At 41.1% G+C, this 72,089-nt stretch overlaps 1 long non-coding RNA gene across 1 annotated transcript; it reads left to right on the top strand.

Moving 5' to 3' along the window:
• Positions 1 to 45,490: 45,490 nt before the first annotated feature.
• Positions 45,491 to 63,148, top strand: LOC135330179 (uncharacterized). The gene is made up of 3 exons (XR_010391990.1): positions 45,491 to 45,569; positions 56,670 to 56,741; positions 62,681 to 63,148. It is a non-coding gene; the product is annotated as an uncharacterized LOC135330179 (long non-coding RNA).
• The last annotated feature ends 8,941 nt before the right edge of the window (positions 63,149 to 72,089 follow it).

The raw sequence follows: 72,089 nt of genomic DNA, 5'->3' as shown, positions 1-72,089 counted from the left end.
GGCCCATAGCTGCTGGCTGTACTTCTGAGGTCATAGCAGCCTCAGTGCCTGATAGGCCAGTGGAAGGCCCGTAGCTGCTGGCTGTGCTTGTGAGGTCACAGCAGTCCTATTTCCTGATAGGCCTGTGGAAGGCCCCTGTCTGCTGGCTGCCTTTTGAGGTCACATTTGTCTCTGTACCTTATAGGGCAATGGCAGGCCTCTGGCTACTTGCTGTGCTTGTGAGGTCACAGCAGCCTCCCTGCCCTATAGGGCAGTGGCAGGCCCATAGCTGCTGCCTGGGCTCGTGAGGTCATAGCATCCTCAGTGCTTCACAGGCCAGTGGCAGGCCCCTGGCTGCGCTTGTCAGGTCACAAGACTCCTACAGCCTGATAGGCCAGTGGCAGACCCACAGCTGCTGGCTTTGCTTGTGATGTCACAGCAGCCTCAGTGTCTTATTGGGCAGTGGCAGGCCCCTGGCTGCTGGCTGTGCTTGTGAGGTCACAGCAGCCTCCGTGCCCTTTATGGCAGTGGCAGGCCTGTGACAGTGTGCTGTGCTTGTGAGGTCAGAGCAGTGTCAGCGCCTCATCGGGCAGTGGAAGGCGAATGGCTGCTGGCTGTGTTTGTGAGGTCACAGCAGCCTCCGTTCCCTATAGGCCAGTGGCAGGCCCCTATCTGCTGGCTGTGCTTGTGAGGTCACAGCAGTCCTATTGTCTGACAGGTCAGCGGCAGGCCAAAGGCTGCTGGCTGTGCTTGTGAGGTGATAGCAGTCCTATTGCCTGACAGGTCCGTGGAAGGCCCCTGTCTGCTGGCTGCCTTTTGAGGTCACATTTGTCTCCGTACCTTATAGGGCAATGGCAGGCCTCTGGCTCCTCGCTGTGCTTGTGAGGTCACAGCAGCCTCCCTGCCCTATAGGGCAGTGGCAGGCCCATAGCTGCTGGCTGTGCTTGTGAGGTCACAGCAGTCCTATTTCCTGATAGGCCTGTGGAAGGCACCTGTCTGCTGGCTGCCTTTTGAGGTCACATTTGTCTCTGCACCTTATAGGGCAATGGCAGGCCTCTGGCTCCTCGCTGTGCTTGTGAGGTCACAGCAGCCTCCCTGCCCTATAGGGCAGTGGCAGGCCCATAGCTGCTGCCTGGGCTCGTGAGGTCACAGCAGCCTCAGTGTCTCATAGGGCAGTGGCAGGCCCCTGGCAGCTGGCCACGTTTTGAGGTCACATTTGTCTCTGTACCTCATAGGCAAGTGGCAGGCCCCTCGCTGCTGACTGTGCTTGTGAGGTCACAGTAGCCTCCGTGCCTCATAGGCCAGTGGAGGCCCGTAGCGGCTGGCTGTGCTTGTGAGGTCACAGCAGCCTCAGTACCTCATAGGCTAGTGGCAGGCTCATGGCTGCTGGCTGTGCTTCTGAAGTAACAGCAGCCACCGTGCCTCCTAGGCCAGTGGCAGACTCATGGCCGCTGGCTGTGCTTGTCAGGTCATAGCACCCTCCGTGCCTCCTATGCCAGTTGCAGACTAATGGCCGCTGGCTGTGCTTGTGAGGTCGCAGCAGCCTCAGTGCCTCCTAGGCTAGTGGCAGGCTCATGGCTGCTGGCTGTGCTTGTGAGGTCACAGCAGCCTCAGTGCCTCATAAGTTAGTGGCAAGCGCCTCCTGCTGCCTGTGCTTGTGATGTCACAGCAGCCTCCGTGCCTCATAAGCCAATGGCAGGCTCATGGCTGCTGGCTGTGCTTGTGAGGTCACAGCAGCCTCCGTGCTTCCTAGGCCAGTTGCATGCTGATGGCTGCTTTCTGTGCTTCTGGAGTCAGAGCACCCCCTGCTGCCTCTGCTTGTGAGGTCACAGCAGCCTCAGTGCCTCATAGGCCAGTGGCAGGCCCCTGGCTGCTGGCTGTGCTTGTGAGGACACAGCAGCCTCCGTTCCCTGTAGGCCAGTGGGAGGCCCATAGCTGCTAGCTGTGCTTGTAAGGTCACAGCAGTCCTATTTCCTGATAGGCCCGTGGAAGGCCTCTCTCTGCTGGCTGCCTTTTGAGGTCACATTTGTCTCTGTACCTTATAGGGCAATGGCAGGCCTCTGGCTCCTCGCTGTGCTTGTGAGGTCACAGCAGCCTCCCTGCCCTATAGGGCAGTGTCAGGCCCCTGGCTGCTGGCTGTGCTGGTGAGGTCAGAGCAGTGTTAGCACCTCATCGTGCAGTGGAAGGCTCATGGCTGCTGGCTGTGTTTGTGAGGTCACAGCAGCCTCCGTTCCCTGTAGGCCAGTGGCAGGCCCTTCGCTGCTGGCTGTGCTTGGGAGGTCACAGCAGCCTCCGTGCCTCATAGGCCAGTGGCAGACCCACAGCTACTGGCTTATCTTGTGAGGTCACAGCAGCCTCAGTGTCTTATAGGGCAGTGGCAGGCCCCTGGCTCCTGGCCGCGTTTTGAGGTCACATTGGTCTCTGTACCTCATAGGACAGTGGCAGGCCCTTGGCTGCTGGCTGTGCTTCTGAGGTCACAGCAGTCCTATTGCCTGATAGGTCAGTGGCAGGCTCATGGCTGCTGGCTGTGCTTGTGAGGTCACAGCAGTCTGAGTGACTGATAGGCCAGTGGCAGGCCTCTGGGTGCTGGCAGTTTTTGTGAGGTGACAGCAGCCTCAGTGCGTCATAGGCCAGTGGGATGCCCTGGCTGCTGGCTGCTGGCTTTGCTTGTGAGGTCACAGCAGTCCTGTTGCCTGATAGGCCAGTGGGATGCCCATAGCTGCTGGCTGTGCTTGTCAGGTCATAACACTCCTACATCCTGATAGGCCAGCCCCATGCCCCTGGCTGCTGACTGTGCTTCTGAGGTCACAGCAGCCTCAGTGCCTCATAGGCCAGTGGGAGGCCCATAGCTGCTGGCTGTGCTTGTGAGGTCACAGAAGCCTCAGTGCCTCATAGGCCCGTGGAAGGCCCCTGTCTGCTGGCTGTGCTTTTGAGGTCACATTTGTCTCTGTACCTTATAGGGCAATGGCAGGCCTCTGGCTCCTCGCTGTGCTTGTGAGGTCACAGCAGCCTCAGTGTCTTATAGGGCCGTGGCAGGCCCCTGGCTGCTGGCTGTGCTTGTGAGGTCACGGAAGTACCAGTGCCTAGTAGGCCCGTGACAGTGTCAATGCCTGCTGGCTGCGTTATGAGGTCACGTTTGTCTCGGGGCCTCATAGGGCATTTGGATGCACATGCCTGCTGGCCATGCTTGTGAGGTCACAGCAGTCCTGTTGCCTGATATGCCAGTTCGAGGCCAATGACTGCTGGGTGGGCTTGTGAGGTCAGAGAAGCCTCAGTGTCTTTCTTATAAGGCAGTGGCAGGCCCATAGCTGCTGGCTGGGCTTGTGAGATCACAGCAGCCTCAGTGCCTCCTAGGCCAGTGGCAGGCTCATGGCTGTTGGCTGTGCTTCTGAGGTCACAGCAGCCTCAGTACCTCCTAGGGCAGTGAAGGGCTCCTGGCTGCTGGCTGTGCTTTTGAGGTCAAAGCAGCCTGAGTGTCTCCTAGGCCAGTGGCAGGCTCATGGCTGCTGGCTGTGCTTGTGAGGTCACAGCAGCCTCAGTGCCTCCTAGGCCAGTGGCAGGTTCCTGGCTGCTGGCTGTGCTTGTGAGGTCACAGCAGGCTCCGTGCCTGCTAGGCCTGTGGCAGGCTCCTGGCTGCTGGCTGTGCTTGTGAGGTCACAGCTGCATGAGTGTCTCCTAGGCCAGTGGCAGGCTGGCTGCTGGCTGTGCTTGTGAGGTCACAACAGCCTCAGTGCCTCCTAGACAAGTGGCAGGCTCATGGCTGCTGGCTGTGCTTGTGAGGACACAGCGGCCTCAGTGTCTGCTAGGCCAGCTGCAGGCTCCTGGCTGCTGGCTGTGCTTGGGAGGTCAGAGCAGCCTCAGTGCCGCCTTGGCCAACGGCAGGCTCCTGGCTGCTGGCTGTGTTTGGGAGGTCACAGCAGGCTCCTTGCCTGCTAGGCCAGTGGCAGGCTCCTGGCTGCTGGCTGTGCTTGTGAGGTCACAGCAGCCTCAGTGCCTCATAGGTTAGTGTGCAGCGCCCCCTGCTGGACGTGCTTGTGATGTCACAGCTGCCTGAGTGCCTCCTAGGTGAGCAGCAGGCTCATGGCTGCTGGCTGTGCTTGTGAGGTCACAGCAGCCTCAGTGCCTCCTAGGCCAGTGGCAGGCTCATGGCTGCTGGCTGTGCTTGTGAGGTCACAGCAGCCTCAGTGCCTCCTAGGCCAGTGGCAGGCTCCTGGCTGCTGGCTGTGCTTGTGAGGTCACAGCAGCCTCACTGCCTCCTAGGCCACTGGCAGGCTCCTGGCTGCTGACTGTGCTTGTGAGGTCACAGCAGCCTGAGTCCCTCCTAGGCCAGTGGCAGGCCCCTGGCTGCTGGCTGTGCTTGTGAGGCCCAAGCAGCCTGAGTGTCCCCCAGGCCAGTGGCAGGCTCCTGGCTGCTGGCTGCGCTTGTGAGTTCACAGCTCCATGACTGTCTCCTAGGCCAGTGTCAGGCTCCTGTCTGTTGGCTGTGCTTGTGAGGTCACAGTAGCCTCAGTGCCTCAGAGGCCAATGGCACACTCATGGCCGCTGGCTGGGCTTGTGAGGCCACAGCTGCCTGAATGCCTCCTAGGCCAGTGGCAGGCTCATGGCTGCTGGCTGTGCTTGTGAGGTCACAGCAGCCTCAGTGCCTCCTAGGCAAGTGGCAGGCCCATGGCTGCTTGCTGTGCTTGTGAGGTCACAGCAGCCTCAGTGCCTCCTAGGCCAGTGGCAGGCTCATGGCTGCTGGCTGTGCTTGTGAGGTCACAGCAGCCTCAGTGCCTCCTAGGTTAGTGTGCAGCGCCCCTTGCTGGAAGTGCTTGTGATGTCACAGCTGCCTGTGTGCCTGCTAGGTGAGTAGCAGGCTCATGGCTGCTGGCTGTGCTTGTGAGGTCACAGCAGCCTGAGTTCCTCCTAGGCTAGTGGCAGGCTCCTGGCTGCTGGCTGTGCTTGTGAGGTCACAGCAGCCTCAGTGCCTCCTAGGCCAACGACAGGCTCCTGGCTGCTGGCTGTGCTTGTGAGGTAACAGCAGCCGCAGTGCTTCCTAGACCAGTGGCAAGCTAATGGCTGCTGCCTGTGCTTGTGAGGTCAAAGCAGCCTGGGTGCCTCCTAGGCCAATGGCAGGCTCCTGGCTGCTGGCTGTGCTTGTGAGGTCACAGCAGCCTGAGTGCCTCCTAGGCCAGTGTCAGTCTCCTGGCTGTTGGCGGTGCTTGTGAGGTCACAGTAGCCTCAGTGCCTCACAGGCCATTGGCACACTCATGGCTGCTGGCTGTGCTTGTGAGGCCACAGATGCCTGAATGCCTCCTAGGCCAGTGGCAGGCTGGCTGCTGCCTGTGCTTGTGAGGTCAAAGCAGCCTGGGTGCCTCCTAGGCCAGTGGCAGCCTCTTGGCTGTTGCCTGAGCTTGTGATGTCACAGCAGCCTGAGTGCCTCCTAGGTCAGCGGCAGGCTCCTGGCTGCTGGCTCTGCTTGTGAGGTCACAGCAGCCTCAGTGCCTCCTAGGCCAACGGCAGGCTCCTGGCTGCTGGCTGTGCCTGTGATGTCACAGCAGCCGCAGTGCTTTCTAGGCCAGTGGCAGGCTCATAGCTGCTGCTTGTGCTTGTGAGGTCACAGCAGGCTGAGTGCCTCCTAGGTCAGCGGTAGGCCCCTGGCTGCTGGCTGTGCTTGTGAGGTCACAGCAGCCTGAGTGCCTCCTAGGTTAGTGTGCAGCGCCCCCTGCTGGACGTCCTTGTGATGTCACACCTGCCTCAGTGCCTGCTAGGTGAGCAGCAGGCTCCTGGCTGCTGACTGTGCTTGTGAGGTCACAGCAGCCTCAGTGCCTGATAGGCCAGTGGGAGACCAATGGCTGCTGGCTTTGCTTGTGAGGTCACAGCAGCCTCAGTGCCTCATAGGCCAGTGGCAGACCCACAGCTACTGGCTTTACTTGTGAGGTCACAGCAGCCTCAGTGTCTTATAGGGCAGTGGTGGACCCTGGCTGCTGGCCGCGTTTTCAGGTCACATTTGTCTCTGTACCTCATAGCGCAGTGGCAGGCCCCTGGCTGCTGGCTGTGCTTGTGAGGTCACAGCAGTCCTATTGCCTGATAGGCCAGTGACAGCTCCATGCCTGCTGGCTGCGTTATGAGGTCACGTTTGTCTCGGGGCTTCATAGGGCAGTTGGATGCCCATGCCTACTGGCCATGCTTGTGAGGTCACAGCAGCCTCAGCGCCTCATAGGCCAGTTTGAGGCCCGTAGCTGCTGGCTGTGCTTGTCAGGTCGCAGCAGTCCTATTTCCTGATAGGCCCGTGGCAGCCCTCTGTCTGCTGGCTGCCTTTTGAGGTCACTTTTGTCTCTGTACCTTATAGGGCAATGGCAGGCCTCTGGCTCCTCGCTGTGCTTGTGAGGTCACAGCAGCCTCCCTGCCCTATAGGGCAGTGGCAGGCCCATAGCTGCTGCCTGGGCTCTTGAGGTCACAGCAGCCTCAGTGCTTCACAGGCCAGTGGCAGGCCCCTGGCTGCTGGTTGTGCTTGCTAGGTTACAGAAGCCTCCCTGCCCTTGAGGGCAGCAGCAGGCCCCTGGCTGCTGGCTGTGCTTGGGAGGTCACAGCAGTCCTATTGCTATTGGCTGATAGGTCAGTGGCAGGCCAATGGCTGCTGGCTGTCCTTTTGAGGTCACAGCAGTCTGAGTGACTGATAGGCCAGTGGCAGGCCTCTGGGTGCTGGCTGTTTTTGTGAGGTGACAGCAGCCTCAGTGCGTCATAGGCCAGTGGGATGCCCTGGCTGCTGGCTGCTGGCTGTGCTTGTGAGGTCACAGCAGCCTCAGTGCCTCCTAGACCAGTGGCAGGCCCCTGGCTGCTGGCTGTGTTTTGAGGTCACCTTTGTCTTAGTGCCTCATTGGCTAGTGGGATGTCCACTGCTGCTGGCTGTACTTGTGATGTCACGGAAGTACCAGTGCCTGATAGGCCAGTGACAGCTCCACGCCTGCTGGCTGCGTTATGAGGTCACGTTTGTCTCGGGGCCTCATATGGCAGTTGGATGCCCATGCCTGCTGGCCGTGCTTGTGAGGTCACAGCAGTCCTGTTGCCTGATATGCCAGTTCGAGGCCAATGACTGCTGGGTGGGCTTGTGAGGTCAGAAAAGCCTCAGTGCCCTTTAGGGCAGTGGCAGGCCCATAGCTGCTGGCTGGGCTTGTGAGATCACAGCAGCCTCCATGCCCTTTAGGGCAGTGGCAGGCCCCTGATTGTTTGCTGTGCTTCTGAGTTGACAGCAGCGTCAGCGCCTCATCGGGCAGTGGTAGGCCAATGGCTGCTGCCTGTGCTTGTGAGGTTACAGCAGCCTCCGTTCCCTATAGGCCAGTGGCAGGCCCATAGCTGCTGACTGTGCTTGTGATGTCACAGCAGTCCTACTGCCTGAAAGGCTAGTGGCAGGCCCCTGGCTGCTGGCTGTGCTTCTGAGGTCACAGCAGCCTCAGTGCCGCATAGGCCAGTGGCAGGCCCATAGCTGCTGGCTGTACTTGTGAGGTCATAGCAGCCTCAGTGCCTGATAGGCCAGTGGAAGGCCCACAGCTGCTGGCTGTACTTGTGAGGTCATAGCAGCCTCAGTGCCTGATAGGCCAGTGGGAGGCCCGTAGCTGCTGGCTGTGCTTGTGAGGTCACAGCAGTCCTATTTCCTGATAGGCCTGTGGAAGGCCCCTGTCTGCTGGCTGCCTTTTGAGGTCACATTTGTCTCTGTACCTTATAGGGCAATGGCAGGCCTCTGGCTCCTCGCTGTGCTTGTGAGGTCACAGCAGCCTCCCTGCCCTATAGGGCAGTGGCAGGCCCATAGCTGCTGCCTGGGCTTGTGAGGTCATAGCAGCCTCAGTGCTTCACAGGCCAGCGGCAGGCCCCTGGCTGCTGGCTGTGCTTGTCAGGTCACAAGACTCCTACAGCCTGATAGGCCAGTGGCAGACCCACAGCTGCTGGCTTTGCTTGTGATGTCACAGCAGCCTCAGTGTCTTATTGGGCAGTGGCAGGCCCCTGGCTGCTGGCTGTGCTTGTGAGGTCACAGCAGCCTCCGTGCCCTTTATGGCAGTGGCAGGCCTGTGACAGTGTGCTGTGCTTGTGAGGTCAGAGCAGTGTCAGCGCCTCATCGGGCAGTGGAAGGCGAATGGCTGCTGGCTGTGTTTGTGAGGTCACAGCAGCCTCAGTGTCTCATAGGGCAGTGGCAGGCCCCTGGCAGCTGGCCACGTTTTGAGGTCACATTTGTCTCTGTACCTCATAGGCAAGTGGCAGGCCCCTCGCTGCTGACTGTGCTTGTGAGGTCACAGTAGCCTCCGTGCCTCATAGGCCAGTGGAGGCCCGTAGCGGCTGGCTGTGCTTGTGAGGTCACAGCAGCCTCAGTACCTCATAGGCTAGTGGCAGGCTCATGGCTGCTGGCTGTGCTTCTGAAGTAACAGCAGCCACCGTGCCTCCTAGGCCAGTGGCAGACTCATGGCCGCTGGCTGTGCTTGTCAGGTCATAGCACCCTCCGTGCCTCCTATGCCAGTTGCAGACTAATGGCCGCTGGCTGTGCTTGTGCGGTCACAGCAGCCTCAGTGCCTCCTAGGCTAGTGGCAGGCTCATGGCTGCTGGCTGTGCTTCTGAAGTAACAGCAGCCACCGTGCCTCCTAGGCCAGTGGCAGACTCATGGCCGCTGGCTGTGCTTGTCAGGTCATAGCACCCTCCGTGCCTCCTATGCCAGTTGCAGACTAATGGCCGCTGGCTGTGCTTGTGCGGTCACAGCAGCCTCAGTGCCTCCTAGGCCAAGGGCAGGCCACTGGCTGCTTTCTGTGCTTGTGAGGTCACAGCAGCCTCAGTGCCTCATAAGTTAGTGGCAAGCGCCTCCTGCTGCCTGTGCTTGTGATGTCACAGCAGCCTCCGTGCCTCATAAGCCAATGGCAGGCTCATGGCTGCTGGCTGTGCTTGTGAGGTCACAGCAGCCTCCGTGCTTCCTAGGCCAGTTGCATGCTGATGGCTGCTTTCTGTGCTTCTGGAGTCAGAGCGCCCCCTGCTGCCTGTGCTGGTGAGGTCACAGTAGCCTCAGTGCATCATAAGTGAGTGGCAAGCGTCCCCTGCTGCCTCTGCTTGTGAGGTCACAGCAGCCTGAGTGCCTCATAGGCCAGTGGCAGGCCCATAGCTGCTGGCTGTGCTTGTGAGGTCACAGCAGCCTCCGTGCCTCATAGGCCAGTGGCAGGCCAATGGCTGCTGGCTTTGCTTGTGAGTTCACAGCAGCCTCCGTGCCTCATAGGCCAGTGGCAGACCCACAGCTACTGGCTTATCTTGTGAGGTCACAGCAGCCTCAGTGTCTTATAGGGCAGTGGCAGGCCCCTGGCTCCTGGCCGCGTTTTGAGGTCACATTTGTCTCTGTACCTCATAGGGCAGTGGCAGGCCCTTGGCTGCTGGCTGTGCTTCTGAGGTCACAGCAGTCCGATTGTCTGATAGGTCAGTGGCAGGCTCATGGCTGCTGGCTGTGCTTGTGAGGTCACAGCAGTCTGAGTGACTGATAGGCCAGTGGCAGGCCTCTGGGTGCTGGCAGTTTTTGTGAGGTGACAGCAGCCTCAGTGCGTCATAGGCCAGTGGGATGCCCTGGCTGCTGGCTGCTGGCTTTGCTTGTGAGGTCACAGCAGTCCTGTTGCCTGATAGGCCAGTGGGATGCCCATAGCTGCTGGCTGTGCTTGTCAGGTCATAACACTCCTACATCCTGATAGGCCAGCCCCAGGCCCCTGGCTGCTGACTGTGCTTCTGAGGTCACAGCAGCCTCAGTGCCTCATAGGCCAGTGGAAGGCCCATAGCTGCTGGCTGTGCTTGTGAGGTCACAGAAGCCTCAGTGCCTCATAGGCCCGTGGAAGGCCCCTGTCTGCTGGCTGTGCTTTTGAGGTCACATTTGTCTCTGTACCTTATAGGGCAATGGCAGGCCTCTGGCTCCTCGCTGTGCTTGTGAGGTCACAGCAGCCTCAGTGTCTTATAGGGCCGTGGCAGGCCCCTGGCTGCTGGCTGTGCTTGTGAGGTCACGGAAGTACCAGTGCCTAGTAGGCCCGTGACAGTGTCAATGCCTGCTGGCTGCGTTATGAGGTCACGTTTGTCTCGGGGCCTCATAGGGCATTTGGATGCACATGCCTGCTGGCCATGCTTGTGAGGTCACAGCAGTCCTGTTGCCTGATATGCCAGTTCGAGGCCAATGACTGCTGGGTGGGCTTGTGAGGTCAGAAAAGCCTCAGTGCCCTTTAGGGCAGTGGCAGGCCCATAGCTGCTGCCTGTGCTTGTCAGGTCACAGCAGCCTGAATGTCTCCTAGGCGAACGGCAGGCTCCAGACTGCTGGCTGTGCTTGTGAGGTCACAGCAGCCTCAGTGCCTCATAGGTTAGTGTGCAGCGCCGCCTGCTGGCTGTGCTTGTGATGTCACAGCTGCCTGAATCCCTTGTAGGCCAGTAGCAGGCTCCTGGCTGCTGGCTGTGCTTTTGAGGTCAAAGCAGCCTGAGTGTCTCCTAGGCCAGTGGCAGGCTCATGGCAGCTGGCTGTGCTTCTGAGGTCACAGCAGCCTCAGTGCCTGATAGGCCAGTGACTTTCCCTTGGCTGCTGGCTGTGCTTGTGAGGACACAGCGGCCTCAGTGTCTGCTAGGCCAGGGGCAGGCTCCTGTCTGTTGGCTGTGCTTGTGAGGTCACAGCAGGCTCCATGCCTGCTAGGCCCGTGGCAGGCTCATGGCTGCTGGCTGTGCTTGTGAGGTCACAGCTGCATGAGTGTCTCCTAGGCCAGCGGCAGGCTCCCCCTGCTGGCTGTGCTTGTGAGGTCACAGCAGCCTCAGTGCCTCCGAGTGCAGTGGCAGGCTCATGGCAGCTGGCTGTGCTTGTGAGGTCACAGCAGCCTCAGTGCCTGATAGGCCAGTGACTTTCCCTTGGCTGCTGGCTGTGCTTGTGAGGACACAGCGGCCTCAGTGTCTGCTAGGCCAGCGGCAGGCTCCTGTCTGTTGGCTGTGCTTGTGAGGTCACAGCAGGCTCCATGCCTGCTAGGCCCGTGGCAGGCTCATGGCTGCTGGCTGTGCTTCTGAGGTCACAGCAGCCTCAGTGCCTCCTAGGCCAGTGGCAGGCTCCTGGCTGCTGGCTGTGCTTGTGAGGTCACAGCTGCATGAGTGTCTCCTAGGCCAGCGGCAGGCTTCCCCTGCTGGCTGTGCTTGTGAGGTCACAGCAGCCTCAGTGCCTCCTAGACAAGTGGCAGGCTCATGGCAGCTGGCTGTGCTTGTGATGTCACAGCGGCCTCAGTGTCTGCTAGGCCAGCTGCAGGCTTCTGGCTGCTGGCTCTGCTTGGGAGGTCAGAGCAGCCTCAGTGCCGCCCAAGCCAACGGCAGGCTCATGGCTGCTGGCTGTGCTTGTGAGTTCACAACAGCCTCAGTGCCTCATAGCTAGTGAGCAGCGCCCTGTGCTGGCTGTGCTTGTGAGATCACAGCAGCCTCAGTGCCTCCAAGGCCAGTGGCAGGCTCCTGGCTGCTGGCTGTGCTTGTGAGGTCACAGCAGCCTCAGTGCCTCTTAGGCCAGTGGCAGGCTCCTGGCTGCTGGCTGTGCTTGTGAGGTCACAGCAGCCTCAGTGCCTCCGAGGCCAGTGGCAGGCTCCTGGCAGCTGGCTGTGCTTGTGAGGTCACAGCAGCCTCAGTGCCTCATTGTTTAGTGTCCAGTGTTCTGTGCTGGCTGTGCTTGTGAGGTCACAGCAGCCTCAGTGCCTCCTAGGCCAGGGGCAGGCTCCTGGCTTATGGCTGTGCTTGTGTATTTTTGGTAATCCTGCAGGAATATCCATGTGAGCATTAATGGAATACCACCTTCGGAGTAATTGCTGATGAGGCCAGTCCCATGTTCTTACCAATGTTGTATTCTTATGTGAGGGGTACCAGACTGCTCTTACCTATTCTCTCCTCCTCTGAAATACATGCTTATATTCTTACTATTGTCCCACATATTACTTTCTTTTACATTTCTCCATGTTTGTGTAAGCATAAATTCCAGCATTTGTCTTCAGTACTTTCTTTATATAATCAAATGTCTGCCTTGCATGAAATGAAACCTATAAACAACTATAAGTATAAATGGTAACATCAGTCTGGATAAAATCCCTTCTTTCAACCATATCTGCATATCTTGACTCCCTTTCACATTTCAGCCATCAATCTAAATTCATTTGAATGAGTCCTTGCCAATTTCCTTGAATGTATCATGGGTCTAGCTGACCAATTTGCTTTTTTTGCCATTCTCTGATTATTTATTTAGAGTCTGTCTGCATACATTAGGTAAGCAGCATGCCTACTTTTTCAGTATTAAATGAGTTTATGAATCTATATGTCATCCTTGCTACTTTCTGAATCTCTCCTGTTCTCTGTCATGGCTTTGTTTTGCTGTAATGCTTCTTTATATATTTCTTTTTATATACTACTTTATATATTATCCTTGGGATAATATATAGGATTATCTCAGTTGATCTTAAAAAGGTGCACTGGCACTGGAACAGCCACTCTTGTTTTTAAGTCCATATCACTGAACTATTGGAACTGTTTTCCGTAGTATCACATACGCAGCTGTGTGCTTTCTCTTCTACTGGGTGACCTGTGTGAAGGGCCTTTTTCCCTGCTCTTTACATCAATTAAACTTAGAAAGAGTGATCTGTATCATTCTCTGTATCAGAATGGTCTATGTACTGCTTGCTTTAGGAATTTACTTGCAACTGTGCAAAATGTTATGGTTTGGGAAAGGTTATTAAAGCCTGTATGAGTATCTTGCTGTCTGTCCACTCAGCCATGTAACACACACTGCATTCTTCAGTCCTTCTTTCCCAAATGGAAAACCGTCTTTTTCACCTCTGAGATTCTTGCAGATAGCCACAGCAGACTTAGCATTCTTTTGTTATTAAAATCAATTGCTTAATTGCTGTGGCCTGTTTTAATACGTGGTTTTGTACAGTGTAAGCCCAACTATTCTTGTTGTTCTGATGTGGAAAGCTGCTGCCAGCCAGTTTGGATGACCTCATTCACTTTTCTTTCCTTGGCCATCATAATTTTCAGCTTTCCTTTTCCAGTGCTGTAAATAATCTCCAGCCTTCAGACAACCTTATGAACAAAAAAGAGATTGCTTGTCATAAGGTCAAACAGAGTCTGATATGTTACTGAAGGGTATCTTTTTGTTGCCTTTAAAAAATATTGAGTATGTCAGCGTATAGCATGTAAGCATCTTGCTGAATGTCTTTGACCCTTTTTTGGATTAGAAACATTTTATAAGCTAGAGTTGTCTGTTAGACTATAATATAACTTTAGTGTGATATTAGATCAGTTCTAATCTAAGCTAATCAGATTAGGTTATATCATTTCCTTTGTGGTTAAACTACACACTTTAAATAGCTTGGTACTTCCTCTGAGCTTTCCAGTAACTTTGGCACGAAAATGCATACTTTTAGCTCTTATGTCATCAGATGGCCAGGAAAACCTGTGTGTTTGATTGTTATTCTATTCTTCACTATAAGGAAAAGGACTTACCTTTGACTTTTCATTTCACTTGATTTTTCATTTGATTTTTCTCATGAAGTCTTAAGTCTTTTTACTTAGTGCCAAAGAGTACCTTTTTTCACATATATTAGATTTTGTTAGCACCATAGGTATTAACGGAAACCAGAGAGAATAGGAAGGACTTTTTTCCTTTTTTATACTCAAAGAGGAATAATCAGAAATACTGCAAAGGGCAAGTCCATGAAGTGTGTTTGCCCCATTACAAAACAAAAACAGAAGAAAAACAGTCCCAGGATACCTAAAGAAAAGGTAAGAAATGTAGTAGATCTCTTCTCTTCTCGGTGCAGGATTTTTCCAGCTATGTCTTCAGAGAGTGTGAGTATGGGCAAGAAATAGTAACTACCCAAGTCACCCCTAATTAGTATATTTTGGATTGTTGATATGATTGAAGTTTATCTGAATGCATGTAGATTGGTGTACTCCTTTTGGTAACTTACTAAATCAATAACTTTTTTATTTGCTTGTTTTTATAATAAGGCACCACTGCTTTCATCATCCTAAAGTTCTCATCAACCCTTAAGTGTCTTAAATGTCCTGTTTTCTGTGTAAATTTTACAGTAATATATACTGTGAAAATTCTGTTCTTGCGAATACTGTTAATTGCTACTTGTTGATGGAAACATTAGGGATAGAGTTGGTCACTCATTGTAATAGAAGTCTGGCAGTGAAATACTGAGATCAATGTCTTTCTTACCCAAAGTATGCAGTTCACAAATTTGTAATTATATAAAAGAGGGAGAAAATAGTTCTATTAATCTATAGCCTTTCAGTTTTCTGAAAAGGTCTAAAACCTTATTTAGAAAAATGTGTAGATAAGTATTTTTAGTATTTTTAGCAGATACGGACAGTACTACATAGTCACCTTTATTTGCTGCATTGACCAGAGCCTTAAGAAGTGAATATTGTGTATCTATAACCTCTCAAACATTATGAGTTTAGAGTCTGAAAAAAAAAAAAAAAAAACCAAACTCATTTGGAAGCAGATGGAAGCTAAATTCAAGAAATGTGAGGACTGGAAGTAACGTAGGCACAGTGGCTATGAGTCTGTGTAGCTATGATCCCAGTTACAAAAACAGCTTAATTAGGTTTTGGTGTTATTTTCTATTTCTTGATATTCTGGTCATTATAATTATTGCAGTGTATTGTGTTTTTTGTTTTGTTTTGTTTTTATAATTGGCTCACTGGGTTTTTAAGATAGATAATTTTTCTTAAGTCTTCTATTTCCCATTTTAACACTTCAGTGGGTTAACAAAATGCCTTTAATTAGGTAAATAAATAGGACAGTAAGAAATTAAGCAAACCATTTTGAGATAAGGAAGGTGAAGGAATTGAGCAAAGAGTGAGTATGTAAATGAAAAATACCACAGCCAAACTGGAATCTAATTCAAGAAAAGGGGGCAGTAGGGCAGGAAACTATGGCAGACAGTAACATCTGGTAAACGGAAAAGATGAGAGTAATTTGTAGTGAAAAAGAAACTATTGATTTGGAGAGATACTATTAATAGAGTGCCTTAAGAACTAACTTGGCTGCTGTTGATGCAGAACATAGAACTACACTAATCAAGCTCACTGGTGACACAGAATCAGCATCATCGGTACAGAAAAGGAGCACTATATTCTTATAAAAAGATGGAACTAATGGAAATGGGATGCAACCTAACAGTACAAAGTGCAGGGAGATGACATCAGGGATTGTAAATGTTGTAACAGGGCAGTTTGATCCTTAAGGAAGATTAAAGTTTGTCACAGTTCTGTTCAAGCAGCAAGATATTTTGGAAATCAATTGTCAGGAATCAAGTAAATGCAGGCTACAGAATAAAGTCTGCTCAGCAGAATAGAAACAAAGAGATATCCAAGAAGTGGCTAGGCATTCTGCAGATCTCTCCACAGTGAGAGACAGACATACCCTTGGCTAAAATGAGCTGCTAACTCAGGGAAAAATCAAGATATAGGCAGGAAAGAAAAGCTAGACAGGAACTGTGCCACACAGAATTAGAGATCAGCGCTGAGTACTGATTCTCAGCATTTTAGTACCTGTTCCTTATGCAGCAAGTGAAGTAGAATGTCTAAGCCAGAAGTTAGACATCCTTTAGGATGCCAGATATTTGTAGTCTAAAAATGTATCAAAAAATCAATGACATGAAAATTAAGGAAATTGCTGTTTCTTTGCAGTGTAGAGCAGTGTATTTACATGCTCTTTACAGCTCATATACATGCCTTTAATTTGTTCGGCAGCATAGCAAGAGAAGTAAACTGGCTTATTTTTTGAATCTTCACCCTCACAATGGTTAGCTGAATTCTAGCTTTAAAATCTATACTGCAATTAAGTGTGCCACAAGCAAAAATGAAGCATCCTCATTCTTTTCAGAATCCATGTATTCAGGAAGAACTTCCCCTTATCCCCAATGGTTACATGTTGCACATCTCTTCATTTGTGCTTCTTCTACTAAATAGCATCCCTTAGAGTACAGAATCCTAGATCACAGAAAGGCAAATTGTTAGGAAGCAGAAGAAAAGGCAAAAGAAATCTTCCTATCCCCACCCCCCAAAATAAAGAGATTAATACTGTCAGAAGATTGTTCATATTAATATTACCACTGAGCTCAAAGAATTATTACTTCTTTTTCTTTCTGGAGGTGGTGAGACTTATTTTGCCTTTTCTTCTGCTTGCTGACAACATACTAAATTCTAATCCACTAGGATTATTTCAGCAAGACTCTGCCCCCAGATGTCTTCAATAAATGCCTCTGGATAAATAGCCTTGGGTTTCAGTGGCAGACCTGCTTGCTTTCCACTAACTTGGGCATCAAAGTAGGAAAGAAATAAGTCAAGTGAGCTGAGTATGTTGAAGTGAGTAGTCGTAGTGCTCATTACTGAGCTTTATTGCTTTTGTTTTTCAAAATACCTATTTGTTCAAGAAATGACTGTTTTCAGAGGTGTGTTATGGAAAAAGTCTGATTTGCACTATGTTAGCTTATTAATAATAATAATAATAATAAAAATATAAGAGCAAGCTATATTGGTCTTCCTTCTGAAACCAGACGGTTTGCAGACTTCAAAGAAACATTGCTAAGTGTGTCGTGCACATGAACATCTGTTCTTCCCTCCCAAACACATCTGAATTTCATATGCCGTATAAACTATATATTTAAATCATGTGGAGAGCTGAAAATCTTGAAGAAGTAATCATTTGCGTATAATTTAAACAAAATGTACCTGATATTCTCTGTATTCATGACACTGATGAATACAATTCAGTTGTTGTGGGCTGTAGACTGTCCTCTTACCGAAAGGCTTACAGGGCCTGAGAGGAAATTGAACCTGAACATGAACGAGCATTACAATGGCAAGGCAGTCCAATAATTGTTATCTATATGTAGATTTTGTTAGCCATCTTCTGTGTCAGGAAATAACTAGAGACACCTATATGTTATATATAAGAGATTGAAGCTATTGACCTGTCAAGTCATCTGTAAAGGCATCATTAAGATAAATCTAGTCTTCCTACAAGGAATGCAGTAGGATGGCTTATTATTTAAAATTTTCACATCTCCCACGCACTCCCATTGTGCTGAAAGACCAATTAGAAAATAACATGCCTCTGTATCATCCAAGTGACTAAAAGAAAATATAAATACTTGCATGAAGACTTCTTAAAAATACAGCTGAAGGGTTCCTTTTTTTTTTTTACCTTTGCTTGTATTTACTTTGCCAGTTCATTCAATAAGATGAATGAAATCAATCTTGTCTGCTTTTTTCTTTGTCATTTTCAATTCATATTTAGTAATATTTTCTTGTATTTTTTTAAGTTGAGTTAATGTGATTATGCTCTGCATGTCGATAATGTCAGGCAAACCAACATTCCAACTGTTCTGTGGAACTATTCACATGCTTAAAATCTTTATGGGATTGGGATTTAATAAGTGAGACTGATCTCATCTGACTGTAACATCTAATAGTTGCTCATCTGCAAATGTGCTTAATCCCTGGACTCATGTTGGAGTCAATGGAGAGAAATAAATATCTCCAGAGAGTGATTCACCTCACCTATCTTGTGCATTTACTTATGATAAAACAAAGTTGTTCCTGAGTTTAGCATGCCTTGCTTATCGAATCATAGAATAATTTAGCTTGGAGGGGCCCTGGCGGTCATCTAGTCCAACTCCCTGCTCACTGCAGGTCTAATGGGATCATGTTGCTCAGACATCTTGTGCTGTCAAGTCTTGGACACTTCCCAGGATGAAGAGTCCACAGGCGCACTGTGGCAGTTTTTGATCCTGGCACCTGTGTCAGTATTTGATTGACCCCATGGCAAAAAAAAAAAAAAAAAAAAAAAAATTCTAATATCTGATTGTAATTTGCCACATTCTAACTTCTGTTTGTTGCCTCTCATCCATATACTTAGGCGATAGAATTTAACATGGCTAAATTGGGTGAAATGCATCTCACTTGAATTATGCCTTACCATAATTACACTGAAATTATAAAACACTTGCTCACAAGTACACATACACCCTGTTCTCCAGCCTACCACAGTGACCAGCCCTACTAGACATGCTGCACTCAAGAGACGACAGTAGTACAGTGATATTGCATATAGCTTTCAGTAATTCAAGCTGCTCCTGTTTTCCAGCAAAACTCCTCCACCTCTTTCTTTGATCTGTTTCTTCCATACAAATAAAGCATGCTGAGTGTGACAGACTAATTCCACAGACTTTTCTCCCTGCAGCAAAGCCAATTAAATTATCTCATACCTGCATTCCACTCTCTTGTTTCTCCTTCAGCTGCTTGTTTTACCCTATTCTGTCCTCTTCATAGTGCCAGTGTAACTATTTGTATGACTTCATGAAGAACAGAGTAAGAAAGAGACCGGATCAATACTAAAACCGTCCCACCTCCCCCCTCTCCTTTTTCTCTGCATGTATTATTACAAACCTGATGGATACAGCTGGGAGTTGCTTCTGCTGGCAAATTAGTAAGAAAATTTCTCTAGAAGCATAATTTCTATGTCACTTCAGTTATCTTACTCTACTACTCCAAGTTTAATACAAAATAAAGCAAAGTTACAGCATGGGAAGCAAAATGTTCAGCTAAAACAAACACAAAATGCAATCCAGGTTTATGCTTAATAGCTTCATTTATTTTCAGCTCCACAGTTTCTGCTAATAACCCAATTGTATGAGCAACTTGATCATTATTTGAAAATATGAGGGTATATAAAAGCTACAGTACTAAAGCCCTTCATTTCTTAAATTTCAAAGAGATAAAGGTTCAGAGAGTACTTTCTTAGGAATTTTCATTCATATCCACCCATAATCCATAAAACTTAAGCCTAAATAGAAGTAGAAATTCTAGCAAGAGAGCCATAGAGTAATGTAGATAAGCCACTAGAAAATGCTGTAAGAAACACAAGAAACTTTGAAGGCAGTCATCAAAATATGTAGAAACAGGGCGGAAGACTGAGTTAGGACCTGGGAAGATATAAAGCTGATCAAGTGTATCTGTCTGTAACAACATGTTAGTAAACTTTGGATAAAACAGCTGCTGTCAGACAACCATCTAGGCTTTTATTAAGGAAATACTGTATAACTTTGAGATAAATCTAAAGGACAGACTGTTTCACATGCCACATTCAGATACTGAAAATCTTAAAGTATCTTTTGCTGAAATCCTTAGCTTCTAAAAAAGTAGAAATTTAGCTTTTTGCATTTCAGTTGGCACTGAGAAGGTGTTTTCTCTTATAAAAGTCTTTTTGCTTAACACCTCTCTAATAGCTAGTGGCTCTATATGGCAAAATTCACAGTGGCCATTTTAAGTTTTATTAGTATTAGTTATTATTAATTACCAAGAAGTGTCAAAGTCAGGAATTGAATTGAAGTCTGTCGATGCCTATCTGTTATTCTGACTGCCACTCTCACTAAAACAGTGTTATTTTATTAAAAGAAATTAATGCAATAAACAAACCCCAAAACAGAGCAGCATGCAGATTCTTCCATCATTTCACCATGAAAGTGGGATATAAATAGACTGAGTATAGAAAACAGTGCCACATGCTCCTGAGTGGTTATGCTTACAAGAAACAAACAAACAAAAATTTACAGATAAAAGGCTGAAAATAATAACAAAGAAATGTAAGGGTAGTGTGGCCCAAATCCCTAAAGTTTAGGAAAAGCAAACATTCTAAAATTCTTATTCACACTCATGCAATGTCCAGTTAAAGACAGTATGGCCAGATTCAGTAGCTGTCCAACTACATAAATGTAGAGTGAGAGAAAGCTGTAGAAACTAACAACATAATATGAAATACAACATAATATGAAATATTAAAAGAAGACTCTTTTCATCAGAAATTTTTCTGCATCTGAAGTGTTTGTACTCTTCCCCATAGAAGTCACATATCAGCAAAAATGATCTCTTACATTTAATGTGTGAAACACATGCCTAACAATTAATGTTTGTTATCCTTCTTCCACACCTGAGGAAGAGATGAGATATTTTAAATGTTGGAGAAGGATGGCTGCCTCCAGATGATTGTCACTTCACAGCCACAATGATGCTGTCTTTGAACAGGCTACATTGGAGAAAATCATGCAACTCCAGTCTTTCAAGATGAAAAAAAGGCCTTCAATTTTCTCAGTCTGGGAGTTTAAGTGATACTTTCCTCAGTAAGACTATTTATACATGATACATTCGGTGATTGCTGCTTTGTAGTGAAGAATACTTCCAATCATGGCAAAGTGGGAAAAATTCCATAAAGTTGATGCATCTATTAAAGTGGAGACTTCTGTATTTGGAAGGACTTTATCTTTTACTTGATTCAGAGATGAGTTTCATGAGCTTTGGTAGTCACTTAAAATAGTTATGTAAAATTCTTGATAATGTCATCCCATCTGTATTTGAAATGATACTGAGAGTAAAGCACCAGCACACAATCTTTCTCAGAGAAGTAACTGCTTACATTTCTGTTTCCTGTTTTTTTCTTTTTGGGGGGTGTCTGAACTGAAGTCCATTCATTTCTGGTTCTATTTGCAATAATCGGTACAGTAACAGGAAAAGTAGAAGAGATGGGAATTTCCTCTAGCTCTGTCTTTCAATGATCTTGAAGCCACAGAGGGAAAAAATAGCCAAAAAAGATGTATCTAATCGTATTTTGTGGTGATGAGATGACTACATAGCATCTTGAGATCTCTCAAACCTGTTTTTCCGTATTAAATACAAAACTTAGCTAAAAGGAGTAGGCGCATACTTGTGCCTCTTCCCCTCGCCCATGCTTTGAAGAAATGGAGAAAGGCATGATCTTTAAGCCTCCAGGATTTATTTTCTCCTGAATTTCAATGCTGTCTTTGTGCTTGCGTTATTTATTGATTACTTCACATAAAAAGAAAAGAAAAATTCAGCATTCAGTAGTTTTCTATTTAGCTTTTATTTTTAGCTTCCATATTTGCTTTTACTTTTTTCTGTATATATGTTATATTTTTCAGACTACAGAGTAAAGCAGAACAATATGTTACGTGAATTGTAGAGGGAAACTACTGTAATTAAAGGCAAGAAATAATCATAATAAAGTTCAGTATGTTGAGAACAAAACCACTGTTTTACCAGCACAGACTTACTGGTTGGCATCTGTAAACTTTGCTTATTCTTTTTCTGTTTTGTTTCAGTCACTTGCTTCAAAGGGGCCTGCTTTCTGGCAAAACCAGCTTTCTGCTAAAGTCAACATAGTGGTGGTGGTGGTGGTGGTGGTGGTGCACTGCAGGTCTCCGTCCCCCATACCAGACAGTGTGACTACCTATGGCACATCAGAGGCCTTAAACCAGACAGAGCTCCTGAGGGAGGAGGCAGTTGTCCTGGTCACAGGCTACAGGGACACATTGGCTAGAGACCAGGAATGAGGTCAGTGGAGGAGGTGGTTGAGCTATCAGTTGAAGAGGAGATAAAGGAGATGAGCAGCTGCATAGCATCATGGAGGATGAACAGGAGATTGACAGGTTCCTCACAGAGACTCTGGGGGCTCAGGACTGCGCCTGTCCACCCAGATTGCTTCGTATGATGAAACAACTCTCTCTGTAGATGAGGAGAGAGCAGTGGGTGTTATATTAACTTTTGCAAGACTTTCTGCAGTCTCCTGTAGCATCCCTGTAGCCAAATTGAGGACAATGGACTAGATGAGTGGACTACAAGATGTATGAAATTCTGGCTAGACTCAAAGGGCAGTGGATAATGGTTCAAAGTTTATCTGGTGGCTGTTTACAAGTATTATTCCTCAGCTGTCTGTAGTAGGGCCAGTAATGTTTAACATCTTCATTGGTAATCTGCTCAGTTGGACAGAGCACATCCTCATCAAGTCCATGAATGGCATCAAATTGGGAGCAGTAGACATTCTTGAAGATAAGACTGCCATCAAGAGAGACCTCAAAAAGGTAAAGAATGAGCCAACAGGAATCTCATCAAGTTCAGCAAAGACACATGCTAAGTCCTGCACCTGGGTCAGAATAAGCCCATGCAACAATACTGGCTAGGGAACAGCTCTGCAGAAGGGCTTGGGGATCCTAATGGACAGCACATTGAGCAGCGGTCAGCTGTAAGCACTTTCAGTGATGAAGGCTAAGACAGATGGGGCTGCATTGGTAATAAAATGGTATGCAGGTTGAAGGAAGTGATTATTCTTCTCTGCTTTGCATTTGTGAGGCCACATCTCAAATACATGCATCTATAATACTGTGTCCAGTTTTGGTCCTCTTGTTGAAAAGAGAATTGTAATGTAAACCAGTCAGCCCGGAGGTTGGACTAGAGGACCTTCAGGATCCCTTACACCATGTTCTTTGATTCTGTGCAAATATCCTGTGACTGAAGCGTTCAGAACTCTGTCAACTGGCTTTTATAACTGATTACCATATTTTAATAAGGAAAAGGATGTGACAACTGGAGTTTGTAGTGTCATCCGAAGTATTGCCAGCATCATGCTTTCAAACAGTAAAAGATTAGTTCATTTTTATAATAAAATTTGTGTTGTTTTGTTTTTATGTTGGTTGTCTAGTGCATTAGTTGTTAGCTTAAGAGTTTATTTCTGTGATCTTTCATCAGCCATTTGTATAACTTTGTGCCACTTGAATAGGGCATTCACATTGCATTCATTCATGCATCTGCTCTGGATGAGTTAGAATCCTAGGCCTTCTATGGATTCAGTGGAGAGCATTTACTATTTCCTGCTTCAGTTAAATGTATTTTAATTTTGATATTTAAATTTGATGTCTAAAGTAGGCATTGTGAATGGGTTAACTTCATGGCAGCAGATGCAGGTTTTTTCCATGCTCCACTGTCTACATACATGATAATGGAACTTTCCTATCTCAGAGGGGTGTGTATATATACATATATATATATATGGATACTGTCTTGTGAATATTGTATTTGATGGGAACTTTATAATACCATTTTTAGCAAGTATATAGATTTGAGTCTTCATGTGCACCATCAAACTGCCTATGAATGACAAATGTTAGGTTAATAATTTTTTCAGTAAGTCATGAGTAAACATGCCTTGTAACCTCCATGTGTCACTTTGAATGCTTATTTTGACATATTATCATAAACTAAGCATTATTGGACTTGGCCTTAGATCAGAGAATCACAGGGAAACCCTGCAACCACATAGAGCATTTTTCTTGAGTCAGTATCTTATTTTCTTCTGGGTTAGTTCTGAAAAGAAACCAATATAGCATATAAATAATCTGTACTACAAATATAGCAGATAGCAGCAATATTTTCCAAATGATATACAAAAGAAACATATGCACAATCTTTCAACTATTTATAATTGTCTTTTATAGTAGTATTTGAGCTTTCTGAAGTTCTGTTGCTGAAAACATTGCATGACACATATTTTAAAGATATCTAAACCAGTGCACTTCCATGCCACTACTTAATTTTCTGTTGTTCCTACCAAAAAATCTAACAGTTCAAAATGCATAATGATATCCCATTTCAGCATCCAGATGTGTGGGATTTCAGCAGTACATGGATGGTGCCTAACTTACTGCAAGCAAAGAGGAAAGCACTGGCATTTGCAGAATAAAGCTGTTATATAAAAGATGCATAGAAAGTAAATAAATGCAATTAGCAATTAGCATACGTAGACGCTATTATGAAAAGGGGCCTTACACTGAAAAATGCTTTAAAGGAAATTTTAAGTACATTTTTCAGATTTTCTATGTCATAAAGGGGCTTAAAGGAAGCATTGCTTAGAATTTTATATAGAAAATTATAGGAATCCAAGAAATTAAAACTAGCGAAGTCAATTCTTTGCAACTTACACATCCTTAGTAAATGAAACCAAAATGCAAGAAATGCAGAAAAAAAGTCATTTTGGTTTCAGGATTTGTTATAGTTGTTCAAAAAAAATTAATGCATATGTCCTCAGTATGCTACACTAAGTTCAGTAATTGTAAACATATATTTATACCCTAGTAAATAAATGATCAGGGCATATAGATACTGGTACAGAGAAAGTATTTATTGTATGTATTGCTCCTGATACTGTCCATTATTATCTTTCTTTCTGTTACCTTTCCTTTACTTTGTAAAGTCAAAACCCAAAACTTGTCAAAGATTGTAAAGATCGCTTGAACCCTGAAAAATACTGGGCAGTTTCAGAAAACTGACATATCTTCCTTTATGGATATGTTTCTTCTTACTGCAGATCTAATGCATTTGAAGTGCTGACACTCGATGGAGTTAGTACTGGGATACTTCAGTTATATACAGCCCAGGAGAGTGCTGACTGAGAGCAATATCAACTAACATCAGTGATTTGACACTTCAAAATGTATGTTACTTTCTGCATATTTTTTGTCTATGCTGTCTTAAAATTATTTCTAATTTTCCAAGGACAGAAAATAATTCACATTTAAGATAGGCGATATAAAACAAATGTGTGTGTATTGGGAGGAAAAGGAGAAAGGAAAGAGAAGAGACAGGGTTTCTGGTAAATCAAAGCTGTCCTGAAGTTTTCAAGACTTGCAGTACTATTGTAAAACAGACAGAAATAGTAGTTCAGGTTGCCTTTATTATTTTAAAGATTCTTTCAAGGCAAAATACTGACTCTTTCTAATCATATAATGGAGCTTTGGATAGGGCCAATTATATCACTTGTACTTTCTCGAAATTAGTGTGCTTAAAACATGGTTTCAGAAATTAGCATTTGTTGATTTTGAAGTAGGCATGTGGAAATTTTGTAACCAGTGAAGTGTAACTTATAGGGGCTCATTGGGAGGCAGTATTTTTACGTCTGTAATTTGTCTAGGAATTGGTTTATTTAAAGTCATGTGTTCCATCTTTTTGCCTACAGGTATAGAGGTGCTTATGCCAGTGTAAATTATTCCTGTAAATTCAAAAGTAGCATTTGTTATTGAAAACAGAGGTACTAAATAAACTCCAGAGAAACAGAAAATCGTTATTTGGACAACAGGTTATTATTCCAAGAAAGAACAACTGGAAACTATTGAAAATTCTGGAATGGAACATAAAGTCAAATAGGCAACTTGATAATGTACACTATTGAAAATATATACCAGTCTTTATGAACTGGTAGAAATCAATGATGAAAAAAATACAAGCACAGTTTGCTCTGAGAGAATTACCTGGGCAGATTTTTAATCTTGTTCTTTAGATGTGTTAAGACTGAAGCATCTTCTATAAACCAGGATCTGGTAGGATAAATATCTTTAATTTGTGCTCCAGGTTAATCGATGCTTAGTTATTCAGATTATATTGGGTAGGATTTGTATCAGGTTTGAGCAATCTTTGATCAAACTACATAATAATTTGACTTTTTTGGTCTTCAAAAGTTACTTGATCATGGTAGATATTTGATCATGGTAGTTCTATTAAATTAATTCTTTTTTTTAATCTGAAATTATTTAAGGAGGTCTTTGACAAAATCAGTAAATTTGCTTATGATATATCCTTTATAAATATTCCCTTCTAGGCACTATTTAGTAAATTACCTAATTTAGAGATTATTGTTTCTATTTGATAATTCTAGGGAAATAATATACATTATTCAAGAATGTTCATAATTGCCTGCTGTGTGAATAGTGGAAAGAAGTTCACTTTAATATTTTTAGAGCAATTCCACTTCCTAGTTCCTAATCACAATTCTTTTGCTTTCTAAAAAAATCCCACGAGTTAAAGTCACTCCAAGTATGTAGCTGAATATGACAGTAAAAGTGGCTGTACAAGCAAAGTATTTATTAATATATTTTATTACTGGTAGGGTTCTGGTCTGTTTCTTTGAAATGCAATGTATGTGGTAGCAGGTGTCTTGACATAGTATCCTCACTGTGTTATGACCTGTCTACAAGAATATTTTGTTATCTGCTGAGTATTTTTACTAATCTTCATTTTTCAGTTATCTATCACAATATAGAATTCTGTAAACAAAATACTGCATCTTGTGTCTTCCTCTTTAGTAGGGGTTTGATCAAGCTTTGTTAACAGCAGTGATAAATTCACGTGTTCTAAGCCAGGCAGAGAGTAATCTCTACCCAGATCATATTAGAAGTGGGTAAAATCTTTACTTGGATTTAGTGCTTAACAGGCTGTGACAGAGGTGCAGCCTTTGGAACAACTGAATAGGGTCTGGCCACAGTAGTATTTTAACTAATTACTAATCATCAGAACAACAGATGTAAAAGTCAGCGAGAAACCATTTTATTGCAAAACCTTTTGCAAAAAGATCAGAATGTGAGGCTGGAATGCAATTTCAGTGAAAGTTTGCAGTAAAGGAAGGCTCCCTGACTGGGAGGGCCAAGGGACTATTTCAAATCCACAGTGCCTAGGGCAAGGCCTTTACAGTAGACTTCTTGAAAATCTATTCAGAATGCTTTTTATTACATTATTATCATCTCACAAATGGTCAGTATTTTCCTATGATCATCTTATTGAAGTCGAAGTTAGGCTATGTATCTGTAATTCTTCAGACTATTTTTCCTGTATTTGCCCTTCTTTAGTCCTGTAAAATTTCAGCCATTCTCCAGGAGTCTCTGAAGATAATCAGGATTCAGAGATTAGGGTTAGGGTTAGGGTTTGGAGTTCAGATAATTTCCTAACTTCTCAAGGGTTAATTTCATGAGTACATGCCAACACTGAGTTCATTGGCTTCTCCAAATATTTAACCTATTCATTTCCTGTTCTGTCCTATGCTGTCATGCCTGTAGATAAATGAATTCTGTTAGATACGTGATCACAATGGGCCTTGTTACTAAGACTATTGGCATCAAGAATTTCAGCCTTTTCACCTGACCATTATTAAGTTTTTCTGCCATATTTTCCATTGCTCACTTTTACTTCTATATATTTTCAGATTTTCTATGTCTATGATGTTTATGCTTCTTGATTTTAGCAACTCTTCCTGCACCTTAGTCATTCTTGCTTTACCTGTGCCTATCTGTGCCTCTTCTGTATACATTCTTTGTTGTACATGTTTGCATACCATTCGAATCATCTATTTTTGACTTTTAGTTCTTAAAGAGATCCTGATGGAGGTGAATTGATCTCTTACAATGCACGCTGTCTTTCCTGCATCGTAATGCTTTGCCACTTTGCCCTTTCAGCAGTTGGCAGCTCTCTGCCAGATTCCCTGCTGATGCCAGAAGACAGTCCTAATGTAGGCAATACAAAAATAATTCTGCCACAATCTGACACTTCTGCTAATGTCAGACTACTCTTTTGAAGTATTGAAACATCTAACTTCTGTGCAAAGGCAAGCTCTCAGGGGATCAAGTGAAAGGGAGGAGTTGTCTTTCAGTAGTGAAGATGTGAGGAGTTGTCACTGCCTAAGGATGCTACCACTGAATGTTAGCATAGCTAGAAAGTGTTACTCTGTAGATGAGAAATAATGATTCTGGTATTAGCCTGGAGACAGTTAGTTCTTATAAGACAGAAAAGCACAGCGAATATGGCAACATGGAGAAAGATGTAAGCGTGTCTTTTCAGCCTGCCTTCCTGATATTTCCCTTGTATGCTGAGTTAAGAAAACCTGCCAGTAACTGTCATCTTTACAAGCAATACAGATTTTTTTCTAAAGATCCATGCCCCCCACTATTCACCATTCTGTCCATACCCTTGTTTTTTGCATACTTTTCTACCAAAGGGAAACTTCCCTATCCTCTTCCTTTATGATTCGATCCTTAGTCTCCTCAGTGTGTTCCAAGATCTTCACATTTACCTTTTGGAGGAGGAAGAAAACAGAGATGAGTAAGCACCTCCCATCTATTTCTTCTTACAACCCTATTCTCACAAAAGGAGGTACAGTTAAAGACACTGAGGGAAGAAAAGGAACAGAAGCTGGCAGTGAAGCTGCCATAATGAATCAAAAAGCGTAGGCAGCAACTTGATCTGCATGTGCTTCTCGCTGCTACTGTTTGGTTTGTTTAGTTAGAGGGTTCTTTGCGGGGAAGTGACAGCGCTGTGCAGGAGATGTTTTTAGGAGACAATTCTTTGGAGTAATTTAGAATCCCCCCTCTGTTGTGCACCATGCAGATAGCTATCTATTAAACGTTTTTAGCTTTTGTCATGGGCTTTAATTATTTTCTTTCATACATAACACCAAACATTAATATAGACATGATAGGTAGAAACACCTGAAGTTGATGTTGCCGGTTCATTTGCATCATAGAAACTTATTTCTTATATTTATAGATCTCTCAAGGTTTTCTCTTTTTTGCAGTGTGTTCTCAAGGTGTTGTGTTTTTCAAATTTAATAACGAATTTAATAAATGAACAGTTCATAAGCAGATAAGGAATAAAAAGATGCAGTTGTTCCACTCTAACCATTATTTATGATCTTTTTAAATCATTCCAGCAGCTCATTGGAGGATGATAGAAACTTAAAATTTGGTTTCAAAACAAGGATATTAATCTTAAATCATATATATGCTTTTGACAGTGGATTTAATTTCCATGTGTTGTAGGACTTAAACATTTTCTCTTATGCTTACATGTACATGTATATCTACAACAGTGGAGTGAAATTTCAGTTTGATTAGAGAGAGGCTTATGAAATATGAGCTTTGAACATTCATATAAAAAAGAAAGAGGAGTAGGTCTTTCTTTCTTTACAAACCAGTATGTGAGGTGCATGTAGATCAAAACAAAATCCATTATGTGTCCATAACCTGTAGGAAGCAGTATACAAATCTTATTGCTCAGTGATTATACAAACCATTCTATTGCTGTCTAGGGATAGTAGCACAAGAGAATGTATCTTTTCTGCCACTTCTTTTTGTTTTTCAATGCAGGAATTCCTATTTGGAAGTACATCAGATCAAACCACTGAGACTGTAAAGTGTAGTCAGTAAGGGTAGGAATCATGTCAGCTAAATTTAGCCAATCAAATAGGATCCTCTTGCTGTGCGAAAAGAGAAGGAGACAGCTGTCAAGATCCTCATATGTCTCTGCTGATTAGAAAGAGAATATTGATATATTAAATGTATAACTTTTTTTTTTTTTTGAATTGCCAAAGCTAAGTGAGGTAAATCCCAGCCTGGGAGCTGAGTCATGGCAGCCCCATTCTCTTCCTGCCCCCTGCAGATTCCTATGCATTCATTTAAACACAGTATAATAATTATGATTGTTTAACAGTTGTAGTTGTCTGACTCAGCCACCGCACTCTTTGCAGATCCAGATTTTTGGTTTTAGCTTCCCTGCTCTTCCAAACACCCATTACTGTACTACAGTGTTTAAAACACATACATTCCCAACAAGGTGTAGCAAATTCCATTTGTATTCCTGCCACAATGCACCAACTGTGGAGGGATGTAGGGAACACATGGTGCTGTGCAGTATGGAGAGTGCATACTTCCCTCTCCTCAGTCCAGTGACATAGGGGCACAATGTGATGTAGAAGGAGATCTTTCCCCTTGCCCCGCTTACATCAGGGCTGCAACCATCCCTGCTTTGAATAAAGAATGAGTTAAGCCTATGTGGTGAATAGCTGTGGAATCCAAAGCATCCTTCCATATTGCCCTTAATAACTGGAAGCGATGCTGTTTGTGAGGATGCTCTTCACATTACTCTTCTCTCATTCTCCAGAGAATCTGCATGGCCAGTCTCACACACATTTTCACAGGCGCATCTGAACATAGTAAGGTAGAAAGTCAGATAACAGAATTTCTTCCTTTTATAAAGAGAACTTAAAATAGTTTGATTTAACTGGAAAGCAAGGTGAAAGGAGACAGGATCACTGCTTATTCTGTTTATTTGCACTGTATTATATTATAGTGATCTCATAATTTAGTGTGTCTGTGGTCACCTGCAGGGAAATAGTATTTTCTGTGTGCATGGCTTGGTTTCTGAGTAGTTACTTCTTGTGTATATTTTTCTCTAAAGCACTGGAGAATTGCTGGAGCTGAAGATAGGCAGGGGGTGATGGTATTCCTGGTGATGTTAAAGTATTTAAGATACCTTTTTGTTATGTCTTCTCAAATGCCCAAGATTAACCCTGCTACCAATCCCCCAAATCAGACTGGTGAGGACTGCTTCCTTCTGTAACACCGGGCTTTTCACTAATTTGTAGCACGCAGGTTACAGATAAGGTTTCTTGGGTTCCCACCAGTTTGTTACTGTCAAGGCCCTGACAGTGGCCAACAACCTCTGCCACCCCCCTCCCCATCCCAGGGATTTGGCTGCATGTGCTCAAGGCCAGTGCTGACATGCAGCCGGGGATGAGGCTGCTGTGAGAAGAGCTGTGGGAGAGAGCTGGGAGAAGCCTTGCTGGAGGCTCCCCTTTTGCTTGGAAGCTGCATGTTGGGAATGCTCATCCTTGGTCTTTGCCTGAGCTATGGTGCAGATGTCTGTGGCCTGCCTCTGTTGTGGTGGCCCCACTCCTCCTCTGGGGTAGCATGACCCCTCCAAGGAGCTGGCGGACCCTCCCTGCGCACCATCAGATGCCTTGCCAGGGTGATAGCCAGGCCTGGCAGCTGCCCCAGGCAGCTGGCAGGTCAGCTTTGGCCACCTCATCACGCAGGGCCTCAGTTGGCACACCTGCACGGTTCAAATACACAATTCAGTTCAAGTGGGTTGCAAAGCTGAGTGGGGGGAACGATCCCTTATGGCCTATGACTGACAAGTTCTTATAGCCCTGGGGCCTTTGTGTCATCCTCCATGTATACATTCAAGGCCCTTGCTATCATCCTGTATTCCTCTGTGTTGCGTTTTATTCTAGGGTCATTTTGTTTAGGGTGGTTCCATACAGAATAAGCACTTGTTATTGCTATCAATTAGTTACAAATATCTGCATATGTATATATATAACATTACACCCCACAACTGCACTTTTCTCAAAAAAAAATGAGTCTCATGCTCTTTAGATAATTGTTATAGCTAAACAAGCTGTAACACAGCTCCAGACATACCAAGACAGATCCAGACCAAGCCCAACAAGAGCTGAGGCTGGTGTTGTTGGAATAATGGAAGGCCTGTTGGCCTCTTACTGTCATGCTCTGCCTTTGAGGTTTATCCACAGATTTCGTCTTGCAAATCTCTTGCTCTTGCTAGGATACTGGTAATAGCCTTGGATTTCTTCTGCTCTTTTCCAGTGACTGTATCTTTTCCTGTGTGCAATTGTAGCTTTTGGTCTGTTATCACAAGCTTTTCATTTTTTTATAAAATGAGGGGAAATGCTTTGTGATGATAAGATTGTTTGGAAGGGCTCATCAGCTGTGTGACTGTTTGCAGGTTCTATCCCTAGATATAGGGGAGTCTTTTCTTGTAGTCATTCAATCTTTTCATGTCTAAATCCCATATCTTTAGTTCACTGTTACTAATATTTCGCATTAAGAAGTGTTTCACTTTAAAGAACGGTTTGTCAAGGTTTGTTCAGCAGTCACCTATGCCAGTTATGACTGTCAAAGAAAAGCCAAAATCAGCACACCTCTTCATTGACTAAACTGTGAGCAAAAAGGAAGATATGTTACTTTATATTGAACAAAAGGACATCCTAAACAATTCCCTTAATCTGTTTTATATACTGTGTCCTTCATTTCACAAAGTACTTGAGCACATGCCTAATTTACAGATCTGCTTAAATAATTGTTAACTGAGATCTAAAAGAGATATCTATAGTACAGTATAATATTTTCACAGTGGCAAAGTAAATTCATACAGCCAGTTCTTTATGAAGGATTTCCTGAAAACTGTGATGAAAGGTTTCCTGTCTTTTGAGTCCTTTGTTTTCTAGGCTTAGGATAATTATAATCTAGTATTTCTGCACTGAAAATATAAAAATTTCTTATAATTTTGAAGTACTAATACCAGTGTGCATTAACTATGTCAGTGCTAATTGCCTCACAGTAACTTTTAGCATCAGAATATTAATAACTGAGTATTTTTCAATCTCTGTTCTATAGATGAAAATGACAAATAAATGCTGTTCTCCCTCAGACCAGGTAAGACTTTAATTGTATTAATGAAATGTATTCATCATGCCAGAACAAAAATTATTAATTTTTCTAATTCTTCTCATTGCTTTAAGTTGCAAAATTTGTAGAGCCTACATACAGACATTTAGTCAGTTTGCAAATTCTAAAACCACATTTGCAAAATCTGTTTTAAATTTTGAGATGTCATAGTTTACACAGCAGATTCTCACTAATCAACAGTAACTAGTAGAATCCCCAATTGCACTTGTTTATTAAAAAATAAAAATAAAGGAAAATTAAAAAAGAAGGCTATATCACTGGATTAGATGGAGCCATGATATAAGTGAAAGAGGGAGACAGTGTAACTTACAAATATGTCTTGGAAAACATACTTTATGCTTGCATGCCTATAGCTTCAGCGAGTCTGACAAATTGATGTGACTTTATATCTACATCACATTATTATGCATAGATAGCTCAGGAATATATTGCAAATAGTATCCTTTGGATGTGTCATGCTGTGCAGAATACATGTTTGCAGTGACCATTTGTCTAGGGCTTTTGGAGCCTAGGGAGCCTGATGCAATATTGCTGCACCTCTAGCTAGTCAAAAAGACCCAATGAATTTACTACACTGGAAAGCCTTCTTACTTACTGTGGGATTGCAAAGTTGTTTTTTTTTTTTTTTTTTCTATTTACTTTGTAAATTTTCTTTTTCTTTTTCCAGGCTAATTCTATAATTCTGGGAAATAAATTGAATTTTATATCATAAAACTAATGAGCTTCACACTTATTTGCTATCCTTGCATCAATCTGGTGCTGAACTCAGGAAAAAAGAGCCCAATCCTTGTCTGTTTCCAAGAATGCTGTGTTTGCAGATTAAAAAAGTGAAAATTAGCCAGGTTGTCTTTTGCTACTTACTGCTTTACTATAGAAATTTATTGTAGAAATTTACTACAGAATTAAAAGACTGAGTCTAGAAGTGTTTTGTATGGACATCAAATAAATGTTTAAAATATTTGTTATTAATTAGACAGCTTGTATATTCTTTCATGTGTCACCATTTTGTCATCTTATCTAAAAAACGTAGTTGGACATTTGTAGACTGTTCTAGAAGTCATTAAAAATATCTAACCATTTATATTTTCTTACCCAGGAAACTGCTTTATTTTGTTATACTTGTGCCTGCATTTTGGAAAAAAAAAAGTACACCTGAAGAACTACTATAAACTTTAATTCTGTGTGTAGTAGATACCCAAAAGTTATCCCTAAAACAAAATGAATACCTATGTAAGAAGGGAGCATTTAATTATTCCTTCTCATTATTAATCAAACTGATATGAAAAATAGGTGATTATAAATGGTAGGAGGAAAGATATTGAATTTGGATATATGTTGTTGGATGAACTCCCTACTACAAATATTTTAGTAACTATTTTCATAACATCTGAATCCCATTTTAAATTTAATGATACATTTAATTATCTGTAAGTTAAAGAAATGAAGAATAATGATAAATGAGAATTGCTGCCTGTAACCTGCTTACCTACCTGCAGTATGGTGTAACTACTAATGTAATTAATGATATGTTCCAAAATTTATTTAATGTTCTTGGGTCTGTCACTTTTTTGGAGCTGCAGGAGTACTGAAATCAAAGAAATGCCAAATCTGCTATACTGTAGCATTCACATGAAAAGCTCGAAAGGGAATTCCAACTTCTATTTTATTAAAGACAGAAGTACTAATTGACATTAAAATGTCTGCTTTTAAGAAGCTCTTTCTTAAACTAAGTACAGGAACATTAGAAGCAGTCTTTGTTGATACAGACAGCTTGTAGAGTTGGATTTAAAGACTTTGGTTCAAGCTGCTGAGAGTTAGAAGGCGAATGAAGATGATACAAGAATGAGCTTTTTGGTATTAATGGATAACTGCAAATGATTGACTCTATTCTTTTAAACTTTATTCATCTCAATTTTTGTGCATGTAATATGATACTTCAAAAAAAGGAAGAAGTATTCTTCCTGAATTTGTAAATAAATATTGAGGACAGTCATACGACCCAACATTAGATGCCTAATTTGATTTCCCAGGTTAACAGGCTAGTGTCTATAAACTATCCATTTAGTCAGGGCAGAAAAATATTCTTTTCCAGAGCATCATTCAAATGTGGAAATTAATATCAATCAGTATTTTAAATAATCCTTTATATGGATTATATATATAACCTCTCCTTCTGCTTTGACTGTACTGGGGTCCTAAGACCCCAGTAGCCTCTTAACTTACTATCTAAGGTAGGTGTCTAATGTTAAGCAGTACAAACCATTACCCTTTTTACCTTCAGAATGTGAAAGGAAGGAAAGATGCAATTAGAACGTAAATTTCTGGAATGGAAAATTTAAGGCAAGACTGATGTCACTTACATAATGTGTGTACAAACCTGAACTGCTCTTGTTAATATAATTGATTTAAAAGACAGAGAAAAGAGAAGTTTGAGAGACTGGAGGTGGTTTGAAGAGCTTCCTTAAGTAAATTTTGTGATAGTTGCAGATTTATCCTTCCTGTTGAGTATGGACATTCCTGAAGAATTAGATAGAGCCTTTGAGTTTCATTATCGTGTCAGTTGCCATGAGTTTTCTTCATTGCCTTCAGAATCCAAACCAATCTTTCGAAAAGGGGTGAGATCAGATCAGGACAGGTTCCATTCAGATTCTGTTTTTCATAGGTCTGTAACAAACTAGGATTTGGCATCAACAAATGCAAAATTAGTTCACTAAACCTGGGTTTCTCGCTTTTCTTTCATATTGTCCTTGACTGGTTTAACTGGAAATATTATTCTGGAAATCCAGAACAAGATGAATTCCAAGGGCATATAGCTAAGAAAACTGTAGAGGGAAGGGATGCAACTAATGGTTCTCAGATCTAAAACAGCTGTATTTCTGGGTCTCTTTGCCCAAAGAAGACATTAAACAAAGAGTTTGCATTTTGTCCTGCATATAAGATCCAAAGTTAGGAAGAGGTTCCTAGAGGTAGTGGTAGCAACAGTTGTAATTATTATGACTATATTTATAATGTTAAATTAAATAGTACCAGGTCAACAAGCTAATTGGCACAGTCTCGCTACGTTCATACTATTAATGTCTCTTCTCCCTCCAAAGGAGGCATTTAAACTGGGAGGCATTTAAACTATTGGAATTTCATTTTTGCCAGTGCTTAAATCCCAAACTGTTCTTGGGAATTTTTTGAAGAGTACTAGTTATCCCAGACCATGTCATGCTAGTTAGTCTCTGTCAAGGACTAATTATAAAAATTTGACAGGTGTATATAAATAAGTACCACTGCTGAAGCCCTGACACTATACGTAACCTGTGTAGACATCAGAGGATTGGAAGCATGAGGCACCTAAGCACTGGGTACTTTTAGAGCAGATTGGTGCTCTGCAAGAAGACAGGGAGATTGAGCTAGGTTGTACAATATTTTATTGAGTGTGGAGAGCTGCCATTTTCCAAACACTATAACTTTTGATTCTGCTTGATATAATTTGTTGCAGTGCTCTAGAGACTTGGAAGCACTTAATTCTCTTATCTGTAAGCAGTTAGATTTGTGACTCAATTTTCAAAAAGATATGCACCACTGGATTGCTGCATATTTTTTTATGAAACAGTAAATTAGGTGATTCCCTCTGTACAGAAAAAAAAACTTGCGGAGTTGTTGGCTTTCTAAGACTATATGAGCATTTCCCATCCCCCGCTGAAGCAATACCTTTTCTTCTCAGTATGAAGAAAATGTTCATCGGATCTTGATAAACACTATGTATAATTTTACTTTATATGCTATAAAACAGATTTTCAGTGTTTCCTGCAATGTCTCTTTCCTTGTTTGTTTTGATTTTTTGCAGCTGGAGGAAAAGGTGAACTCTCTCCCTGTAATTGTTTGCATATGTATATTCCATTTGCTCTTTTGTAGTGATTGTATGGATTTCAGTATTTATAACAATCAGTGATTTAGAACATGAGAGGAATTTCATGAATTTGGAGCCTTGCTTTAGTTGTGTCCTTTACCAGACTTGTGCATGGTAGTGCACAGGTATTCTCATCTGCAGCCCTGCAACTGTGAATCTTCCACGATGTTATACCAAAGTTTTACATTTGTGTTTCTGCTACAGTATCACCAATTCATAACATGCTTTTGAATTTGCTGACAATACTATTCCAGAACTGTTCACTGACCTTTGCAACCTGAGTCAAGGCCTACAAAGGGCACAGTAACATACTAATTGAATTAACTGGGGTTTGAATCATTCTTTTGTTTTTCTTCTGACATATATCTTCAGTAAACAGAGTCACTTGCTTGCCTAAATCATGAGCTTTTCATTGACTGCTAGAGGAAATCATACAGAAATTAAATTCTAGATACAGTGATTATAAAAGAAGAGCATGTACCTGAAAGGCCAGGACACAGATTAAGATGTAACCAGCAAGAGATATATAGGTAACAAAAAATTATGCTGTGAATTCATTAATAGCAGGGAGATGACAAAGGAAAATATTTGCCATTACTCAGTTTATCAGAGATCAGCCTTCAATAAAAAGGTCAACTGCAACAGATGGTTATTGCAAGTAATACTAGAAAAATATGGCAAGATCTCAGATTACAAAATGAAGGAAAATTTTGGTGGTACTTATGCTTTCAATGCCTTGTGATGTGAAAAAAAGGTCAAAGTAATCTCAGAGCTGTTATCAAGATATCTCAGAGGATTTGTGACTGCCAGCTGACAGATCAAAAGACTGGGAAAGGGTAAACACAGTGCCTGTTACTGAAAAGAAAGAGAAACTGGAGAATTAGAGACTAGTCAATTAACTTCAAACCCTTGAAAGAAATCTGAAATAAATAAGCAGAACATTTGTATACAGATGAAAGATAACAAGCAGATGAGTGGCAGCCATGAAGGATTTGTCAAGAATAAGTAGTTAATATCTAATCTAATTTCCTTCTGTGGTAGGATAACACATCTTGTGGATGGGTGAGAAGTAGTTGCTGACATATCTTGACTTCAGTAAAGCTTTTGACACTTCTTGACATGAGAGTATTCTAAACAAATTTTGTCCAGATTTCCTGGTACAAACTTTGTTGGAAAATCCAAGAATAGGTGTAAATGGTTCACTTTTAAAACTAAATGATATATTGATGGAGTCCTGAAAAGGTATCTCCCAGATCCAATTCACTTGAATATTTTTCCTACGATGCATTAGCAAAAGTATGTGTACTAGTTTTGTAGACATGAAGCTGTAAAAGTCAGCATTAGACATAAGAATGATCTTGATGTATTGAAGAATGAGTCTGAAAAACAGGATGGAAGCCAGTTGAGATACAGCACGTAAGCAAGAATAATCAACAAACATTTGTGAGAGGTTGTAGGAACAACTCATTCTTCCAAAAAGTATTTGGGGACATAAACTCTGTTGGGCAGTTCAGTCCAGCCTCTGTCCCCTTGCTAGCATTAGGGAGGTCATCGTAGTGCTACTGACCACAGAAGCCAGTTGGACACACATGGTGTCATCAGAAAAACAACAGGTTTATTATTATATCAGGCTGTGGTAGTCAGGCACAGGGCTGATTAGCAGGGACCTTTCAAAAGTCCCAGTCACATGGTTGACCTTAAATTCCCTTTTCTCTCTTTTTCTCCCTTCCAAATAAGCAACCCACAGACTTTTTAATCTTTCATCATCCCTGTTTTTCTCATTTTTATATTCTTTTTTGGTTATTTTGGCCTTAGTCACTGATCCTCAACATCCTCAAAAAGCCAGCACCTCTCTTTCTTCTGATATTCTTAACCCAAGGGGACTTCCTGATGCTTCCCTGTCATATATTTAGCCTGCCAGTTTATCCCGTTAATGTTTTATTAGTTCAGCAGTGCTAGACTGGAGTTGGCCAACCACTTTTTCCTGTACATTGTGTGCAATGTCCAGCAGTTTCTTACATTGTTACCTTGTTTGTTTAACCTCAGGCCAGAGCTGCATACCATAACTACAATGTCTCCTTTGTGACTTTTGATAAAGAGGCAAGCATTCTGGCCTATATGTTAATGTATAGGTGAGAGTACCTTGCAAAACATAAGTGCAAAGTGTTCCAGCTAATTTTGTGCACTGTGCTGCAGAAAAGATTTTGACGAAAGGCTTTCCATGGTCTCTGTGGAAAGATTGAAAGAAATGGAGTTGTGTAAATTAAAGAAGAGAAGACAGGGAGGTATGAAAGAAGTCTTCAGAAATGGTAACCTGATCTTGCAGAATGGAAGAAAATAAATGCTCTTATGTGGTTGATCAGAGAATGACATGTGGAAAGAAGCAAGGACTGATGCTACACAAACTACATGTTATGATTCATGGAATTTTTGCTCCAGTTATGGATTGAAGGAGTTTCTATTTCCTCTACTCTTGAGGGTGAAGCAATTTGAGACTTCAATGGAGAGGGCAAAAAATGTCTTGAATTGTAATTATAGCACAGATGACTCATGTTAGACATGAGGAATAGACTTCTTCATCTCTGGTAAAGCTGATAAAGTGCTGGAATAGATTGTTGGAAGAAATTATAGAGTCTCCATTACTGGAGGTCCTTAAGAGGTTAAGAAAACATCTTTTAGAAATAAAATATGTATCATGGGTCCTGCATTTCAGAGCGGGTTTTAAACAATTTCTGAGAAGTCTCTTTTCGTCTCTGTTTTTGATGATTATATGAACCTAATTGTGAATAAGTTTTCAAATATGAGGGGTTTTCCCACTGTTCTTCATAGTAGAACTGCTGTCTCAGGCATGCCATGAACCCTGGCTTCATGCTGCAGATTCAGACACTGCACATACTCTTACAAGATCAATTTCTCTTTTTTCATTTTCATAAATTAGAGAAAAACATTTTACAATTATATCATATACATGATAAATTTAGTTTCTCCAAACTTCAAAAGTTAGTCTTCAAAAGTTAGATTCTTGCAGACTATAGTTTTAGGACTCACACATCTGGAAACAGAGCAAGAGTAAACTCCTTTGAACATAATGCAACCACTTAAAGATAGAATTGAGATATTCCTTTGTAATTGTTCTTACTTTATTTATATGGAAGGTCAGTTATGCAATTCTTAATGAAATTCTCTTGATCTGTTTCAGAGATTTTTCTGGGACCTCAACACTTTCACTTATAAAATAAAAGTTATTGGAACAAATAAACACCACTTCAAAGCACATAAACAGTTGAACCTCTAGTCAGATAGTTACAATGTAATTCCTCTGTGATGTAATATTACTATTATACCAATTTTGAAGATGGAGAAACTGTAGATAATAAGGTTAAGAAATCTGTCAAACTTGATGGAACAAATCAATATATTCTGATTATCCTTGTTGCATTTCTGAACATATTTCAAAAATCTCACTGTGCCCTCTAAAACTAACACATTTCACAGTGTGTCATGGTGTTTGTATGTTCCACTTTTCTCTCTTTAGAATGGAACATATTTGTGTTAGTGAAATAGCTTGTATTAGCTTACTCTTTTAAAGTTGGAAGACTTCGAAACATTTGATTCTAGAAACTCTAGAATGGGTCAGACTAAAGAATTCTGTCTCAAAGACTGACCAATAGTTCCTATTGAAGAACTAAGTATATGAAACACAGTATTTAAACAGCATTTCTTACCCTAATATGTTGACCATAGCTTCCAGCTGTCAGCTGGGTCTACAGATACTCTGACAGTGACTGGAACAATGTAATTCTGTTTTTTGTGAAAAATCATGTTCTCTGATTAAAGCTGTCTTCCTGATAATTTCATCGAGCTTCCATAAGCTCCTAGAATATAAAAAATTGTTAACAATTGTTCTTTATTCTCTGTTTCCATACCATTCTGACCTCCCCCTACTCTCTTTTCAATTTCTGCTCTCCAGGCTGAGTGCTGACCTACTGTATAGATTTCCTGTCTTTATGTCTGGACATCCGTATTGCCATTTTCTGTAGTTTTCTAGTTCTATTTTATCTCCCAATTTGATTTGTTTATTTCTGCTTTATGATTGTGAGAAAGAATCTAGAAGATATAGTCTTCTGCACAGGGAGCTCCTCTTCACAGCTTTTAGAACTAATTGCTTTTCTACTCAGTTTTATAGAACAGTGATTTCACTGGATTCACACTATAAGATCAGTCCTTCTCCTTCAGGATGATTCTCCAGTTAAAATTATGTTGACGCATTTTTAAGCAGAATTATCATGTGATTGATTAGGGGATAACATGCAGAAGGAAGCTGGGAGTAAATTTTCAGACTGAATTTTATTTTTGAGGATCTTTTTGCAGCAGCTATAGATTGATTTTTTTATATATTTTCCAGAACAGCAGAAGAAACAATTTGAGTCCTTATTAGGTGAGGAGTTGTTTTTTAAGCTCACTTTACGGTGGTTGTAATTTTGATAAAAAACTAAACAGAAATTTAAAAAAAGAGTAACTAAGGACCTGAGTTCTCCACTATTACTTGGATTGGGTTCCTGCTGCACAAGTAGTCCCACTGATTTTTTAAAAAAATACAAGAATATGTAGAAGAACAGGGCATCTACTAATAGGGAAGAACAAGAATCACAATAGTTAAATAAGGCTTGACCATCAGCTGTTGAGATATGAATGCTGCTTTGGGAGAGAGAAGAGGAACAACTGCCCAGCTCACTAATCATTACACCACATATGGTCTCCCAAAAGAAGAACATCTGAATATGTTCAAATATTGGAACTTTTGGTAATTTGGTCAAACACCGGAGCAAATTACCCAGACAGGTTGTGGAATCTTCATCTTTGACAGATATTCAAAAAAATACATATTATGTTATGTTATATTATTTGTGTTGATACTAAAAACTCATTTGGAGAAGTCCCTGAGTAACCTGATCTACATTGGTACTGCTTCAAGCAGAAGGTTGGACAAGATGAGCTCCAGAGGTCTCTGTCAACCTAAATTATTCTATGATTCTGTTTGGATCTTTTTTTCTGAAAGGCTCCCAGATGTCATCAAAGAGAGCAATACGGGCTGTAATAACTGTTTTCACATACCATTTCTGGACAAGAAGTTGAGAGCTGGATAGTCTTGACTTTAGTACAGGTGTGCACCCTTTGTTAATTTTAGTCACACCTACTCCGGCAAAATATATCTGACATTTAGCCATGGACACTGACCTACATGTACACTACTCATCAGGCGCTCATATCACATAGCGGGCAACTGTGCCACAGAATTCAAACTTTGGCCAGTAGGTTTGGCATTACACTGAGCTATTATATAAAAGGCAAACACAGGTGTATCACTTCCTGCTGCATTCAGAAAAGGATTTTTTTCAAAGGCAACTTATTGATAGCTGTTCTCAAGAGAAAGCTTTAGGTTTTAGATCCTATCTTGCAAGAGAAGGCTATTATGAAAGAACCAGTAGGTTATTATGAAAAAAAGTGGGTGACATCATCCCCAATTTTACCAGCAGCCCTGTAATGGAAACAGTAGTCACTACCCAAAGGACTCTGAATCCAAATTTGACATAGGCAGCCAGCTCCTGGGAAAATGAATGAAGTCAGATGCATACCCATCTTCATGGTTTCCTATCTGTTAATGTGGACATGTTGCTTTTTGTGGTGTTCAAGTTGTGCCTAGCTTGGACTTAAAAAATTCCCTCTGGGGTTGAAGCATGTAAAAATAGGGTATCGTCATTTCTAAATTCCTCTGTAGTTTCATCCCTAAAACATGTTATTTTAAATAAATGTTAAATATGTCATTCTGACAGAAATGAATTAAGTTAAATACAATGGAAAACATCAATGTAATGCATCAGATCTTCTGGCATGCCAATTTTTTTTTTTTTTGGAAAATTTATTATTTTCATGATAATTATGTATGTGAGAGGCCTGCAGGTCACAAAGATACAGAAAAATCTATTAGTCCCTCTCTCCCCCCCCCACCCCCCCACCAAGTACTAGTTAGAATATAGTCTGCCACTTGCTTTGGAAAAGACCAGAAAAAGAACTAAAGCTAAAATTAAAGCAATATATACTTCTCTTAGCTTTCTTATATTTGCATTGTTCCATGATGCTTTATGATACAACATTAGTTTTTGACTTGCAGTCAAAGCTGGTTTCTGTTGTAGATTCTTCTCCTCCTTTAACTAAATGAGCATTCTATCGCATCTGTTCTGACCTTTCATATGTCAGAGATCTACTTGATTTTCTTTAACTATTTTCCCCTTCAGTGTTTTGCTTCATTTACTTTTCATAGCTGTTTAACTAACAGTACTACACACAAAATGTACAGATAACTTTATTAAATGTAACAGATGTTACGTTTCCAGTCATCTAGATGCTCTATTCCTATAGCAAAACAGTAAGTGCAAATAAGAATGTTCACTCATCTGCTATCATCGGATTACATTTTGTTAGTGACATATTATCACCCCATAATGAGTGCCATTGCTCATTTTGTTCCTACAGGAACTTTTGTAAAGTATATTGGAACACTTTAGGAAATTAACAACACAGCAGTGGTGAATGGGTACTTTTCCATGCAGTTTCAAATAGCAGTCTGAGATTGATCAGGAAAGGAGTGCTAAAAGCAGTGCTGAAAATTGGGTAGTTTGTAGTGTTATGCCAAATCAGCACTCCTTAAAATTTCAAATGGAAGGTTTTGGTCTAGTCAAAATCTCCCTAGCATACTTATCAACCACAAGCAGCTTATTATTGAGTGCCAATATTTGGTTGGGTTTTTTTTTCCATACAGACTTCTGTTGAACTGAATAATTATTCTTCTACCCATTCATATGGCCTAAATGACCATTAAATAAACCAGTCAACAAGAAGGAGAGATGGAGAGAAAGTAAGCAAATGTTAGATCTTTTTTTCATATTTTTTTATAAAAGATGCATAATTTTACTTACATATGTTAATTAAACACTGATTCTGATAAAATTCTTCTATTTTCTTTACTTTTTAGGCATTTTTGTCTTTATAGTTGATTATAAATTTATTACACTCTTTTCTTTATGGCTTTTTTTTCTCTCAGATTTATTTTTCTCCCTGATTTTTCCTTCTTCGCATGCCTGTATAGTGTCTTCTGTTTTGTTCTTTTCATTTTAATTTCATGTTTATTTTGTTTCATTATTTTCCATCTTACAATATTGGTGTCTTTCTCCTCCTGAATGTCCTTTGCCTTGTCTCTCTGGTTTGCATTTGCCTTTCCTCTTTCTCTTTTATACTCGTTAGCACTTACTTTCTAGTTTCCCCTTTTATTATCCTCAGTTAATTCAAATAACAGTAATGCAGCTCTAAACCCACTGAGCTCACTCCAAATCTTCCAGTAGCAATCATTCTTCAAACACGTAGCTTAACTTTATTTCTTCTTGTAGACAGTATCTCATTTGAGCAATCTGCATTTGAATCAGCTCAAATATTGCTTTCTCATAAATATATGAAAACTCTAAACCAAACAACCACTAAAACTTTTCATGTCTTCTAGCCATATTATATTTCTTTCCCTAAATATATGTATGTATTGAGACTTCATACATTCAGTAAATTTTCTACAGGGGTATTCTTCTTTGACTTTTAGATCAATCTACCAATGGCTCCTTGTTGAATTTTTTCACATTTTCATTAAAAAAAAAAATGGACCAAGATGATGTAAGAATAGATACCTTTTAGAAAAGGCAAGAATTGCCAATAGATTTTTTTTTTTTTTTTTTTTTTTTTTTTTTACTGGCACCTTTAATACTTAGGTAAGAGTCTCATAGTGTAAATATAGAAACCATAACCTTGTGATTTGAAAGGCTTTCAAAGCTTTTGAAGGGGGATTCTTTTCTTTAAATTCACATTGAACTATAACATACTAGCTAGTTTTTCTGGGTGAGTTTTTATTTTCTTTTGTAAGATAGAAATCAGCAAAGCATTTTTTCTTATTTCTACTGCTAGGCACAAAAATTGCTTCCTCATTCAAGAAACTATGTTGACAATCTGAAGCTAAGTAGTGGCTTTAAAAAAAATGGAAACTGAAAAAGCTGTTAATCAGTTTTGACATTTCTTGGCAATTATCATTAAATCAATCATCCAAAAAAACAAAAAAAAATTTCAGGGTTCTAAGACTGTTTGCTTTGATGATGTTATATTGTTTGGGTTTTTTGATTTAGATCCTGTGTTTCTGGAATTGGACTTTTTAATTTGGCTACTCATTTCAGTCAAGCAGAGTAATAAGCTGTCCAGTGTATTCAAAGTGTAACTGAAGTATTGCTCTTTTTTTCTGTAGTCTTTGAAGAAAGAGAACAAATAAATGACCTCATGATGATCCATATACTTGTTTCTATAAGAAATTAAATGAGCGATATTACAAAGTTGCAATCAGTTAATAGAAAGACCATACTCTCCAAAAAGATTTCACAGTCCCCCCAAAATCTAGTCCAGTGAATATGTTTTTGTATAATTTTGGGTTTTTTGGTCTGGGGTTGAAAGAAATTCCATCATACCAAGGCAGATTATCACTGAGTTTATAGGTGCTAATAGTTATAAAAATCTGTTTGCAGTGTGGAAAAGGATATACTTGAAACCAAGACTTTTGATTCTGACCTACCACAAGTAGTCTGGTCATAGCATCATGTGGCTACAATAAAAATAGTAATAGTACATTTCCATTTTAGTAAAACACTTAGAGCACAAGCCCAAAATATATGTCTGCAGCTGATCAGAAAATGTAATCTATAATGTAAAGGGACATATTATAATACTGTTAGAGCAAAGTTATATGATGAGTGAAACTGACATTTAATTTTACTACAACATAAAGCACATATCCTTCTTATGTGATAAAGTTAATCCCAAAAAGGTATATAAAGAAAGAATCAATGTGACAAAGGCACTTTATTAGCAACAACAAAGGTGAGCGTACAGAAAGTTTTTTTCAGATAAATCTTGTGACTTATTCAGATGTCTCTCTTAAGAGATATGTGTCACAGAGGTTCTAGGTTGTCCAGCTTTTTACTGTCCTAAAGGTAAAGTAGAATCTAGAGTACTGGCTGTACTATTTTAGTACATCCAGCTTTTCTGCTGGCTAAAATGAGAGTCTGCTGAAACATATGTAGGTGACTTTGTAAAAGGAGATTATCTTTGGAACCTTCTAATATGGTTGAATTAATCATATTAGAACACCTAATTTTACGATAATAACTATGCTTAATTTTTACATATTAAATTTCCCCTTTCCTCCATGGCTGGCACACAGCATACCAGCATGGATACAACTTTGCTGCCTGGAATAGAATCAGGATTCAGAAAACCTGTTCAATATGGATTATGTCTCTTCAAGGACTTTTGACACACTGGAATGGTTAAAAGGTTAAGAGTGTGATAGCAATGGAAGGGCAGTTTAGAAGCAGGGAATGATGCATCCAAATCTAAGACACTCTTTCCTGTGGAAAGATTTGACCTATTCAGGTCTATCTTATGCCTCGCTAGAAAAATGAGCTTTAATTTTCAATGACTTTGTTTTACAGGTCATACATATGGGATGGGTAAATGAGAAACTTGAAGGAACTGATTCATCTCAGCTCTACAAATTCAAGTTTCTGGCACTGAAGGGTTCATCCTTCTACATTTTCAGCACTCCACCGGTAAAAATATATACACATGTATATATACTTTGGGGGAGGATTTAACTGTAGATGGAAACCTGTTTGTTATGTCTGGGTTTATTTTTTTCCTACCAAGTAGAGTTGTCAGCTGAGATTTCAAAAACAGTTAAAGCCATAGATGCCACTATGTTTCAGTAAGCTTTAGTTATCTAACCTTTTTCAAGGTCCTCTGAAAATCCTACCATATCTGGATATCTCAATAAATTCTTAATAGAGAACATTTGTGTTACTTTTTTAAGTTGTTGTGTTCAGATTCTTTTCTGGTTGGTTATAGTCAAAATTTCATATCTTACATTTATTCTGAGGCATTTTTCCAGGTGTAATGACTTGGTAGTTACTCTGTTTTCTTAAAGATAGTCACATCATGAAATACACCACTGATACTAAAGTTGTGAATTTTACATACAGGCTAGGGATTGAACAGAGAATCCAATCCTAAATGTACAGTTTGAATAAGTGACAACATCCTGCTTTGATTATTTCCATAGCTAAAAACTAGAATCGTATTTCATAACAGATGACTTACCTAATACCACTGTAAAACACTAAAAATTAATTTAAAAGAAGGGAACAGAAATGAACTGGAAAATTCTCGGCTCCTAAAAGTGACCCATAAATACCACATGGAAACTTTTTTATGCTTTCTTTCTCCCTTCAGAGAGCCATTGCTTTAAATACATCACAAAGAACAAAATGTAGAATTAAAATACATTTGCAGCTAAATAGCTTTCTTAATTCTTGATCAGAAAGTGGTCAGTCTCCTGATTTCTTCAGCAGAAGCAAAAGCAAATCTGATTTTTTATTTGTACCACCAGCATACCTTTGTGAAGTACTTACTCTTTGAACTTTATTTATGAACAGAAGCAATTAATAACAGTCTCTTTCTCTAGACTGAAATTCTAAACCCAGTGATTCCTATAAACTTCTAACATTTATAAATGGCAAATTAATAGTACTTTTCTTAAAATGAGAGAACACATCTGGAAAAAGGCTTTTTTTTCTTTCTGCAAAAGAATATTCATGTTTATATGTGAAGTTGAGGAACTAAAATCTTCTTCAGTTACTAGAATCCAATTATAGTGAAAAACAAAACAAAAAAGTAAATAAATAGCACACCAAATATTCATGTGTCTTTAACTTTATGAATTTCAATTATGATGTTCAGACCTATTTTGGAAGGAAAATTTTTGATATAATTAAAGCTATCTATCTACATGATACTAATTGAGAATAAACTACTTCATTTATCATATTCTATTAAGAACAGGCAAGCCAGGATAAATGTTTGTTAGCATTTTTACCATCTTATTTGTCACTATCTACTACACTCTACAGTGTTTCTGTGCAACGTATTTGTAGAAACAATGGCTTTTCAAAAAAAAGGAACAAAGGTGACCCCTTTGGTCATGGTGTTACGTCATCCCAGTAATCAGATGCACTTAGGTGTACAATATCAATGACAGAATGCATAAAACCCAAAACCCATTGACCAGTTTTCCTGATCTGTAATCACACCACAGATGTTTTATATCAGGGAATAAAAAAAAATTAAAAAAAAAAAGGAAATTGGCAGTTTCCATTTAGAATTCAAACCTGGATCTCGAGCCACAAGCTGGCTGGGGCTGCCCCAGCTGTCACCAGGACCTTGCTCCCTCAGAGCAGGGGGACGGGCCCCAGCAGCCAGGCCAAGCCCAGCCCTGTCCCACCAGCAGCCCTTGCCAGTACCAGCCCTGGGGAGGCCCTGGCCCATGTTGCATCCTGAAACTGGTTCTGTATTGCATGTCCAAGCACGAGTAACTTTGTAGCTTCAAACATAAATCCCCACAGGAAGCCTTACACTACTTTTAGTGATATTTCATTATGCTGCTTTTAATATCCCCACTGATTTTTTTTTTTACTACATTAAGTGAAATATAACAAATGGACTGTTCTACTACAAAAATATTAATACTGTTATCTTGCCTGATCTTTAAATGTTTGCCATTATGTTTTATTTCAGACATGTTTCTCTGATGCTATGCTATTGACAATGCCGCACTGTAGTGTACATGAAGTAGATGATGTACAAGTCATATAGTTAGTTGTAATGACCTTATCCATAATTTATAACTGCTTATAAAAACATCTAATACAATTTTTACTCTATTTCTTTGTGTATAAGAGATCATATGGGGGCAAATGCAGTTTCTAACTTTCAAAAGAATAAACAAAATACAGCTATCAATGAGCAAAATTCAAGAAAAGTACAGATCAAGTACTTTTTTTTTGTAATTTTGTAATTTCAGAGAAGCTACTATAGAGAGTAGTGTTCTATTTATACTCTGCTTAAACAGTTTCTCAGATGGTGCTTTCAAAAATGTAGACGCTTCCCAGTAAGAACAGATATCAAGAACAGAGTTGCTTACCACAGTAACAGAAATGGGCTGGAAAACTCAGCTGTGATGTGTAGACCAGGGAGTTTTCTAGCTCCATGATGAGGAACAAGCCATTTTCTAAAAGGCTGTATGATATCTTCTGTCCTCTCCAAGAAGTAGTGTTATTTAACATCTTCCATGCTGGAAAAAGCTCATAGGCTTATTCTTGTTTGACTGTAATGGGCGCATTTTCAACTTTTTCTGTTTTCAGTTGTGCATATAATTTCATTTGCATGTTTTGTCACTATGAATTGATGAGAGGTTCTACATGTACACAGAGATATGCATGTACAGATACAAAACCCAGCACCTGTTCATGATGGAGTGAAACATTGTCACATGTTTGGCATGGTGTGCATAGCTATAGCTGTATGCAGGAGAGTTTTATATACAGAAATTGGTGATGTGCTGAAACGCTTTTACATTTAGACCTAATGATAGTAATCGAAATGTCTTTTAGGTAAATACGCCTATGACTTGTAGGTCATAACTTATGACACTTCCTATCATAGATTTAATATCCACAAAGGCCTTGGAAAAGAGATAATTAGGTTTCATATCGGATTTAGCAAAGTCATTTTTTGTGTCATCAGATGCTGTATATTCTCATGTTTTCCTGTTTTAAGTAGAAGTAAAATATACATGACATCTGCACACTTTCTTCCCCAGAATCTTCACTGGCCGTAGAAGTGCATCTTTTCTGTCGTTTATAGAGACAAATAGACTGAGATGATGTTCTCAGAGTTTAAATAGCTTGGACTGTGAAAGTTCAAAAAGCAGATGCTTGGGAATGGCTGCAGCAGGCACTGACCTATAATTGAGACTGAACTGAAGAATGTGTAATTTGTGTTTATAAGGCATAAGCATGGATCTACTGCCTGTGTTTACTCCATTCATTTCAAAAATTTCTTCCTGTTGTTTTTATGTCAGTCTGGTTAGTTAATTATACACTCTGTAACAGAATTCTTATCCACCCACTTTACAATATGTGAATCTTTCTGGATCAAGATCATTCCTGAATAAAGCCAATGAGTTTATGGTGAAGTTGCAGCTTAATGCTGAGACTAGAATATCTATAATATCTGTATTGAGGTCTGCTCTGCCTAAGAAGTGTTTTATTGGGGTTCCTGTTTTATGCAACAGCATCAGGACAAAACTTGGCAGATTTAGCGAAACTAGATTTTAGATTGCCCTTATGGAAAATGGATAAAGATATGGTAGGTGCCGTAAATATTACAGAATAGATAACTCAACGGGAAACAACTCTTCGAGTCACTGCCAGTGTAAGATTTGTCAATTATTCTGTAATCATGGCTGGCTCTAGGGGATAATTAAGGGCTAAAAATGCATGCATTTTTATTGCAGCTGATGGAGTCTGAATTATTGCCCTCTAGATGTTACCATATATAAATAAAACAGCAAACAGATGTGATTACAAAGTGCTTTCTATAAGCTGTTATTATGCTGTTTCCACTTATAATTGTATTTACTGTAAAAATATTTTAGTTCAGTTATATCCAAGGAATTCTGGGAGATTTTCTTTTTTGCAAGATAATACTTTATTTCTGAAGAAGCTAATTTTTTAAAAGAGTGGAAATTTATCCAAGAATATAAACATGACCGACAGTGAAGAGAAGATCTTGTTATCTCATCGTATACATAATTTGATTAAAAAATTAAAAATTCTTAAATAAAGATATTAAAAATCGAGTCTTTATTTTGAAATTATTATGAAGACTCCATCCTCAAAATTTATGTTTAGGTTATATAGCTATACAAATGAAAAAAATGTAGTCGTTACAATAGGCATGTATAAATTAAAACAATTCCTTCTCTGTAGAGTTCATTTTGATCTTAAGGCAATATACTAGACATCTAAGAACTAATGCATAATCAGCAACCTACAGCCTGTTCTCAAATCCGTCTGAAAACCAAATTTGCTGCACGATGTAGATGTTCATTAACTTCAAGACAAGAAATTCTTCAAGGCAAAAAACCAGTCAGCTTGAGTTTGGCAGATGATCACCTCTGCTGAAACAACGAGGAAAGTGGAAAGTGAATATGAATATTACGTGATATGACAACAGTGATGGCCCTCAGGAGACAAACTGCCAGATGTTTTAGAAAGAGTTATGTTTGTCTAGAGGAAGCAGATTCTCCATCTCTCATTCAGATAAGTGCATTAATCACTTACTATTATATATAATAGCACATCTAGAACCATATCCTGTGTTAGATTACTGATTCTGTGATCATCTTTGTTATCTGCCATTAACCTGTTATTTCAGGCTCTGCTCATCACTGGTCACTGGGTTTCCCTTTAATTTTCATGTGATTTTCCTGAATAAGTATCACTGATAGTTGCTGCCTGTGAGAATTTTTTTCTTATTAGAAATATTTAACAACTTTCAGGGCATTAATGACTGATTGGAAAAGCTTGGTAAAATAATGCTAAATTGCAAAACTGAGGCACATATTCAGTTTTGTATGGAAATTTCAGTGACTTGTAACTTGAAATTGGCAAAATAGCTGAAGCAGAATATATTATTGCTTATTTTGTTACTGTAGTTCTTAGTAATTATAGTCCTGGACCAATATTTCAGATTTTTGTTGCTGTTCAGAGAAGGTTCAACAAAAAGATCTCTTCTCCAGGAAACCTGAAATGTAAGTATGAGAGAACAGAATGAGAGAACAGATACGGGGTAGATAGAGAAAGACAGGGGGATATAAAAGGACAGTATTGGTAATAACCCACAACCCAAGTTCACAAAAGTATTGGTATAAAATTTGTGAGTAGTCTACAAATAGAAATTACATGAAGTAGTGTAGAGTGTTAGTGGTGAAGAGAAATGGAGTGGATGTATTTGTGAGGTAGTGAGAAAGGAGTTTTCTGAACTTTTTATAAAAGCCAAGAGGAATGCCAAGGAAAGATTTTTCTTTTTTCTTTCTTTTTTTCCTTTTTACAGCCAACAGAGATGTGTCTGAAACAGGACATAGACTCTTTTTTGACCTTCCCAAGATCCAAAAAAACTCCTAGATCACATCATTGATCATAATTCACTTAAAGAAGCTCAAACAATAAGGCTGTTTGTCAAAGAATGTTCTTCCTGCATCCCTAAAGTAGCTTATCTGACTGCATTTAACAGATTTACAGAATTCACAGATACCGTATTTACAGTTTAAAATTATGACACACTTTTGAAACTATCAAATATGAAAAACACCGTATCACAAATAAAAAATTATTTTTAGGGCTATGTTAATATGCAAGCTTTATTTTATTACATTCCGAAAGCATCTGATAAATTTCTGTCTATTTTCAAATCTTGAAAAAGTTCTGAATTCATATCCTAGAAGAAATTGGGAAGACATTATTCAGTGAACAAAATTTGCAAAAACATTCATTTAATAACAAAGTAGTTGAGATTTACTTGAAAATTTCCAGAAAAAAATATTTTGTATTCACAGAAGAAGTGCTGTAATTGTGGGGAAGTTGTACTGTTTTGTTTTTCCTATCTTCTTCTTCCTCGTAGTTTAATATCATTTTTAGGTTCCCGTTTTAAAGTAATCATATCTTTGAAGCTGTTGTGGTAGTCTTTAATGTGTTTTTTGAGATGATTAAATAAATAGCACTGAAGTGACTCAAGTGAAGACAGTTGACCGTCTATCCTACTTTTAGTTTTAACAAAAGGAATAAATGCAACAGTACTATGAAAGCAATAGAAATAGTTATGAAGCTAATATACTCTATTTTATCAGTCTTTTACCTTGGACAAAAAATTACAGAGAAGAAAAGTACAGGTAATTTAATTGGTACATGAACAGTGCTTTGATATGAAAGAGTACCGCTATTTAAGTGGTAAGTATTGGCAATTCTAATTGTAATTGTACGTTGTGTATATTGCCAATGTAACATAATAGGCATTGAGCTGCAGTGCGTAGCCATGGATGCTTTCAGTAGACTTTCTAACTCCACATATAAATCCTTATTTCTTTAGTTCACATCTTTGCTTGGATCTGACTACTCTTTATTGTGTGTTTTATAGCATCTAGTTCAGGTTGTTTTAGACATCTTTAGGTTCCTACTGTTATATCATAGTTCACATCAGGAACATCTCTTGATATATCTTTTTCTTTTTAAAGTTTATGTATAATTTTTGAAATTTTTTCTTGGATGATTTTTTCCCCTTTCATGAAGAAGCCAGTGAAGTGAATACTATTGACCTGGAAGTATTTCATCTTTTTGTCTTTACCTTTGTAAATATTTTTAGATTAATTGGATAATTCTGCTTACTTGTCAGATAGTGAAGCTCCTCTGTAGTCCAGGTATTAAAATCTTTTTCATTTTTTCCCTAAGTTTTATTCTTTAAATATATTAAAGTTTGTTAATATTATTTAGGTACTGTAAATTTCCAGAATCAGGTTCAGTGTTCACAGAAGCCAAAGAGTATGTTCCTTTTGCCTTCAGTGAGTTTTAGATTAGGTCTAGGTATAGTCATGCTACAATTTTTAATTAAGTGTGATACTCCCTTATATATGCCCCAAAATTATATTGACTGTATCTCCTTCTTTATGTTCTGTATCTGTAGTGTAATCCTTTAGTATGTTTTGTTGGGTATCATTGCAGAATTCTCTTCTAAGGAATAACTGTTGTTCAGTTTGTTGTCTAACACATGGATACATATGTCCTGTATGCATGTGTCAAAATGATTCTAATTTTGTTGTTTTCTCTCTCCTGTTCTAAAATCTTAACAGTGTTTTTAAGAAAAATCAATGAATTATGTGCCCATTTAGAGCTAAGTATATTTTGAATTTGAGCATTCTTCTGAATTGATGTTCAGAATACTTGGTCTAAATACTTAAAACGAGAAGGCTTGAACAGTGTAGTTTAGTTTCTTAAATCCATTAGAATGCCTTTTTTAAAAATGAGGAGCTCACAGAAACTCACACTGAAGGAAAAAGTACCTGTTAAACACTCAGCACTTTTGAAAATCAGGTCTGTTATTCCAGTATCTCTTTATGGATTTAGAATTGTCACTTCAGGTTATATCTTTGTTCATTTGTATTATCCCTGTGTCCTCATGGGTGTTCATGTGGCCTTTCATCTGAGCTCAGCATCATCTGCCAGTTTATGAATGTGTTATTTTACTCTCTTTCTGAAGGAGTAAATATAACCAAATATCTACAAAAACAGTATTCAATAACTTTTACAATTTTTCACCAGGTAGTGCATTGAGTTAGCTAGGAGTTGGCTATACACCTGAAAAATGCTCAACAATGCAATTCTTTCTAATACTGTATAATTAGACTTTCACCATATTGTTGTGAATAATAGCATTCAGTTAAATTTGGTTATAAATTCATGTATTAGACAAGAGTTAGGTGGAAGCTGACTGAATGCTACTAGGTATTCTCATATATTTTCATACTAGTTTTTACTCTTTGAGAGACCTAAATTCACATGAACGAAAGTGTGTCTCAGTCTTAATTGACCCATTCCGAATATAACTTTTTGAGATATTTTGTCAAATGCTTTATTAAAAGTAAATATGTTGTCATTTTAAAACAATTCCAAAATATTGCAATGTATGGAATATTTAGAGGAACAATTCCAAAAGACAATAATGAGGAAAACTTCTTTATTGCTTAAGGAATATATTTCAGTGTCTCATTTATCTTAGACCTATTTATTAACTGTGTTATGATGGATATGCTCATGATAAATTGAGACATCTTTTAAAACAAATGAAGTGTATTGCACTTTTTGTGAACTCTTCTGATTCTTTGCAGCTTTTCTCATTGACTAGAAGTATATGATCACTTGCGATATTTTTAAAGCAATGCAGACTATAACAATAACATTTTAAACTTAGACATTCTAGGATAGTTCTAAGGAGAAAACTATAAATAATGTCAACTGCCCCTTTGGATTCCAACATCTCTCTGCATTATGTTTATTTCCCTTCCTTAAAATCCCTCCAAATGTCATTTGTGTTCTCCTGATGACCTTGCACACTATGATATTCAGGCTGTTTCACTCTTGGCTGTAAGTGTGGTAGTTTTTCCTTGATACACACAGTAAAATAGAGACTTGGCTTATATAGCTGTTGATTGTGATCTATCATCCCTTGCTATCTCTGCACAAAAGGTCATAAGAGGTTACAGAGAGTCAAAGGATGAAAGAGATCCACAGGATAATGGGGAGAATTCTGAAGTATTCACAGTGAATGTAATGGCACAGCAGTGTTACCAGTGTCCATGGCAGCATCATTAATAGTAGCAAAAAACCCTAGCAGTTTAAATTAATCTTCAGGAATCAAAACAGAAGGTAGGAGCAAATGAAAATTCAGTTGTCTGGACAACTTTTAAGTTATACCCTCTGTCATTAAGTTCACTTTCATAAACAGCAAATTAAGCAGGTGCTTCTGCTTTTATGTCTTGTCTAGCCACTAATAGGGATGGAGGATTCTCATACTTTTAACTGAGAATGAAAAGAAATTTTTTCCTTCCAGAAACTCAAGACCACATAATGAACTAGATATCACTCTGCTATAAATCTTATTTTGCAAGAAGCATTGAGATCTTTTGAGAGTCAACAATAATGGGCCAGAACCTGTTATCTTTAATTAGTTTATTTTCAAAACGGCTATCAAAGTAAAAAAGACTTCCCTTTAAATAAGAATCAAGGAAAGACCTGCAGTACTTAGCCCGATGTCAGCATGTTTGAATGTACAGTATTCCCTTATGAATCTGCCATAATTCCTCAGTTCCAGTTGCTTCTAATCTTGTGTTATTGCCAACTCCTAACAATAATTAAAAATCAAAATTCAAATAAAATATTGATTGCACCTCACTAGAAAGAAAATAGTAACAGAATATTTAAAATCAGTAATGTATGACTCCAAAAATTACTGCACTTTATAAAGTAATGGGAGGACAAGTGTAATATTTAAAATTGCTTTAAATTGGTTTTCTAAAGCAGCTGACATTAGATTTAAATTTGACAAAGTTCCTTTAAGGTAGTATTAAGTACTTTTAAAGTTATCATTAAGTAATGTCTGGAGCTTTAATTTATGATGAAACAATGCTTATAATATTACAGAAAGAATTGTATTGCATTGTATTTAGGTGATTTTTTAATTTAATTTTTAAAATATAAAATCTGTCAAATGGACGACCATGGAATATGAGTCCCTTTACATCCTGAAAAGATGTGGTGATACAGCTTTCACTTCCAGGGGTCTTCAGTCTCGTTTGTAATATGTGATTCATCTCAATTAAGTTTGGTTTTCTGAAAGCTACATATCTAATCTAAAGTAGTTACCAACTTCTATATCCAGTGACAGAAAAAGAAAAAGCATTTCCACAGTCTGTTCATAAACCCTATGGCAAGGATGTAAGACAACTTGGAGAAACCACTGTCTTGTCTTTTTTTTTTTTCTTTCCCAAACATGAGGGAATTAAAATTAGATTTATGAAGAATTAGATTAGATTGTTAATATTGCACACTTCTGATATCTAAATTTAAGTGAGATGTTTTGCATGCTGGGAAGAAAGATTTTAGGTAAATTCTGGAACACTGCTTTTAAACTCATAGCTGTGACAGATATGTGGCAATAATGCCCATTAGTTCCTGCTGGAGTGGACACAAGAGCATATAAGATTAGACAGAAATTAACACTGAGTTCACATTACTCTTCAAACAGCATTCAGGTGAAATAACTTTTAGTTACTGACAAAAATCACCACAGTCTGCTCCTGAGTTTTGTGGTGCTTTTCAGAGTTCGGTTTAGTCACATTCTCCATGTATCTGAACAGTCATACCTGTGCATTCACCAAGAAAAAAAACATGACTTTGCTGTAAATAATATAAAGAAAATAATGTGTATTCACCTTGTATTTTTTATACTTAGAGGTTCATGGTTTTTTTCTTCAACTGCATAGGCTAGATCCTGTTTTTAAAATAAAGCAGATGATTATCACATGATACCATGACCTAGACATTACAGAGAAAAACTTCAAATATCATTCCAACTGTCAAGCTATAGCAGCCGTTAATGTCAACAGAATACTGTAACAAAATCAAAAGAAAACAAAAATTTCCATTTCTTTTTAGTATTAAGAAATATAGGCACACAGCTGACATTCTTTCTAATGTCAGATATTGTAAATATATAGTCCTTTTTCATTTTTAATATAAAATTAAGGTCCTCGTGTTCTAGTGTATGTGAATTCAAAGCCGAATTTAGGATCACATCTTGGTTTATTGATTTAAAATTTGTATTAAATTGGGGAGTGCATTTGAATGACTCTGAATTTGAGAAAGTTCTGTCTGTTAGCATTTTGTAAAATAAATACGGTTATGTACCTCACCACAGAGATTACAAAGAGGTTTCCATCATACTGAAGTAATAATAGAAAAAATGTAATTAAATATGTTTTAATTTTAGTAAGAACTCCCTAGGTTCTGTTTCTTTAAAAATGAAATGCTATTTGGCAGTCTTTTTTAAATCCTGGATATTAAGTGTAGTAACGTTTGAATATTTTTATAGTATCCAGTAGAATAACCATTGGTGAAATCTTTTTAATTTTTCATCTTTTCATAATTTTAATAGAAATATGTAAAAAGAAATATGTTTTTTAATATTTTCTTTTGATATTATAGGTAAGCACACTAGACTGGGTACGAGCTGAAAAAATCTATAACCTCTGTGAGGTTCTGTTTAAAATTCACAAGGTAGGTTTCCCAAAAATTACGATTATGCTATTTAGTAAAAAGAGTTTACCTCTTCAGGTTAATGATGATCTCAAGTTAAGATTAACTGGTAGTAGCTAACATTCAAGTAGTTTATCTGTTGTTATAAAGCCTATTCTTTGCAGCAGCTGCATTGTCTATGTAAGTATAAGAGACTACAGCAAATGGATTAGGTTCCAAGCGAGCAACTTACTAAAATACTTCCAAATTGAAGACATTTTTCAGTATTACAGCCAGCCATGTCAATTATGAATGAAACAAACAGCTAATCATAATGAAGCTTGATATTGCATTTCTCTTTAATGAGTCAGATTTTTACATGACTGTGACAAAAAATGCTTTCTTTGTAATTTTGATCTATGTAAGGTACTTTTATTTAATTTGCATAATAAGGAATACAAAATTCTGTCCATGTTAGATTGTGAGTAACTTACTAACACTATAATTGGTTTTACCTTACAAAGGACAACATGGTGCATTCATGTATTGTAGGGTTTTTTCCTTTTCTTTTTTGCATAGTCTAGAGACGTTGTCGTGTTTTATCTCTTTAGCTTGTCCTGAGGAATGACTTTTTGGCCAAACATTAGCAGTCTGTTTATAGAATTGATTTGTGAAAGATATTTTTATGATAAGTTCCATCAGATAGATTAAGTTAGTTCTTTACCAGCTAATCGGAAACTGCTTTGCAGGTGAGGGAAATAACTTGATCATCATCATTTTGGACAGGGGAACCCAAGCACAGGTATATTAAAAGTATGCTTGTAGAGTCGCAGAAGACTGAAAGTAGAGCCATAAGAAGACTGTAATTCACCTGAGTCCCCAGACTGCACTCTAACTGTGAAATTATACTTTCCTTCACTATATTTGCAAGCTATGAAGTTTACACAGGATGGTGTCCAGAAAGACAGTAATGGTACCAGTTTGCAGCCATCCAAATGGGAAGTTAGCTGGAAAAAACTTGTACTTATCTCTCTCACGTTCTGTATGAGTGCTTTAACTACTAGACTACTTGCTGTTAGAATTACATCAAGAAATGCCATCCTAAATAAGAGATATTTCTAAGAAAATAAAAATGAGTGAATTCCCAGAAAAAAAGGTTTTCAATAATTCAGTCTTTTTTCATGAAATGCTATTTCATTGAAAAATTCCAAACCAACTGAAAACAATTCTGACCAGCTGCTGACCCTTTCCTTACTGTTCTTCCTTTGACCATGTGCTAGTGTTCTAAAGAAGACGGGTTGGTCTGCTGTCTGTACGTAACTGCAGAAGGAGAACAGTAGCTCGCCGACTTAAGTTCCATTACTGTAAGGGAGTGCTAGTTACGGATGCTTCTCTGATGCAACACAGTTATTATTCAGGACAAGTTACAGAAGGAGAAGATCAAAAAATATATCTTTCAGAGAGCTGACAATAACATTCGATCCCCCTTTTCTGTCTGGCTCAGAATGGAGTTCCCTGTTGCAGTAAATGACCAAATTCTTTAAAGAATGGGGTGACAGGTATGGATAGGTACAACATCTCGACCACTCAAACTATTTGTTCCAAACTAGCTTTCAACAACACAGGCATACTTCCTATGCTTGTTTTGCTGATAATGACTAAAAAAAAAAAAAAAAAAAAAAAAAAGAAAAGAAGAACAAACTTGAAAATATGATCAAGTTATAACCACAGAGCAAAGAATATGTGAGATGACAGAAACTACAAAAATAGTTCTTAAACATGTGCTGACATCTGCATTTTACAGAGGTGTCATTCCCTTTAGCTGACAGCTAAAGGAGCCTCTACTGATTTCAGTGGCCAATTTTGCTGTTGTAAATGAAAAATTCAGCAGTTCCAGCCCTTCAGCCAGAGTGAGGAGATTCCTTCACTGCCTATCACTGCAGCAAAGGGCAGAGGCTCTGTCCCAGGTTATTGATTCTATTTCCTTAAAATTTTATTAAACCTTATATTTTCCAGATAAATAAATTGGGCAGCGACAAAGTAGATACTCGTCAAGCCTTTTGAGAAGGGTTTGCTGTATAGTAGGCATTGTTTTTGTTTTCTCTCCTATAAATGTTACTACTGATTTCATACTCAGTCCTTCCTTGAATATTCTGGTAAGGTTAATTTCAAGGACATCACAAGAATTTGCTTGAAGTAAATTCTGAAAAAAATGAAAAAAATGAAAATTCTTAATTTTCATTAAGAAAAAGTGGGAAATAAACTACCCACAATTCAACTCGTAATGTCCTTGACATTTTAATAGATGAATGCTTAATTCCAAATCTTAGTGATTAAATTAACTAAATTACAAAAGCTTAAACTCAACACTTAAGTTTCTTTTCTGTTGGTTCTTTAGTATACATGACAAATGAAGGAAATTGTGTGAATCAACAAACATGGACAAAATTCTTAAGAGATTAAAGCTTCTGCATGGCAGACTCAAAGGTGGAATTCATGTTGTAAAGACTGCAGTTTTGGGAGAGCGTTTTTAAAGATTTTCCGAAGCTAGTTAGAACTACTGTAAGGGTGTAGTGGAGAATATTGTATCATTTTGGTTCTTAGGAAAGATGGTTCTTAAGCCAAGGTCAGTTGTTACACATCAGATTGTAAGCTGCTCGTGTTGATTATAACATAAGTTAAAAATGGAAAATAAGAATTCAATATGGAAATTAGATTTTAACACAAAACACTTGCTATATTTTAGGTTTGTGTGTGTTTACATATGTACATATATACACACACACATGCAAACATAAACATACATATGCAAATATGTGAATGAATATTCATATTTTACATTCTCACACTTGAATATACATGAACATTTAGTGGTAACAACCAGATGATTGAAAATCTGATCTCATTTATCTCATTTTTCCCCCTACATCTTAACTCATACTCCATATTTACTGGAACTGTTACTGAAAATCTGTATAGTTCAGAGGCAAGAACATTAGCTACTTTTTAAAAATCAATCTGCCTTAAAAAACATTTCATTTTCTTCTAATACATAGTGTTTCCACACATCACATTTTCACATTCAGTCAAAGTAAAAAAATATATATGTATTAGTCTAAGAGCCAGGGTAAGCATTACTGAGTCTCAAAGCAGAAGTAGGCTTAATACCTATTAGTCCATGGCTGCTGAAAAAGAGGTGACACTTGGGAACATAGCAGAATCTCTGCTCAGCTTCCATTTCATCAGTCCAAAAAAGCATGGGAAAATCGGTTTGAACTGCCTCAAGACCATTCTCTCCTAGAATAGCTGCAGGGCCATTTTTGACAATGAAGTGCAGTGTACCCTGGTGGTATTACATGCCACGTCCAAGGTGCCCCCTAAAACACCCATCACAGCTTAGGTTTGAGTAAATTGCATAAAGTTAGATATGCCAGCTTTATGTTACTCAGTAGTTCACGAGCACAAGCAAAATTTTCAGTTCCCACATGAGAAGTTTGGTGCTGTTTGTGAATATGGGGCAGTACCTGGAGGAGAATGTGCTAGCAGAGCAGTTTTTTCTTCTGCTTTTTATTACTGAAAAGGGAACCTTCACTGCTCTCCTGTGAAGGTGGTTGTGTGTTCATCTAGAACAGGAAGGACACAGGACCCTAAACTTGTAAGCATTTATTTTATATACATGATTGTAGATTACATTTAGATGTTCAGATCCCAGTTGTTTGCTTATTTGTTTGTTTTTATGTACATGGGTTGCAGGTCCAGACTTTGGTAGGTTATGATAGACTACTATAGGTCCTGGAAAAATGAATGCAAAATCTTTAAAGTGCTTATTCTGACTACAGGATTCTAGGACTTGGGTACAAAGCTGCATTCTGATCTTTTCAAAGCCACCTATGTCCAGTCCAGCATCTGCTTTTATCCCATATCTGGCTGACTAGAGACCTCTCCTAAACCCAGACACAAAACGCTCTTTATAGGTGACATTAGAGCGTAACAAATGGGATTCTCTTTGCAAAGTCCCTTTTGTTCTTTCACTGCTCTCTTCCCTGTGCCATCAAAGAGAAGGGGAGGTGGGAAAGAGCCCTATCTAATATGTAGAAACTAAAACATATATAATTTGAAAATTCAACTGGTGAAAATATTTAAATCTATAAGCAGCTGGAAAGACTGGCTTTTTAATTTAGTTTTGTTTTTCTCAGTTTTCGTGCTAATCAATGATAAACTGAAACATAAAGGAAGTTTCTTGTAAGAGTGTGTTTTCATTTACAAAACCTTGTGTTACAGGGATGTATTTTGGTTATAAAAGAGTAATGTGGAAGTTCTGGTTTGTCCTGAAGTTGATGGCAGGGTCTCACTTCACTGCCCTTGTAGTTGCAGGGCACACTGGCAGCTACTAAGGGATCTGTGTAAGCTCATGCTGTCATTTCCGGAATAACCATTAGATTGTTAATAAATTACTGCATTAGCAGACTGGAATCCAACTAGCGTGGAGTACTTGTACTCTGCTGTAAGACTGGTGCAGAGCTCTTCAACTGCATTCAAGCAAGTCAGGAATTTCCCTCCACTTGATTGTAAACAAAATATCATTTCTTTGAGCTTATAAGAAGTTCTTTTCAGTGTCACCTCTGAGTAATCTATGACTGGACCAAAACTGTAAAATGAAATGGGCTCATTAAAAGTGCTTCAAGAAAAAGAAACTCAATCTTTCAATCTTACAAATCTGAGTTTAGTGTTTGGGAAACACTTTAAATAAGATACCATTCATTTAAGTCTGTTTCAAAAGTAATTTCTTTCGTAGAAGCATTTATCACTATATGGGGGAGTCTTTTGTTTTATTTCATCTTTAAAAGGTTTTCTTTTTTTTGTTTCACAAAATCACACTAATCAGTTCCTTGATTAACTGTGCAACTTAAACTAGGTATGTGGTCAGCTAAATTTATCTCAGATACAACTCCACTGACTGCGAGGGGCTATTTCCTGCCAATTTTTTCATAAAGATGTTAGTTCAAAGGGGTGCTATTATGAAGACATTTGAAAAACCTATGATGAAAAAACATAAAAGAATATATATTATATAATATGTATTTATATATTTTTATATATTTACTTTTATAATAGATTATAAATTCAAAAGCTAAAATATTTAAATTAGAGGGAATTGCTTTACTTGGAACTGGTATCTGACATCATAGTCACAATTTTTGCTATTTTAAACGGTCCATTTTTATAAAGTAGGTAAGACACCATTTTGCTTATAGAAGTTTGAATTCAAGTTCACATATAAAACAAAAAATAGCAATTCACTTCCAAATGGCTGATCACAGGATAGCTGGAAAAGGGGAGAAACAGAACTGGAAGGATATAAAATATAGTTCCATATATTATCAACACACCTGCTAATAGGTGTTCCTCTCTCTCTTCAGCATGATAGTGCAGACCTTTTAGTCATCACCTGGAATCATGGATGAATTTTTAAGAAACTTCTCCCACCATCCTCTGGAGAAACAATAGTATGCTATCTGCTCTACAGCCAGTGGCTTTCTTAGAAGTTCTGATGCACTCCCATATGCTGTCTCCCAAATTTATCCCCAGTATCTCTCCAAAATCCTTCTTTCCCTCTTTCGTTGGTAGGCTTGTTCTCTAGTCAGAGAACTTCCTTCTGGTCACCCTCCTAATCATCCCTTCCTCCTCAACTTCATTACTATAAAATCCTTTTAAATTACAATGTATGTATTGCTTAGATTACTTTGACGGTATTTTGGAAGTACAGAAGTAGCTCAGATTGTATATACAGGTTAAAGTGAATAAAAAGTAAAAGAGAAGTTGTCTTTGCAAATATTCCTTAATTCTCAAAACATTGCTTCAAGATAATTGTTAATATAACAACATAAATAAGTGAGTACCTGTCATTTACAGAAGACAATGTTGCCGTAACTGCTTGTTTTTGCTAGATGAAGCGTCACATACTGAAACATGTCTTTCAGCTCTGGCTTGCTGATGATTGCTGGCTACAAGCAAACTTGTATTTAGGTATTCATCAAGACTATGATCTTGAAGACCAGAGGCCATACTGTTTCAGTGTTATGGTTGGACATGGCAAGAGTCATTATTTCAATGTAGAGCTTGGCAGTGAGTTGGCAGTGTGGGAGAAATCTTTCCAAAGAGCAATTTTCTTGGAAGTTCAAAGAACAGGGGTAAGTAATGAATAATTTGAATCCTGGAGCCATTTCATCAGTAAAATATTCTGTAACAAATTTTAGCAAAGTTACTGCATATGTTTAATAATTGTTTCAGATTAATATGCACTGTGAGTAAAGATCTGAGTATACTTTAATACACCAAAGGCTTCTGAAAGCTTCATCATCACATAAATATTTATCTGTCTATGACTGTGTGATAACACTGTATGAGTATATTATGACAGTTTGAAAATTAGAAGTAGTAATGTATAAATTTACTTTATTTACAATAAACTGGAAATTGATACATTCTGCAACTGGAAAAAAATTTCTGTGGAGTTTCTTCAGGACATCTTAAACAGTGTCCTCCATAAAGCTTATTTTCCACTTGCATAATATAAATTTATCGTATTTTGCATAATGGTTCTATTTTCAAAGAACAAAGAAAGAAGTATTTTGCTCTTACGTTGTTAATTGTAATTTAGGAATGACTTTATTAACATTGGAAGAATTTGAAAAATCATTGTAAAATCATTGTGAGAACAAATTTTGTCATATCACTCTATCACTCTTTACGGAATAGTAAAATTCTGTCAAGCTATTCTTTTCTCAGACCAGAGAATACATTTCCCATTAGGTGATATGAAATTTAAGATGCAGATTCCTCATACAGTTATCTACAAGTGGGTGCCTATTAGCCTTGTGGTGTCTAAGCTCCCATGGGAGTTAGTGAATGGAACCCAGAGAATGATTGTGCTTATCCTAAAGCAGATATTTTATCCTAAAGGAGGTATTTTGTGGTATGAAGACAGAGCAGTTCTATTGATTTTGAGTTAAGTTGTAACTTACAGCATATTTATACTATATACCATTGCTATACATAAGGAAGTTATTGCTGAACATCTGTATCTGTACTCCCAACTGAACTGGATGAGTAGTACGTGAATGTATGGGTTAAGAGTAGAAGCCTTCTCTATTTCAAAATCTATTTACACATTTTAGCACAAATGCAAGCTTGAGCTGGTGTGTGCTAGTTTGCAGGGGCCTCCTAAAGATGTTTATGCTAGCCAAAGCACACTGGATCATGGTATTGCATTAGCACAGCTTGCAAGGAGCGGGAGTCCCAGCAAGACTGTTGAACCAGCTTTTCTAAGTTTATGTATATTTGGAATTCCCAGGAGATTTCTGCATGTTCACTTAGAAGGGTTTTAATAATCTCTTTGGACTGATAGGGTAACAAAAATGATTTTGTAATGGCAATGTTGTTGTTCGTGCACTTCTGAGAAGGAGTGCAGTCCTTCAGAAAAAATGTGATTCTTCCTGAAAAATTGCTAGGTTTCAGGGAGGGATTAGTAATGCATAAAGGATTTTCTCATGCAAACTCTTCAAGAAATAGTGATGAATCCATTTGACCAACCACGTAATTATCTTATCCATCATCCATATAAAAAACAGATAATACAGAATTAAAGTGTAAGAAGGGTGGGGATCAAATTATTTGGTAACTGATTTAAAAGACATTATTTTGTCTTATATGACATTGTGAAGTGTTTATTGTTAAATCTCAAAACCTGATGTTCTGTTACATTCTAACAATCTCAAAATTAAGGGACAATTATTCACTTGTGCAATGAGCTTTGTCATTTGAATTCAAGAATCTGCTAGCCCAGTATAGCACAAAAGATATTAATATTTCTTCCAGTCATGGTTCAGCCTATCTGAAGACTCCAGCTGAGGCATTAGATTAAAAATCTGGTTGCAATGCTGAAGTTCCTGTGTGTGTATTCCCATATCTTAGTTTTCTGTCAGTCAGTTTCATACATTCAGGTTTGCTATAAACCACTATGCCAGTAGGGTACAAAGTGTTGTGGTCAATCTCCAGCAGTGAAAAATCTTTCTGATTCCACTATTTCCTTTCTTACCTCAAAAAATAAATGTTGCTTTTCATGTCCATCTTTTCAGAAGGATATCAGGACTAGCATGAATGAAGTCTGCAATTTAATGTTACTCAGAATATTTCTAGCCACATAAAGGGGACTGACATTTCAGCATCCAGAAAATTAAAGGTTGTCACCTGTAGGTTCATTTGTCCATAAGACTTCTTTCTTTTGAATAAGGACCATAATTGCAGTGGGAGGCTTTCAATTTTCATTTCAGAAATATTATGCTGATAAAACACTATTTTAATATTTAATTTTTTAGAAATTAAAATTCCTAAAAAAGAAACAAGAATAGTTAAAACAAATGCAATTAATCAATTCCTTTTCTGTTTTGTCAGCAGCAATGAATTACTTTTCAATGCTGGTGTGTCCTGCCAATCCCTGTTTTTGCTCTGTGATCATAAGCAATGTTCCACAGTTATGAAAGATCACAGAGCTGAAATTAACTTATCTCAAAGTATCCTGAGTTCGTTATCTTCTTATTCCAGACTTTAGCATTTCCCTCTATCCACTGAATGTTCTTCAGGATGATCAAGTCAAGTAATAATTTTAAAGGTATGTTTTATACAATATCCTTTCCTCAGCTTTGTTTCTCTTTCCTGTTTTGCTTGATGGACTATCTCTGATTGAGTATCTAGTCCTGGGTATTTTTGACATCTTCTCTTCTATTAGTCTTTCTAAATTTCCTCTTTAATATCTTGTCATAGATTTTACCAGTTCATCAGTTTAATTCATTTCTAACCCAAACATAATATTCAGGTCTGAGAAGATGAGATTATTTTCCATGAAATATCCATTGCTTAAATTCTTTCAGAATCCATTCTGTGTTTATGTTTTGTTTTTCACTTCTTGTTTTCCTAGTAAATATTTATGGTTTTAAAATTTTCTGTGTAAAACATACCCATACAATACTTTCTTTCCATCTATCCTTTGCAACTCAGACAGTGATCTATACAATCTCCTCATTCCTACAGCTGCTCACTGTTCTGAAGTATTATTTAATTTTGCATGTGTATTCTATTAAAAATGCCCTGAAAGAGGTCACTAGCACTGATCAATAATCATACAGAAGTGAATAGATTAGCTCCAACTGATTTCAGTAGCCTTTGCGTGAAACCAGTGTTTTCTAATAATTTCCCTTTAAATGCATTCATTTGACTATATTATATATAATATCAACACAGTAGTGACTATATGCCTATGTACTACTTCCTGACCTTTCATTAGCAATAATTGTTTTATAATATGAAAAGTATTGCTTATATTTTAAATCACATACTTGCTTTTGTGATATTTTATATATTGATATATTGATAGCTGTAAGAGGTCAAATAGAAAACTGCACAAAACTGCACTGACATTTTAAAAACCTGCATTTTCACCAAAATAAACAAAGAGGTGAATAGCTCCAAAAATCTAAGTTGCTCCAGAAAGAAACAAAATTAGCTTGTATATTTTGGATATTATTCTCAGTCCACTGGAGGTATCAATAAAACTCCCATTGTATTCAAAATTAGGAGTTAGCTGAAGAGATTCCACTAGATAAAAATTCAAATAGCTTCTAAACTATTTTTGCAATGAATAGCAATGCAGTCTTGTATCCAGTTCTTCTGTGATCATGATCAATATTAGCCTACTCGTATATTTTAAACTTTTTTTTCTATTTTAATGTTTCTATTCAAAAATAAAATCTGTAAATATCAAAATCTGGGTGAGACGGCTAAATAATTACAGCATAATATTCCATTATAAATCCATCACAATATTGTTGGACTCAAGTAATATGTAATTAGAGGGGTATTGGAAAGCCAAGGCAGAGGCAGAGAATAGGTATCTCCCTACTCATGTTTGTATCACAGCTAACCTAGCTCTTCCGAGAACTCAGAAGGCTTTGGGTGTCTAAGCAACTCTGCAGTTAAAACAAACACATTGATTGTTTCTAGGCATCTTTAGGAATTAAGTGGTGCTTGAGAAATAGGATTCTGAATCACCCTCTAAGTTTCATCAAGAAATGTTCCCCTACATAAATAAAATTTAGCAGAAATTAGGCAGTCGGAATAAGAAGTAATTGTCATTTCAATCTTATGAATCTATTAATTCTTCATGGTAAACTAAGAAGATGAATAAAACGGGGTTGATGAATGTGATGCTCATGAGTGGCAGGCTCATGGCTGCTGTCTGTGCTTGTGAGGTCACAGCAGCCTGAGTGCCTCCTAGACCAGTGGCAGGCTCATGGCTGCTGGCTCTGCTTGTGAAGTCACAGCAGCCTCAGTGCCTCACAGGTTAGTGTCTAGCACGCCCTGCTGGCTGTGCTTGTGACGTCACAGCAGCCTCAGTGCCTCTGCGGCCAGTGGCAGGCTCATGGCAGCTGGCTCTGCTTGTGAGGTCACAGCAGCCTGAGTGCCTCCTAGGCCAGTGGCAGGCTCTTGGTTGCTGGCTGTGCTTGTGAGGTCACAGCAGACTCAGTGCTTTATAGGTGAGTGACCAGCGCCCCCTACTTTCTGTGTTTGTGAGGTCCCAGTAGCCGCAGTGCTTCCTTGGCCAGTGGCAGGCTCCTGGCTGCTGGCTGTGCTTGCGAGGTCACAGCAGCCTGAGTGCCTCTCAGGCCAGTGTCAGGCTCATGGCTGCTGGCTGTGCTTGTGAGTTCACAGCAGCCGGAGTGCCTCTTAGGCCAGTGCCAGGCTCATGGCTGCCGGCTGTGCTTGTGAGGTCAGAGGAGACTCAGTGGCTCCTCTGCAAGTGGCAATCTCATGGATGCTGGTTGTGCTTGTGAGGTCACAGCAGCCTGAGTGCCTCATAGGTAGTGAGCAGCGCCCCCTGCTGGCTGTGCTTGTGAGGTCACAGCAGCCTATGTGCCTCCTAGGCCAGTGGCAGGCTCACAGCTGCTGGCTGTGCTTGTGAGGTCACAGCAGCCTGAGTGCCTCCGAGGCCAGTGGCAGGCTCATGGCTGCTGGCTGTGCTTGTGAGGTCACAGCAGCCTCAGTGTCTCCTCGGCCAGTGGCAGGCTCATGGCTGCTGGCCGTGCTTGTGAGGACACAGCAGCCTCAGTGCCTCCTAGGCCAGTGGCACTCTCCTGGCTGCTGGCTGTGCTTGTGAGGTCACAGCAGCCTGAGTATGCCCTAGGTCAGTGGCAGGCTCCTGGCTGCTGGCTGTGCTTGTGAGGTCACAGCAGCCTGAGTGCCTCCTAGGCCAGTGGCAGGCTCCTGGCTGCTGGCTGTGCTTGTGAGGTCACACCAGCCTCAGTGCTTCCGAGGCCAGTGGCAGGCTCCTGGCTGCTGGCTGTGCTTGTGAGGTCACAGCAGCCTCAGTGCCCCATTGTTTAGTGTCCAGTGTCCTGTGCTGGCTGTGGTTGTGAGGTCACAGCAGCCTGAGTGCCTCCTAGGCGAGTGGCAGGCTTCTGGCTGCTGGCTGTGCTTGTGAGGTCACAGCAGCCTCAGTGCCTCATACGTCAACATGCAGCCCCCACTGTTGGCTGTGCTTGTGAGGTCACAGCAGCCTCATTGCCTCATAGGCCAGTGACAGGCTGCTGGCTGCTAACTGATCTTGTGAGGTCACAGCAGCCTCAGTGCCTCCACGGCCCGTAGCAGGCTCATGGCTACTGGCTGTGCTTGTGAGGTCACAGCAGCCTGAGTGCCTCCTAGGCCAGTGGCGGGCTCATGGCTGCTGGCTGTGCTTGTGAGGTCACAGCAGACTCAGTGCCTCCTAAGGCAGTGGCAGGCTCCTGGCTGCTGGCCGTGCTTGTGAGGACACAGCAGCCTCAGTGCCTCCTAGGCCAGTGGCACGCTCCTTTCTGCTGGCTCTGCTTGTGAGGTCACAGCAGACTCAGTGCCTCATACGTCAACATGCAGTCCCACTGTTGGCTGTGCTTGTGAGGCCACAGCAGCCTCAGTGCCTCCTAGGCCAGTGGCAGGCACCTGGCTGCTGCCTGTGCTTGTGAGGTCACAGCAGCCTCATTGCCTCCTAGGCCAGTGGCAGGCTCCTGGCTGCTAGCTGTGCTTGTGAGGACACAGCAGCCTCAGTGCCTCCTAGGCCAGTGGCACGCTCCTGGCTGCTGGCTGTGGTTGTGATGTCACAGCAACCAAGCGCCTCCGAGCCCAGTGGCAGGCTCACGGCTGCTGGCTGTGCTTGTAAGGTCCCAGCATCCTCACTGCCTCATACATCAGTGTGCAGCCCCCACTGCCGGCTGTGCTTGTGATGTCACAGCAGCCTGCCTGCCTCCTAGGCAGGTGGCAGGTTCATGGCTGCTGGCTGTGCTTGTGAGGTCACAGCAGCCTCAGTGCCTCCTAGGCCAGTGGCAGGCTCCTGGCTGCTGGCTGTGCTTGTGAGGTCACAGCAGCCTCAGTGCCTCCTAGGCCAGTGGCAGGCTCCTGGCTGCTGGCTGTGCTTGTGAGGTCACAGTAGCCTCAGTGTCTCCTAGGCCAGTGGCAGGCTGCTGGCTGCTGGCTGTGCTTGTGAGGTCACAGCAGCCTCAGTGCCTCCTTGGCCAGTGGCAGGCTCATGGCTGCTGGCCATGCTTGTGAGGACACAGCAGCCTCAGTGCCTCCTAGGCCAGTGGCGGGCTCATGGCTGCTGGCTGTGCTTGTGAGGTCACAGAAGCCTGAGTGCCTCCTAAGGCAGTGGCAGGCTCCTGGCTGCTCGCCGTGTTTGTGAGGCCACAGCAGCCTCAGTGCCTCCTAGGCCAGGGGCAGGCCCCTGGCTACTGGCTGTGCTTGTGAGACCACAGCAGCCTCCGTGCCGCATAGGGTAGTGCCTGGCTGCTGGCTGCTGGCTGTGCTTGTGAGGTCACAGCAGCCTGAGTGCCTGCTAGGCCAGTGGCAGGCTCCTGGCTGCTGGCTGTGCTTGTGAGGTCACAGCAGCCTCAGTGCCCCATTGTTTAGTGTCCAGTGTCCTGTGCTGGCTGTGGTTGTGAGGTCACAGCAGCCTGAGTGCCTCCTAGGCGAGTGGCAGGCTACTGGCTGCTGGCTGTGCTTGTGAGGCCACAGTAGCCTCAGTGCCTCCTAGTCCAGTGGCAGGCTCCTGGCTGCTGGCTGTGCTTGTGAGGTCACAGCAGCCTCATTGCCTCATAGGCCAGTGACAGGCTGCTGGCTGCTAACTGATCTTGTGATGTCACAGCAGCCTCAGTGCCTCCACGGCCCGTAGCAGGCGCATGGCTACTGGCTGTGCTTGTGAGGTCACAGCAGCCTCAGTGCCTCCTAGGCCAGTGGCGGGCTCATGGCTGCTGGCTGTGCTTGTGAGGTCACAGCAGCCTGAGTGCCTCCTAGGCCAGTGACAGGCTCCTGGCTGCTGGCCGTGCTTGTGAGGACACAGCAGCCTCGGTGCCTCCTAGGCCAGTGGCACGCTCCTTTCTGCTGGCTCTGCTTGTGAGGTCACAGCAGACTCAGTGCCTCATACGTCAACATGCAGTCCCACTGTTGGCTGTGCTTGTGAGGCCACAGCAGCCTCAGTGCCTCCTAGGCCAGTGGCAGGCACCTGGCTGCTGCCTGTGCTTGTGAGGTCACAGCAGCCTCAGTGCCTCCTAGGCCAGTGACAGGCTCCTGGCTGCTGGCTCTGCTTGTGAGGTCGTAGCAGCCTCAGTGCCTCATAGGCCAGTGGAAGGCCCGTAGCTGCTGGCTCTGCTTGTGAGGTCACAGCAGCCTCAGTGCCTCCGCGGCCGGTAGCAGGCTCATGGCTACTGCCTGTGCTTGTGAGGTCACAGCAGCCTCAGTGCCTCCTAGGCCAGTGGCAGGCTCCTGGCTGCTGGCTGTGCTTGTGAGGTCACAGCAGCCTCAGTGCCTCCCAGGCCAGTGACAGGCTCCTGGCTGCTGGCTCTGCTTGTGAGGTCACAGCAGCCTCAGTGCCTCCTAAGGCAGTGGCAGGCTCCTGGCTGCTAGCTGTGCTTGTGAGGACACAGCAGCCTCAGTGCCTCCTAGGCCAGTGGCACGCTCCTGGCTGCTGGCTGTGGTTGTGATGTCACAGCAACCAAGCGCCTCCGAGCCCAGTGGCAGGCTCACGGCTGCTGGCTGTGCTTGTAAGGTCCCAGCATCCTCACTGCCTCATACATCAGTGTGCAGCCCCCAATGCCGGCTGTGCTTGTGATGTCACAGCAGCCTGCCTGCCTCCTAGGCAGGTGGCAGGTTCATGGCTGCTGGCTGTGCTTGTGAGGTCACAGCAGCCTCAGTGCCTCCTAGGCCAGTGGCAGGCTCCTGGCTGCTGGCTGTGCTTGTGAGGTCACAGCAGCCTCAGTGCCTCCTAGGCCAGTGGCAGGCTCCTGGCTGCTGGCTGTGCTTGTGAGGTCACAGCAGCCTCAGTGTCTCCTAGGCCAGTGGCAGGCTGCTGGCTGCTGGCTGTGCTTGTGAGGTCACAGCAGCCTCAGTGCCTCCTTGGCCAGTGGCAGGCTCATGGCTGCTGGCCATGCTTGTGAGGACACAGCAGCCTCAGTGCCTCCTAGGCCAGTGGCGGGCTCATGGCTGCTGGCTGTGCTTGTGAGGTCACAGAAGCCTGAGTGCCTCCTAAGGCAGTGGCAGGCTCCTGGCTGCTCGCCGTGTTTGTGAGGCCACAGCAGCCTCAGTGCCTCCTAGGCCAGGGGCAGGCCCCTGGCTACTGGCTGTGCTTGTGAGACCACAGCAGCCTCCGTGCCGCATAGGGTAGTGCCTGGCTGCTGGCTGCTGGCTGTGCTTGTGAGGTCACAGCAGCCTGAGTGCCTGCTAGGCCAGTGGCAGGCTGCTGGCTGCTGGCTGTGCTTGTGATGTCACAGCAGACTCAGTGCCTCCTAAGGCAGTGGCAGGCTCCTGGCTGCTGGCCGTGCTTGTGAGGACACAGCAGCCTCAGTGCCTCCTAGGCCAGTGGCACGCTCCTTTCTGCTGGCTCTGCTTGTGAGGTCACAGCAGCCTCAGTGCCTCATACGTCAACATGCAGTCCCACTGTTGGCTGTGCTTGTGAGGTCACAGCAGCCTCAGTGCCTCCGCGGCCGGTAGTAGGCTCATGGCTACTGGCTGTGCTTCTGAGGTCACAGCAGCCTCTGTGCCTCCTAGGCCAGTGGCAGGCTCATGGATGCTGCCTGTGCTTGTGAGGTCACAGCAGCCTCAGTGCCTCCTAGGCCAGTGGCGGGCTCATGGCTGCTGGCTGTGCTTGTGAGGTCACAGAAGCCTGAGTGCCTCCTAAGGCAGTGGCAGGCTCCTGGCTGCTGGCCGTGTTTGTGAGGCCACAGCAGCCTCAGTGCCTCCTAGGCCAGGGGCAGGCCCCTGGCTACTGGCTGTGCTTGTGAGACCACAGCAGCCTCCGTGCCGCATAGGGTA

Source organism: Dromaius novaehollandiae, chromosome 17, assembly GCF_036370855.1.
Source record: "Dromaius novaehollandiae isolate bDroNov1 chromosome 17, bDroNov1.hap1, whole genome shotgun sequence".
Taxonomy (NCBI): domain Eukaryota; kingdom Metazoa; phylum Chordata; class Aves; order Casuariiformes; family Dromaiidae; genus Dromaius; species Dromaius novaehollandiae.
This window is presented reverse-complemented; position numbering and strand designations above follow the sequence as displayed.